This window comes from Homalodisca vitripennis, chromosome 1, assembly GCF_021130785.1.
Source record: "Homalodisca vitripennis isolate AUS2020 chromosome 1, UT_GWSS_2.1, whole genome shotgun sequence".
NCBI lineage: Eukaryota > Metazoa > Arthropoda > Insecta > Hemiptera > Cicadellidae > Homalodisca > Homalodisca vitripennis.
In genome coordinates this window covers 221861208-221915899 of record NC_060207.1, presented here as the reverse complement: position 1 = coordinate 221915899, position 54692 = coordinate 221861208, and the positions used below count along the sequence as shown (strand labels likewise).

General features: G+C 33.7%; 3 protein-coding genes across 4 annotated transcripts; 1 reads left to right on the top strand and 2 right to left on the bottom strand.

Annotated features, from left to right (window-relative positions):
* Positions 1-1783: 1783 nt before the first annotated feature.
* Positions 1784-23435, top strand: LOC124353089 (prion-like-(Q/N-rich) domain-bearing protein 25). 2 transcript variants are annotated; one of them, XM_046802907.1, is made up of 8 exons: positions 1784-1971; positions 4407-4484; positions 8403-8561; positions 15354-15491; positions 16537-16656; positions 20607-20750; positions 22732-22869; positions 23325-23435. In XM_046802907.1, the coding sequence occupies exons 3-8, from the start codon at positions 8480-8482 to the stop codon at positions 23405-23407; spliced, it is 705 nt and encodes a 234-aa protein (XP_046658863.1). In that variant the 5' UTR covers positions 1784-1971; positions 4407-4484; positions 8403-8479; the 3' UTR covers positions 23408-23435. The 2 variants fall into 2 exon arrangements, with proteins under 2 accessions (XP_046658863.1, XP_046658862.1); XM_046802906.1 differs by having other exon boundaries at positions 4407-4538.
* Positions 23436-25209: 1774 nt separating this feature from the next.
* On the bottom strand, positions 25210-33501 carry LOC124354962 (putative vacuolar protein sorting-associated protein TDA6). The gene is made up of 5 exons (XM_046805798.1): positions 33405-33501; positions 31964-32158; positions 29822-30105; positions 28153-28360; positions 25210-25469 (listed from the first exon to the last, which is right to left on the bottom strand). The coding sequence occupies exons 1-5, from the start codon at positions 33499-33501 to the stop codon at positions 25210-25212; spliced, it is 1044 nt and encodes a 347-aa protein (XP_046661754.1).
* A 1404-nt stretch (positions 33502-34905) lies between these two features.
* LOC124353088 (tubulin alpha-8 chain-like) lies at positions 34906-44448 on the bottom strand. The gene is made up of 6 exons (XM_046802904.1): positions 44376-44448; positions 42149-42389; positions 40711-41012; positions 38941-39111; positions 36261-36617; positions 34906-35278 (listed from the first exon to the last, which is right to left on the bottom strand). The coding sequence occupies exons 2-6, from the start codon at positions 42318-42320 to the stop codon at positions 34997-34999; spliced, it is 1284 nt and encodes a 427-aa protein (XP_046658860.1). The 5' UTR covers positions 42321-42389; positions 44376-44448; the 3' UTR covers positions 34906-34996.
* Between the last annotated feature and the right edge of the window lie 10244 nt (positions 44449-54692).

Here is a 54692-nt window from a genome sequence, read left to right as displayed (position 1 = left end):
TTGTTTTCTCTTTTACTGAGTTTTTCTATCAATAATGCAGTGCTCAACTTGAATCCTGCTTCAGGTCCTATTAAATGTATGGAAGCCTTTTTTCTGGCTTCTACATTACATGTGAATCCTGTGTAACTTGGCACCTTTCACCTTGTCATTGAGGGTCTGCTTACAGTTTCACTGCATATAGGTAAGTTTAGTCCTCTGATTTTTATGAGGTTTAACCTTCTTCATTTTTGTTTTACTTGTACCTCTACGTAACAAATAGTTGGTGATATTTTTAATGATTCAAAGTCCTAGGTTCTTGACCTAAGTATGCCTTCTCCAGTGTCCTTCTCAGTCAAAAGTCAGTATACAGTAATAATACTGTCACTCAGAATTTGAAGGCCTTTGTTAGATTTAAGATATATCCAAAGGCCACTGATAATAAGCCAGAGGGTGGGCTCAAAGACCAGATGAACTGAACGTTGGTAAAACCTAAGATACTTTCTCTTATCTCTGTCATAAGTTTATATGCAATTTCAAAGATGGTAAATCCACGTTGATGCCAATGGAAATCATGAAACCAAGGACTGATTCTGTGCTTCAAGACCTAAAAGAAATTAGAAGTTTGAGAGACCCTTTATCATCATATCTTGATCTTGGGCTTCTTCAAAAAATCTTGAACACAGTTATCCAGTAGTGCGAGTAAAACCTATTGAGCTGAATTTCAATAAGGTCCACATAAATTTGAACCCTTTAGAATGTATCTCTTAGTAAATGATGCATCACTCAAACAAGTGAATCCTGGAGTTATCCTCACTGTCACTTGGAACCAACAGATCTTGGCTGCCTCCAACAGAGCTCTGCGTGATCTACTTTTATTTCGTCACATTGCTAGTTCCTTCACAGACCTCATCTCCTTGATGATATTTTACTACTCATTGGTCTCTGCATCAATCTTATTTGAGGTACCACCTTAAGAGCATGCCCTTATTAGAATACATCTTGGCTATAGCTATAGCTACTCTACTTCAATCTTTTGAGGTCAGAAGACATACTCATCATTTATCATTATTTTATCTTATTTTGCATTACCCTATTGTTTCTTGCATCAACTTAATTTTCTCAAAACTGCTTGGGAAGATTGCCTTTAGAGTACCATCTGGGATAGATGGAATGGAATATTTGCAAGAGTTGGTGTAAATACTGTTGTGCTGAAAAGAATCTTTCCTTCAGATCCACAGGTCATATTCTCTGTCCCGGTTGATCTTGTTTTGTTTGCCTTAGTGAAGAATACACCTTCTAATACACTCCCACATAGTTAAAATCACACATACACACACACCTCGGTTTTGTTCTTAATGGTTTTTTGATGTTTTTCTTATGAATTTTTTAATCTTATGAATTACGAGTATAATCTATGATTTTTTGTTATAAACGCACAGATATGATAATAGGCAATAATCACTAAAATTATTTTTAGACCTTTATTAATTTTCAAAATGTTTGTCACTTTCAGTATAAAGATTTTTAAACCAATCAGAATGTTTTAAAGATTATGACTACTAGTAAAATTAATAATTTGCTATCACAAAACATGCAAGGAACTTTCATGATAAAAATGCTAGAAATACAATGAATCAGAACAACAAAACTTTACATTAGTTCAGTAAATCCCATTGAGGACAACACAGATATTTTAGTGAGTATTTAGTCACGTATATGACTCACTTTTACCGTTCTATTAGTCAGTCTCTTTCAAAAGGTTCTTATCTATCACCTGATAATACTCTGGGCTGAGTATTATCTTATCTAAAACTCTAATAATTCCGAACGCCATAGGCAGATCATGTAGTATTGCTAGCTCTACATAATTCTTTTTGTAAATAATGAATTTTGCTTCATTTCATTTCTCAAATGCACTTATTGCTTTCATCTGCAGTATTAACTTTATGTTTCTGTGCTCGTACTGTGCAACTCTCAGCAAATTAGCTACAGGTAAGTACAATGGATAATAAACTTAATATTATTTAGAGATTAAACTTAATATACAGTATTTTACTATATCTCTATTTGGAGAAGAAGTACATACATATGGCAAGAAAGTAATGTTTGTTTTTTTTTTTAGTTAGACTTTATATGTAACATATGTGTTATGTATATATATATATATATATATATATATATATATATATATATATATATATATATATATATATATATATACATGAACACAAACACACTACATAATTCCTTTAAAGAAAACCTCTTACAAATTGTGAAAAGTATATATATATATATATATATATATATATATATATACACACATATACATTGTATATATATATATGCGTTGTCAAGGACTAGAACAAATTCATTTAAATTTAGGCTGTATTTAAAGTTTTTCCAAGTCATATTTTGCTTTCTTCAAATTTGTATATTTTGCTTTCCCTTGCTTTCATTCTGCAAAAATTTGTATAATTTTGCAAATGTTTATTTCATATTTAACTAACTTATATTTTAGCAAAATGTTTATTTAAACTAAAGATACTATTAAATCTGTAATAAAGACTGTTAAGGTTTGATATTTTTAAATTTCATCTTATATGATTGCTTTCATTGTAATTATTTTTTTTATTTTCAAAACCAAATAATGTATTTGATCTAAAAGGAACTGTCTAGCTTTTGAGAAAATTTTCTTAAGTTTAAGTAAGTAAATCAAACTGATTAGAAACACATCTGTATAATTTTTATTACGAATATTTCATTGTGTTTTCCAAATAGAATTGGAAGTTAAGTATTCTTACCAGTTTTGTCTGGACACAGTAAAATAAGGTGTCTACCATGCAAATAAATAAAAATGGTTGCTTTTTTTGTCACTATATATTTATTTACTTTTGTTAATAAACAGTACTTTGATGATCAATTTTGAATAATTAATGGAAGTCGTTATCAAACCCAATACAACCAATAATTTAATAGTCATCTGCAAATTTTATTATTGATGATTCAATGAGATTATCTGTATTGGTTTAATAAAAGAGCTTAATGGTGAGCTGAAATTAGTCATCTAAACTACTACTTATGGAAGGGTAAGTAATCCATTTTATGTAGATTTTGTAGAAAAATGTTGTGCTTATGGTAGTGCTTATGTAAAAATGTTCTACATAACTTCTTCATCAAGCATACTCCCGTGGCCCAAAAGCATCTCCATTCCAAATTTGATATTATATATGTGCTACATAAAATGCTTTGTTTGAAGGTTATTTTTGACGATGGAAGGATTGTGGAAGAAACAGGATTTTTCCGGACATTTGCCATTGTTCAGTGAAACAATAAATCAGTAACACTACGTTTCGAGATCTGCAATCTGATCTCTTCTTCATCACTTACCTAATACATAATTACAAACTAGGTTAAAATAAACAAATCATACCAAAGCGTTGTGGCACGCCTAAGTCAGGAATCACAACCTGAGTGCCACAACATTCCTGACTTATGCGTGCCACAACGCTTTGGTATGATTTGTTTATTTTAACCTTGTTTGTAATTATGTATTAGATTAGTTATTACCTGATGAAGAGATGAGATTGCAGATCTCGAAACGTAGTGTTACTGATTTATTGTTTTAAATAAATAATGGCTTGTGGAAACGACAAATTTCACATAAAAGCCAAAACAAGTTGAAACTTATTACAAAAAATTGACCTTATCAACATGGAGGACTTGTTAAGTTCGTTGGCCTACTTGGTACTCCATTTAGTTTCATATAAGGGTTGTTTAAATTTCACAAGTTCATTATTTATAGATCTACAAAAAAAAAAATGTGTTCTTGTATATGTATAACATTTCCTAAACTTTTTATAACAAGCAATTATTTTTATGTTTTGAGATATCAATTACATTTGAAATCGCATAAGAATTTTTTGATCACCAAGAACTGGTGAAATAAATGCTGAATCAAGTTGACACTTGGTACAAAAATTGGCCTTACAAATATCTCAGCCACATTCATTGGCCAGCTTGGTCTCTATTTCATCATAATATGACGGCAGTTAAAGCTTTTAAAAATTCGTACCTTTATGATTTATGGACCTAGAGAAAAATAGGAAAAGTGTTCTGGAATGCTTATAGTATTTCCTACACTTTTTCCAATAAACATAGTTTTGTATATCAATTGGCATAATCAAGTTATGAATCATGTCAATCCATTAGGAAATAAATTATTGATGTTTCAGTTATCACAAAATCTACCTACTTCTTCTATAACAATTAGCTACATTTGTAGATGAAAAAGCTTCTTAGCTCCTTTAGGAAATGTATTTAGATCTCTCGCTTCTAATGTAAGAATGCAATCCATTTTCTGGAAAGATCCAAATGTATCATATAGAAATAAAAAGTATTAATCGAGTCTCGTTTTGTTTTTTATATAGACTTCAGGTTAGGAGAAACTACCTGTGGTTCGGACAAAGACTGCTCATCAAATGCCTACTGCATGGACAACAGACGGTGTAAGTGTAAGGACAATTTCGTTCAAGACTCTTCCACCATATCATGTTTTCCAAGTAAGAGAGAGTTCAAATGCTATACTTTAAATTCTTACACATGAAGAAACGGTCAAGTAATAAATGGGTATTTCTGAAAGAATTAGTGAATTTAAGCTATATTATAAGTCATAAGTGTCAGAAAGCATTATTTGCATGCACTTAGGAAGGTTCTGTAGAAATACAGCAAAGTCTGAAGTGTTTAAATTAAAGATAAAGCTAGTTCAAATCTAATGGTTATTATAATCATCACATGCATGATAAGGTTTTCCTATACTTGATGTTTTTTTTTAGAATCTTCAGGCAAAGGTTCAGTTATTTTTAAGTTTAGAGCAATTGAATCATTCCAGTGATTGATGTATCGTTCATTTCACATCAGATAGTTTTTAGAATTTTTTCAATTAAACATTAAGTTTGTCAATATCTGATACGTTTTAGAGTCCTCCAATAAAACATAGGCCTTCTTAAATTTTTATGACAAAAAGTATAATTTTTGTAAAATTTTGAGTTATAGTTTAACCAATAAATGATAATATAGCTCAAATTAACGATGTAAATATTTTAAAATAAATTAAGTTTATTTCACAATTCAATTATAAATTAAAGACACATTTGTCCTAAGAAGTTACTTATAAAGACATGACTCATTATTAAAATTTTATTTCTTTAAAGTGTAAAATACAGAACCGTAACTAACATTTTGGATGATTATGATTTTAAGATGTTCACTATCATATCTTATGTAAGCAAATTACTCTACACCAACTGTGCCACGAGGTATTCAAAGGATTAATCATTTCATCATATCAAATATACTAAGTTTTATTGCACTATCATGGTCAAGTTATTAAGCAAATTATGTCCTGAGCAAAAATCAATACTGTATCCATAGAACGTGCCATTACACCCACACACATTGAATACATGTCCATGTTCTTATAGAAAGATGAACGTTATCTACTCCAAACATGACAACTCCATTAATATAAACTAATTTATGTGTAACCACAATTTAACAAATTCAGCTATAAAAAATTTGGATTTTGATACATGATATAAATAGACTATTTTTTTAATGTTACTGAATTCTATAGGCAGCTAACTAAAACTTGAATTTAACTTAAATTTACTTCATTACTTAAACTTAATTTTATTATATAGTTAGGTATGTAAATGTAAATAGTCCTTTTGTATTTCAGCTAAAAAACTTGCGTACATTCTTTGTTACATTAATTAAATCCTTGTATTTCTTCGTTTTTACACTTACATTAGTGTATGTAGAAAGGCATTTTCATTTTTTTCTAAAGCAATTAGAGCATTTTATGTAAAAAGAATTTATTTAAATAAAAAAATGACAGACTAATCAAAGAAATATTATCTCATGAACACTAATGAAACACACTTTGTCTTAAAATACTTAAAATTATAATAATAAAATATTTTTATATTATATTATATATAATAGTAAGTTACTATTAATGAAATAATATCAAACTAACTGAATTTTACAAAAAAAATTATTGGAATTCAAAACCTTTTAAATAGGTTTACTTTAACCTTTAATTTTATAAGTCTCAAAAACATGTTGATGTATACATCAAATTTGTGCTAAATTGTTTTAAGTAGCATATCAAAAGGGGAAGTATATGTAAAAATTCCAAATTGGAGTATTCCCTTTTCCCTTCCTTATAATTACAGACACGCTAAATCAAACACAAGAATATACTGTCTTTGCCTTAAATAGTGGTTACCTTTTAACACAGCGCAGCGCAAGACAAGAGCTTCCTCTGGACATAAAAAAAAACAACTTTGTATTATATAACTATGAGACAAAAACTTTTTACATTGTATAAATTTTACTAACCACAACTTTTGTTTTATGACGCAGTACTATTCTCTATGAATATGTAAATAAAGAAAATTGTCTATTGTCTTTGATGTAAAAATGTATATTTCCAGTTTCATATTTCTACCTGCAGTTACTAAAAAAGTAGCAAGGAAAAACAACATTTCTGATAACATATTTTTATTGTGTTGAACTTAATGAGCAAATTTAAGGAAATTAATAACTCTCAATGCAGTAAATGTACTATTGATTAAGGCTTTTTTGTGTATTAAATGAGGATAATTCATTCAAAGAGATATGTGTTAGACATTTGACATTGAAGGTATGCATTCACAGTAAACACTCATTCTGTAGCCCAACTTTATCTTGACTCTGATAAGTGAACAATGTAGAGATAACTCAGTAGATAACAAATAATTGGTAATATTCAGAAGAAGCATTGTGATAGATATAAAAACCCTTTTAATCAATCACACAACAAATTTTTTGGGATGTACTGAATTTCCTGTATTTTTATCAATAATTAATTAGTTTTCTGTTCTGTATTGTCTTTGACCATACTTATTTCTTGAATAGAATTTAAATCTTGTTTACTACTTTGAAACAGAAAACTTCTAATTTTTAAATTACTGTACTTTATATTCCAAAAATAGGGACTTTTCAATCTAAAACTTTGTGAAAAAAAGTAGCATTAGCTTAAAACTGTAAAAAATAAGTATATAACATATTTACAAAACTTACAAAGCCAATATTAATATGGTATCACTAACAAGTTTGTTTATTGATGCACAGAGAACTTTCTTCCATTTTTACAATTACATTTACAGTTTCACTCTTTCTGGTTTGTTTTTTACTACTACTGTACTATAAGTAAAAAATATTCCTTCTTTTTCTGGTGAAAATGGATTTGGATCCTTTCATTATTACTCATTATTGAAAATTTCAAACGAGTTTGGGATTAATCACTCAAAAGATATCTCTTTATTATAATCAAAGTAGTAAATTAATTTTTACATAGGTTTATCAGCATTCAATTTGTAAAAAACAACTTCTAAGTTAATAATATTCTTTAAAAATATTAGACACTTCTTTAATTTCAAACTTTTTTATTCAAGAATAACCATTTGTTTACAATGCAATTTTTGTTTTATCCCCTTTAGCCAAAGCTATTTGAGAGGAAAATCTAAGAAAAAACATAAATACATACTACAACTATGATTTAAAATATAAACGTGGAGCTGAAAATTCGTTAATATTTTAAATTTAAATTCCAAATACATTGTATCATTATACATTCATAATTTGATAAATAGCCAAAACACATACTATATATATTATATAATACTATATATATATATAAAATATAGTATATAATTTGTTATATACTGTAACATAACACTGTAATATACTGTAATGTATAGGCCTATATTATATACATTTTTAATTTTTGAATCAAAATTTTATTTATATATTTCTCAGATGTTTCATGCATTATTTCTTCTGTTTTTCCTGTTAGGTAAATATAATGTACCAAATTGAAAAAATATATAAAATTATGTGTTGTTACATATAATATAACACGAAGTTTATTTCCTATTTGTAGTGGTGGTTGTTGGGAAATACTGAATCAGGGTTTAGTTCTGTACAAGTGTCTCGTCAATTGATATATTCTTATTAGGTGTGTAAAATCCTTAAAAATGGTTGAAAACTTTAATTTTGTAATCAATCAAAGGTTGATACACCACTGAACAATGTTCTGCAATATATAAAAAGGTTAAACTCAGAATAGACTGAAATCTATTCCTTGCAAACATGTTTCCATATCAAAGAATGTGTTCATGTAGGGAGTTTTCCTAGTAACAAGCAATCTTGGTATCCGTATGATGCCATATTCACTGTATCCTTTCTTCTGAACAAAACTAATTAGCCTCTGTAAACATACTGTGAAGTCTAAACCTGTGATGTTTGATGTTGTACTTGAAAACACAATTGTTACAAAACCTAAAATAGCTGTTCACATTATACATTGTAATTTTCAGAGTCAAAGAAACTTAACGATTCATGCAACATTGACATCCAGTGCACTTCCACCTTCGGTACCCATGCTCACTGTTTCATGAACACTTCCAGTGGAGCAGGGCAGTGCAGATGTCTCACCAACTCACACTTCCAAGATGGCCTGTGCTATGAATCAGTACGTAAGTAATTCTTGGCTAAGCTAGGTCTTATCTCTCTATACTAAGCTCTGTGATAAGCATGAAGAATAACATTTACACTAAACCGTTATCAGCTAATCTTGGAATGGTTTTATCGTTTTCTTTTCTACAAATTTTAATCGGAACCCTCTCATTCAGGAAAGTCTGTTTAATGGGTCTCTTATTTTTTTCTTAGAAATTTGTGATTTAATAGGTAATAATAACTTATCAGAATCCGTTGACGTAAGTGCTTGAGATATCATGTCCGGTTTAGCAAGAACCGATTTTTTCTCAGTTAAATATAAGATCAATGGCAAATTTCTTTGTACAAATTTTGATGACTACTCAGGATTTCATTTCCGGGGTGGGGGGGGTCTACCACCACCAAAAATATTGAAAATTTAAAGGCTAAAACATGTTTTTGAGTTAAATTTTGTCTTAAAAATATACCCATCCCAATAATCTTAGTGATTATTTGCTTTTAAACAGACTTATTTTATTGTATGTTACTATATGTAGGTAAAATAGGACCCAGCCATGGTAAGGGTTTTAAGAAGGCTTTTTTTGCTTTGATTAGTTTCTGACTCCTTTATTTGTCACTACACGTATAAAATGTAGGACAAGGGTCAAACATTAACAATAAATAAACAATCAAAAATTGGCAAAGTCAGTTTCATAAAACCTTTGAACACTATAACACACAAATCAAGCAGAATTAACTTCATTATATTTTTGAGCTTATTAAGAACCAGCATCTTGAGATGATGAGGTAACATTTTTATACCTTGATTAATAAAATTATTTTGTGTTAGAGTTAAGTTACACTTTTTTGTTACTAAATTTGAATCTACTTGAATCTATTGTTATGCTCAATTACAGATGTGTGATCCTGCAAATTAGATAAATTGTTCTTTATGAGTAACAAAACAAAAGAAACAAGAATAAATTGTTGTATTATCATTTATTATATTATTTGTTTATTTAATTGTTGTATTGTTATTACTTGTTATTAATATTTTTTGTTCTGTTGTTATTACTGCTGTAGGGAGGATAATCTATTTGTAATCATGTTATAAGTGTTATATATCTAATATTATATCTGTATCACGCTATTACATGTTATTTATTACTCTGTACTGTATTCATTAAAAACTAATATTAATTATATATTGTATAATTGTATCTATATGTATATTGTCTCTGGGGTTGGCAATAAAGAAATAAGAAAATAGGAGGCAGTGATAAAATTCTTAATTTTACAAAGAGAGGTATACAGTGGGTTCGGGCTGATAACCCACATACGAGTCTGATTGACCTCTTCTACAACACAAAGAGTCTCTTGGCTTCATGAAAGTTGCCCCAGAGAGAAATGGACAGTAGGCTGTGAATATAGGTAATAAATAAAAAGCTTTGTTACGTAATTATACACCTATATCGTCACCAAAACGTAACTACTTACATCATTATGACTTAAATGAAAATAAAGTTCATTTATACACAGGATGAACAATATTGGGTCTAATATGGCAGTGCTTAAGTGATAAATATGTAGAAAAGGAACTATTTAAAAACACTGATTGTCATCTATCCGTTAGGCAAGTTTTAAAAAAGAACTTAACGATAATATCAGCAAAACCATAAAAAGCTAGTTTATAGAAGGATGTTATGTGCCAATGTAAAAAAAGCTTTAGACATATAAAAAATTTCGAAAGATAGAACATTCTTCATTTTCAACACCTTTCAGACAATTGTTAATAAAAGCTTGGACCGCACCAATTGTGCTGCGTTTGACCGTAAAGCCAAAATTGTTTATTAGAAAGAAGAGAGTTTCAGTAAGCTGTTTAGGTACTAAGTATTCAAGTGTTTTAGATAGTGCTGGCACAATAAGAGATATGCCTATAATTTATTTTGTTCATCTCTGGATCCTTTTTTGTGAACAGGAATAACTTTTTTATTTTATAATGTTAGGAAATACTCCCTGCCTAGTACATTCAACAAGTACGCTAAAACTTAACATACACACTTAGCAGTGAAGTACTTCTGAAACTGTATGATCATACATATCTTTATCCCCTTTTCTCAATCACTAGCTTCAGATAAAAGGACTACTGATCTCAGTTGGTATGATTGATGTGAATGAGTGTAAAAATAATTCAATTATTGTAAGGTGAAATGTATTCATTTTGTTTTTATTGTGAAAATCCCTTTTTCAAGGTCTGATCAATCCTCCTTATAGGAGCCTTCTATGGCAGGATCTATACAAATATTTTGGGAGATCCCTCCCTCCCAACCCCCTCTGAGACCACCCTTAAAAATTGTTCTTATCTTATCCTTTTTACATAAAAATGCATCACTCAAAAATGGTGTTTTTACAAAATTGAAATTGTACATAACCTATTAAGACCTAAGTTCTAGAATACATTTTTGGCTTACCTAGTAATTAGTTCAAATTATTTTATGCCAGCAAGCCATTTCACCAGCTGATTGAAATTGGATTAAAAATAACTGAAAACAGTATTTTTACTCTCTTAATGAACGTTTTAATAATATATAAATTCACATCAGTTTAATTAAAAAATTCTATTATTCATTTTTTTCTCAAATCATGACTTGTAAGAAATGGAAGAATGACAGGATTTCGGACACTTGCCATCATTATATGTTACAAGAATAGAACTTTACATTTCGAGGGTTGGAATCTATAGCCTTTTTTAGGTGATTAAACAAACTCAAATAAATATATGTCAATGAACTCACAAAAGTAAATCAATACTTGGCAACACTGATAAGAATCACAAACCATTAGATTGTACAGCAGAGGCACACTACACAAACAATGCTATACACACTACAATCTCTTACCTTCTCTGGTGTACAAAGCATGTTCTAGTTAGCCATAGACAAACAGACTGACTTTAAATTAAATAACATAGGATCTAAGCATATGCAAATAAAACTACTTATGTAAAGTAAATTTATAAAGAAGAATTACAATTTTTTATTGTGAACTTATAGATAAGCCCATCAGCAATAACTAATACTGATAATTACCAGAACACAGCTGATTCTTCTGGTTGCACTCAACATACGGAGTATCTGGTTGATACCTGTTATTGTTGGTCTTCAGTGTATACAAGATCTATTTTTTTTAAACTATCAGAATTGAAATTATTGATAAAAACAAGAGTGAGTGATCGTATAATTCTTCAAGTAATTCTTTGTTTGAAGTTTGTTTTTGACGATGGAAGGATTGTGAAGGGAACAGGATTTTTCCAGACATTTGCCATTGTTTGGTGATACAAAAAAATCAGTAACACTACGTTTCAAGTTCTGCAATCTGATCTCTTCTTCAGGTAAATAACTAATCTAACACATAACTACAAACTAGGTTAAAATAAACAAATCATACCAGAGCGATATGATTCATGACTTTGAAGCAGTATGATTCATGACGCGTGTCACAATGCTCTGGTATAATTTGTTTATTTTAACCTAGTTTATAATTGTGTGTTAGGTTAGTTATTTACATGAGTAAGAGATCAGATTGCAGATCTCAAAATGTAGTGTTACTGATTATTTTATCAATGAACGATGGCAAATGTCCGGAAAATCCTGTTCCCTTCTTCAAGTAAGTTCTCTTCTTATGTCACAAATTTCACCCAATCCTGTTTCCAAGGTCCATGGTTGATGTCATTGATCCTAGTTTGAAGTCAAGTTTGGAACATGAAAACTTTCTCCATTGCATTGTATTAAGATAAACCTCCACAACATTTTAAAACCTGCATACTTTCAGTTAAAAATTTCTCTTTTGATGATAAAAAAAGTTTTACGTAGAGTATAGAGTAATATGGTTTTGACTGTCAGTTATCACCTTGGAGGCTTTTAATGCATTTTTCGGTTTGTTGATTCAAGATTTCTTCACAAACTAGTATACAGCTTATGTTTATTATAGTTATACCTGGAATAAAATTATCTTTACGGTGATATAAGTAACTTTTATTATATAAAAAGAACAACCAGAGTACAAAGATACGCAACAGCTACAGTGATGTTTATGCAGTCTATATAATGATCCGGTTACCAGCTCACAGTTGTATGTTCCCTCAGAGAGCTATCTTGATTGGTACTAGACCATTTTGAGATATATGGCAAACTGTACTTATAATAATCACCATAAATTTACTAATTTTCTCAAGATTTTGAACTAAATAAATACAAGGAACTGATTTATTTTCCATCACATTGCATTAAAATTTGATGATGACCTTGACTCTTGAGAAAAGAAAACAGTACCATACTATCAAGGATCTAATCAATGTAGGTCTACCTGACTTTGAAAGTAAACAGGATAAAATACAAATGGTATACAGTGGAATAAACTATGGATACCAGTCTATACACATTCTTGTCATATCTTTGTAGGAACAAATTATAAAAAATAGTCCAGCTTTCTCTTCCATTGTGAATATGAATGATCATCTTTCATCCTTCATCTGCAATATTGTTAAGCTGGGCTCTGGCCAACTGATAAAAATAATAGACAAAAACAGGATTAAACCAGACAGGAAAAAGTTATTTTTATTAAGTTTAATAAATATTAAAAAACTCTTAAAATCCATGAGATCACTAATATTAAATCTTACAACAGGCTTCAAACTGATATAAAGAATCTACCTACTAAAAAGTATAAATTAAGACTGAAAATGTTCTTATTGCCAATCCTTTTACAGCACTACAGAATTTTTTGACTTGTAGTCCTGTTTGTTTTTAGTGGCTTTGTAGACTGCAGGATTTATCTTACTCTATCTATTGTTAGATTATTATTTTATTCTATCTTAAATCTATTGATAATTATTATGTTTATTTTATTATTAATAATTATATAACAAGACTAATCACATGATTATATGTTTTATGGTTAATAAAATCTTTATTCTTAGTATGTCATTTATTTTTAGCAACATGAAGTATTATTAAGGGAGGTGAACCTGGAGTTTAGGAAATATTCATGAAATAAATCGGAGTGATTTATTATAAGTATTTTATACAATTAACTGTACTCTTAGTTTACACTTTTACTTACTTAACATTAAAATATTCTTACTGGTGGAGTAAGAAGATAGATAGATTTCATCTGTGGCTATCATCTTGTAATGAGAAATTAATAGTGCATTTATAGTTTTGGTTAGGTTTTCTTACATGGAGAAATGCATTATGCACTTGGAGTGTAGATCTCACATTACAGAGAGTAAGGAATACTTGTGATTCCCATAATGTCTGCAAGAATCCTTGCCAGAACTCTTTCAAATTTCTTACCTTGTTAGTTGTTACATGTATTGTTCTCTTCATAGAACAAATTACTTACTTCATTTTGAGCAAATAAGAATTAGTTAGCTCATCTTGCTTTGCACAAAGTATTTTGCACTTCCGAACAAAACTTAATAAGTCAAATTAACAAACTGTGTTTGAAAGATTTTAACTGTTTAGGAATTTAAGGGGGTTGAGTAAATTATTTCATTTTTCAGATTGTGGATTAAGCAGTAGAAAGACTTTTTTGGAAATGCTATTTTGGACATTAAATACATTAGACATTTTGTTTTGAACTTTTCATCTTAGAAGTGGTGTCATACAAAGATAATAAGTATAATCAGTTTTACTGTGGTGGACTTACTATGAGGGGAGGAGGAGTTTAGGGTTATATAAGCCCCTCCAAACCCCCTAACAATAAATAAATATTCATATAATATTACTCCAACTTGTCTGGAAACACAAGCTGCATTCCTAGGAATAATAATAGATCAAAAACTGACCTGAACCCCACACCTTGACAATCTTTCCAACACCTCAACACAAGCTTGTACGTCATCAAGCAAATAAAATAAATGAGCAGCACTGAAACAGCCAAACCACATACTTCTCTCTGTTTGAAGCTAACCTAAGGTACGGACTTGTTGTGTGGGGTGGAACTTCGGCAACAAACCTTTAAAAGATGCTAACCTTGCAAAGGAAGGCTGTAAGAACCCTGGCTGAATTGGATGGATGGAAAACCACAGAGAAGCATTCAAAAGTTTTGGAATTGCACAGTTGTTGCTCTTTACATCCACAAGTGGTGCTATATACGGACAGCGCAGAATCCCCAATAATGGACATATCCATCAATGCTACACAAGACGTGCTGTTCTTTACGATCTCCCAAATCATCATCTTGAAATGTATAAAAGACAACCATCCTAAATTTGGATGAAAATCCACAACCACCTCCCACCAGGCGCAACTCAAAAACTTCTGAAGACTGCATTACAAAAGTGGCTACGGAATCTTCTTTTCACTCGCTAGAGTAGAACATCTGCAGAGAACTATGTAAACACTGTATCTCTTTCCCCTTCAACTACTTCAAATTGTAAAGTCACTTTCTAATTCTAAATCTGACACCATTTGCAATCTCAAAGATTACGACAAATAAAGATAATTCTCATTCTTACTCTCTCTCTCTCTCTCTCATTTTCTGAACCGCAGCATTTAAATGTTTTACTTTGAATTAGATGATTAGTATGATTGGATGATTAGATGATTAATAGATGATTAGATCTAATTAGTACAAATTTAGATGTATTCAGATTTATTCCATACGCCGATGTGATGTGTTCTTCAATCAGATTCATTTCCCCCAAAGTCAAGCCCTAGTTACACCCCTGTTACCAAAAGTAAGTAATTCTAACTAGTTGTAAGTTGAATTATTTTTAAACAACAGAATCATTATAAACCATTCCAAATAGAAATGCTTTCATGTTTCAGGTCTAGGAGGAACGTGTAAAGTGTCAGATAATTGTATATCAACCTCGAATGTACCAACATACTGTGCATACAGTGTGTGTATATGTACGGCCAACTACCACCCTAGCAGCGATCGGCTAGACTGTCTACCTGACGTTGGTGAGCACTGACTCAGAATACTGTACTTTACCAAATCATCTCTACTTTTCACAGAAATATACTTATCTAACTGATATGCCTGTCACACCCCACTTAAATATGTCAGTGAGCCAAGTAAGTATACTGATGTATTTTGCAAATCATGATATTCTGCAATCGTTGAGTTAACTTAACTTGACCCAATTTGAATGTGATTATAGGCTGCAAAAATTGTTTTGCGTATTAAATCTATTGAACAGAACAGATGGATCATAGTATTTTTACAGGATCATTCCAACATTTCAGTGATAGTAATTTTTACCCACACAATATCTGTCCTTCTATTTCATATGTTTGTCAGTCTTCCCTAACCACATGCCTATTCACACCTCGTAGTTTGTGGGAATTTGTAATTACATTGGAACTTGATGAAGGTCAAGTAATTTTGGAGATCTTTATTGGCCATACATTTGACGGTGCCATATGATGAAGATCATATAATAAATTTAATTTAATCTACTTTGTGGGTCCTTTCGTAGACTATTGGATAACATAACCTAAAAACTCATTGACGATACAATCGGAGCAATGTGATTAAGTTCAGTTTCACAACACTCTTGTTAATTTTACTATTTTAGCCTCATACTAATGTAACTATTTAAACAAAGTTGAATATAACAGTAAATACACTGTTTGTATAGTTAAAATATGAAATGCAAACAGTTTTGCGATACTTGTTCTGAATGAAACTGAAAACTAATAAAAATGAAAAAAATATTTAAAAAATGTAAGAAAGCAAAAATAAAAAAATTCAACATTCATTCATTTCATTTTCATTTTTTTAGTAGAAACAATGAATAAAAAACATTTGAGTGCATGTTAATTACTTGTTTAAATAAGACATTTCCCTTAATTCTATGATTAAAAATATGGTCACAAAAGTGTTTAACATTGGTTTTAATAGGTTAAAATCAAGATGGCTGCTACTACATCTGGCTCTGAATAAACTTGTTATGTTTCATATTGAATCATGAGTGTCTTCACTGTGAATGTAATTGTGTTGCAGCGCTTGGAAAAGGATGCAGGAAGGACGAGGATTGCATTGCTGACCATTCCTACTGCTCCAATGTTTGCACCTGTGAGACAGGCTATGTGTCTAGCTTAGATGGCACTACTTGTCTACCAGGTAAATACCATGTGTTTAAAGTTGGTTTTTGACAATGGAAGGTTTGTGAAGATAACAGGATTTTTCTAAACATTTGCCATCGTTAAGAGATACAAAAAGTCTGTAACGTGTAAGTTACGAGGTGTGCAAATCTAATCTCTCCTCAGGTGGATAAATAACTTAACAAATAACTACAATCTACTGTAGGATAAATTGAACAAATTATACCAATGATATGTGTTAACACACACACACACATATCCTGTAGGTTTTGTTCCAAAACTAAATTGGGCAAACCTCAAATTCTTTATGCGTAAAAATGACCGTTTTTCAATTAATCACAAAGATTTAAAAAAACCAGCAGCCTTACACGCTATTCGCTATAACAAAAGCTATGAGTTTTGCTATAAACTCAAAGTTACAAGCAAATTAAACCTTGTGAAAATAGCTCTTGAAACGATTTGAATGTAAGGGATTATGAATTGGCATACCAACTTATATTAAACTCAAAACTACCATGTGTGACTTAAAATTCGCTAAATTATTGTTTTCCACTTGAATGCTTTGATTCTGGTCTGCAAATTTACCTATATTCAAAATTATATTTTGTTATACAGTATTATTTTTTTAAATCAACAAGTAATCAACATTTTTGAATGTCAAATTGTTATTTACATTTAGAAAAGAAACCAGGTGTTTCTTTTTTGTTTTTTTATTTTTATTCAGTGTATGTTTATACAGTGTACTGGAGAAAGTTGAAATAACAACGAAATATTGTACAGTCAATAATTGTATTTTTCTTTAAAAACTCTAAATGAAAATATATATATATATATATATACGTATAAAATAAAGGTCGCAATACTATGCTGACAATAACCAACTTCTGACAACTCACAAGTGTTCCCTGCCTTACTTGTCAGCCCTTTTGATTTCAAGTTTTCAGGTTGATGTAACCAAGATCAGAGTCTCTTTATTAAATATGTCCCCGCATGACCTGGGCCCAGGGGCACAAGAGGTTTTAGAGAGTTTTGTGGGGAAAGTAAGAGATTATATCTTAAGGCGTACCGTAGTGAAAATGATAAACAAGAGTGCAGGTGGTTGGCTGAACCTGAATCATGATTACAACATACAAAGCTTACCGTGGTAGTCATAACAATAATAATATTTTATTGCTTTTTAATAATACATCACATTTTATCGCAAGATTCAACAAATGAGTACTCGAACAGCAATACTCTGCAAATTCACATATAGTTAGACTTACGTACAGACATTCTCATTCATACTGATTCAGTCTTTGAATGTGGTTTTGCTTTTAAATATCCCAGTGCTGGCTCATCATGGCTTCAACAGAATAAAATAGAGTTTATGATAAGCTGTTTGTGTGTATGGTGATTATAAGACGAAGACACACTTCACATGACTAACAATATGCCTAGTTTGCCAACGTTTGTTTTCTTGCCCTATCATAAAGCAATCAAGACATAGTCAGTCGCCTATCAGTTCTTGAAAGAGGTTAAGATCAGATTTTACAAATCATTGAATTCTTGCTTCTTGTTGTTTGTAATAGTATTTATTGGCGACTGGAAATTGTTACTTTGTACGATCAAAAGTACACAATGAAACTAGCCTTGTCCTTGTTTGCATTGCAAATGTTTGCGTAAGTACCTATGACCATTGAGGTACTTTTTGTTAGGACAATTTCAATAGAAATGGTGAATGTACCTGAACACGTGCTAACTGATATTACCTGACTTTGAGGTTTTATTTGACTGTCAGAAGAGGTACTTTGTCAAATTGATATTTTCATATTAATTGTGAATCATATTAATATCAAGCCAGTGTGGAAATATCTGTTAATATAAAAATCTTCTTCCAGAAGGGTTCACTTCTTTCTCATGTGTACCTGCCAGCAGAACATGCATAGACTAAAAGCAAATGACATCACTAACTGAAAATGTCAAGATTTGGGGTAAAGGATAGTTGACTGTGATCTAGTTTACTGTGAATAGTAATTATTGGGTAGAGTTCCTTAAGTATTAAATGTCTTTGCATGACTAAATGTGATGGAAAGACTCTCCCCTGCTTGCTTTGACTGGATGAGGCTGGAACCAAGGACGTAGCCAGTGAGGGAGTCCAAGGGGTCCGGAACCCCTCCAAATTTGTAATTTTTTCAATTACTCTTTTTTAGTAAACAATTATTATTATATAAATAATTCAATATTACTGACATGTACTGCTGAAAGAAATGGGTCAAGAAGTTTTTTTAATGAACAAAATGGAGCCTTACTCTCTGTCCACTACGGGAAAATATCAGTTGGCTGGATCCCTCCCCTCCAAATTGTTTCCTGGCAACGTTCTTGGCTGAAACAGAGATTCCTCCCCTTCTTCCAAGATGGCGTACCTGATATAGTACTCCCCATTCTTTCTCATGGGATCTCAGTGTGAGGTGACTCCAAATCCCCCCCCCCCCAATCCTTGACTCTTCGGAGTATCCTTGAGTATCTTGTTACTTCGGAAGTATCACATAAGATTGTTTAGGTTTCCTTAGTTTATTATCCTACAGAACAGAAAGAATCATATCTAACTTTCAAGTACAGAAATATTTCAAGAGTATCAACACTACAGTTTCTTTCCAGCTTCCTTTTCAAAAAGTACTTTTTCTTAACGATATTTCAAGATTAAAAAATAAATCATATTATAATAATTAATGGTTAATTTTCCTGTTTATTTGTTTTTACTATGAATAGTGTATTGCTACTTTTGGAAGGGAATTGTAGATTTTTCATATCTGGCCATTATTAGATATACTTATTTTTTTGTTCTCTTAGGACAAAACACTTAGAACATTGCACCTTGTTCTATAAGGACCTTTGCGCTGTTTTCGGAGTGAAAGAATATTTTGGATGGCTAAGCTTGGGAATAGAGGCCGCTTCATGTAGAGATTCATGAGGAAAAGTTTAGGGCACTAATCTGAAGTCTTGTCTCCTCGGAAGAAGGGGAAGCCAGCTCTATACCTGCCTATCCAGTCAAAGCAGGCAGGGGGTAACACACCCTTATGTCTAGGCTGGCAAGAACCTTTGACTCTCAAGGAACAAACTCCAACTCATCCCCCACAGTAGACTAGACCTATCAAATTACCCTTGCACCCCAGAATCTCAACATTTGTGGTAGTGATCCAGGATATCCATAAGATATCCATGTGATTTAAGTGACACATAGGATTTTGCTGTACCCACTTTGTGTTCAACTGGAAGGTATAAACCAGCTAGAAGTGAACCCTCCTGGAGGATCGATAAACTTATATTATAAACACATAATTATTAGGGCTTATATTTACTTTCGCTACCAAAGCAATAGTGTTAGTAGCCAAGAGCCAATTTGTATTGAATAAGAACACAAATTTTTCTAAAAATTGATAGAGAAATTTTTATAAGGAAGATACTACTCATCAATTGCAGTAGTTTTGGTAGAGGGTAAAATTGAAGTGTATCAAAAGGGTTAAAAATATGAAATGATAATTTTTTCAGATCATATTTTTCTTACCTTGACACAGTTAAAATCAGCGTCAGCTGGCCGTATCAGATTCTTACAGCGACTTATTAAACTAGAAAGAATATAATCTAAGAAAAGATTATCATTTCACATTTTAACCCTATTAATACCCTCAAATTTTGATCGCCACCAAAACTACCATGGCTGAAAATCAATTCCTTTCTTAGGAAAAATTCCTCTATCAATTTCAAGAAAACTGCTTTCGTCTCCTAAAATATGTTTGATGGCTCTTATACTATCAGACTCTGTGCCACAAGGTAGCCAAAGTGTTAATATAATATTGAATTTAATTTTCATGTAATTGAAACACTTATCAACTGATCGTGTTTACCAAAGTAACACAAAATGGATATTGTGCTGTGCTTTGTATTGTCAAAATAATACACCTATTGACCCCATAAATTGTGTCACAGTGGCTAAGAGCCTGAGAGCGCAGTGTGTGGAGGATTCCCAGTGCCACAAGTACCTGCAGAACACGTACTGTGATACCCAGGACAACATCTGCAAGTGCATCCCTTTCTCTCACGAACTGGACAAGAGCTGCTGGATATCAGCGAGTAAGTAGATATCTCATGTCTATCCTTTTTTCTAAAGAGGTCATGAGAGATACAAACAGATTGTGTGTAAAACATGTTTAAAAAATCAGTTTAATTTATTTATTAAGTATTAAAATTACCTTTACTATGCTGACGGCACTAGTGTTAAGCTCAGCAATTTCAAACTAATGTAAATTCTGCTCTAAATGAACATCAACTATTTATTAGTTAAAGTAAAACTAATTTTATTGTATTCTCCTCTAAATACACTAAATTAATCAGTAAGCCGCTGGACACATTGATAAATCAAGTAGAGTCAACAAAATCTTTGGGTTTAATTCTTGATCAACATTTGAGATTTGCATGTTGATCAAGTAGTTAAAAAAATTACCTCCGGTTTATTTGTAATTTACAGAATGTCAAAAATTCGCTCAATTGATACTTTAAGACTCCTTTATTTTGCTTATGAACTCTGCAATTGCGTTTGGCTTATGCATTTATGGATCTACAACAAAATTTAATTTAATAGTATACTAATACTACAAAAAAGGTGTATTCGTATTATTTTGAACCTTGGTTGAAATAATGCAGACAAAAATAAATTTTCTAGTTTGGATATCATGACAGTTTATAGTCATTACATGTAGCAAACTGTTCTCTACACTAATCAATCAATGAAAGCTAACAAACTACCTTTATTAGGAAGCAATCACTGTTATAATACTAGACAAAAGGGCAATATAGCAACTGAATCCCATAAATTGGAACTTTAAAAAAATAAAAAAACAACTTATATTGGTGCAAAATATTTAAACAATCTTCCTACAAATATAAAAAATGAAGAGTGGTTAAAAAATTCAAATATTATCTAAAAGATTACTTTATTAACAACACTTTATATAATTTTGAAGAGTTGAAGCATAGCTTTGCGTTGTTTATGAAATTTTAAGTATATTTTGAGATTTTTAAGTATTGTAAAATAGGGTTCTATTGAATTTTTTAGCTGAATTGTTTGGGGTAAGAACATATTAGTCAATACACAATTATAGTATAATCCTTAGTCAGAATATGTAATTGTTATTTTATTATGAATGCTTGACACCATTCATGTACTTTTTATGCACTAACATAAATAAAGATATTTCAATATACATATTATTTTTTTCTTGCTCATATGATCATAAAAATGAAATAATGCTGAGAGAAAGAGATTGGGAAGTGGTGGTTTCTGCCATCTCAAAGGCTGACACTAACATTGTGGTTGTGGTTTCACAAGCCCTTTTATCTTTCCCTGGCCATTCTTGCGTGAAAATTTTTCAAAACTTTGCTCACACACTGAGAACCAAACCTCCCTCTCTTTCCTCATCCACAATGGTGAAATCAAAGGTGGATTTAAAAATTGACTGCTTTCAAACCACCTAACATTTTCCAGAACTCGTGTTTTTAAATATGTGCATAAGCACTGTACAGTATGACATTTCAAACAGCTTTTCTTCAATTAGGCATTAACCTTCTGTACTCAATTATCTTGAAGAAGTTTGTTAAACAGTGAAGATTTTGTATGTATTTATTTACAGTAATTGCACTCTTTGAGAGTTAGTTTGGATAGAATTTCCTGTAAAAGAAAAAATAATTAAATGGTGCATCAAATTTTATTGTTTTTTAGTGGAATAAGAAAATTAAAATTGGGTTTATAATTGGCAATAACAAATTTTGGGCTATATTTTGTGGGATTTCTATTGATACAATTTGTACAATAAAAAGTTAAAGTCATAGAGGTGAATAATTAGTTGTATATATTCCAAACTGCTCCTTCTGTTGCAATGTTCCACGACTAAGCCAGCTTGGTAATCCATATATTTGGAATTTCACTCCAATCATATAAGTTCTTCTGAGCATACAGAATTATTTTACTGTTCATTTTTAATATCTTTATTGCCTTCCTGATTGCTAGCCCATATTGAAACCCTTGTATAATAAATTCTCTATCTACATGTTCCAGGACTGGGGGAGGCCTGCACACACCCCTTCCAGTGTGTCACTCCTTCTCTCAACAGATCTGTCGTGACCTGCAGTAAGGGAGTCTGTGCTTGTGCCGACGGTTACTCTAGAGTTGATGCTGAATGCTCTAAACTCAAAGGTAAAAATAACATTTATATTGTTTATTTCGAAGAAATACTTATAATGATTGGGGGATTATAATAATAAAATATAAACAAATGGGGATACCCACAACAACAGCACTCACCACGCCTCCAGATACATCTTACCTCAACGTTGCTGCACTATATGAGAAAAACCTTGTATTGTCCAAAAATTCAAAAGCATATTACCTCAAGAACTTATCATAAAATCAAGAGAGAACTTAGAGATTTTCAAGTGACGAGATAAATTTACACTCAAGAAGAGTTCCTGACAACACCAAGTAGTAGATAGTCAACTTACATGTTCTTTGTTCATGATACTATTACTGCACTTAATTTTCAAAAATGTGATTTAGTAGCCAAAAAAATCTTTAAAAAATTAATTATATATTCTTTAGTAGGCCCTACTTACAATAATTCCTATTTTGTGACATAATTTGTTTTGTTCCAGATGTACCAGCGGAGAGTAGCCCTCTAGAGAAGTGCCTGTTCCTCACAATCGCTGCCGTCTTGCTCAGTTTACCGTCCGACTGAACAAAATAGATTAGGTTATTTATTACAATCACAGTGTCTCATTATTCCCTCATTCTTGTAATGATTCAGCTGGAGATTGCTCCTGTTTTATTGTGTTACTAATATTTTTATATCACCTGTAGTTTTTATTTCTCCCTCCACATAATGTCCAATTTGCTCAGGTGCATTTTCCGACCATTGCCGCAGTTCAAATCAACAGTGAACAAGGTTTTTAGGGAGTCAAAAACAAATAAACCTGACTTTTTTTTCTTCCGGAGTCTTCTAGAATCTTCTCAGCAACTCCCTTTTTTAAGTTGCTTAGAAGAGTAACCAAGTGCGAGTTGTAGCATTCAGAATTACAATATTCTTATTCTGTTTAAAACACTAGACCACATGTCTCGTAACAGGCTTTGCTAAAGCTTCATGCAAAATTTCAAGTCTATAACTCATTTCATTCTTAAAATGTCCTATGGACAGACATACAGACAATCAGAAGAGAAGAGAAAATTTACCAGCCTACTCGGTGGATACGCTACAATGATACTCAGCTAAATCCCATAGATGGACATGCATCATCATTGAACTCACGCTTGTGTCTGTATAGAAATGAAATTCAATGCAAAGTTTAAAGGCTGCATATGGAATTTTTCTCAATATACGTATCTTGCAGATAGTAATGCTACATAAATGTATAGCCAAATCCCATAGAGGAACAAGACCATCATCAGACTTTATTTGCCTATATACAAATAATCCAACACAATAGAATAACATTTTGTAATCAATAAATATACAAAATAAAATCAAATCTGGAAAAAATGATCAAAATGATCAAAATCTGAATTTTGTCTTGTTCAAAAACCTTATTCAAAATTGGTAGGCTGACATGATAGAAGTTGATAGTTCATTAAATATTCATTGTATCTCCTAAAATTGTTGGGATCAGATCAAATTTTTCCATTGTGAATTTACTGTTTTTATTATTTTCTAGTACAGTGTTGCCAGAAAGTTTAGGGACACCCCACATAAAGTGATATACTACTTATGTCCCTATACTAACAGCAGATTGGCTAACTCTATATATTTCCCCATTAACGCAGTGAAAACGAAGTATTTTGGTGTGACTTTCATTACTTTATGTATAAAATCTTTCAAAATATGAACTTTTTTGTGATTTTAAAATTTTGGAGGAAACACCTGTTTTTTGAAACATTAAAATTTATAACTTCTAAAATAAATGTCCAATCATCTTAATAATTGGTACGTTGTTTTAACATAAAATATGGAGTAAATAAATGCTATTGTGGCAACTAGAAAAAAAATAACTCACAGTTTGGTGATCGCTCAAAGTTCCTTTATATTTTTTTTTTTTACAAACACGGAAATGGCGATGTTTGTAGCTGACGAGAACAAAGCAAATGATGAAAAAGGAGTGAGTGCGCATCAATATCCCTTCCTCTGTTTTGTGAGGAACAAGCTGGTGTGCGTGGATTGCATACCACTTTCATATTTCGAGCGCTACAACGCACCAAAGTTATCAGTTTTTCATTTCCGAAAAAAATAAAAATGTCAAATACCTTGTTTAAGAAACAAACTTTCAACAAAAAACAGTTACTGGTATTACAGGTGTATCTATTAAATTTACTGTATGTTGACAATAGTTTACTCAACATTTTGTTTACATTTAGGAAATAACAAAATATTCATCATCAACATGACATAAAGTATTGAAAATATCCATGCTGCATTTTCATTTCAGTTATGTATGAGTTACAAATTAAATCATCACAAAAGTTTACGGCAACTACGTAGTTACTTTATTTTCAAGTGCAACTGATAGCCATTCGTCTGGTGGATAGTCCATCCGGTCCATCGGTGTGCACACAGACATTCCTTAATCCAAGACGTGATAGAGCAAGACATCCGGACCTGGGATTTCCCCACCTGCCCCTATAGTTGTACCAGTCGGGAATCTGTTCTTCTGTAGAGTACACCTCAAGCCTCTCCCAGGTGTTCCAAGCTGTACCGTAGTCCACCACGTCTTTCAGTAAGTTTAGGTTCAGCTTACTGTACTGGTAGGTTCCTGTTGGATACCACAAAGACTAAAAACAAATCCTTAACAAAAACCATGTAGTTAGAAATACGGTACTCTAAATTTGAAGGAAATTTGAGAAACAATGAAAGATTTTATGTAATGGTGAATATTTTTACATTTTCAAGATATGCATGGAAAATATCCAACTTTAAGCTATTGCTTGAATATGAATCATCCATGTTAATAGCTATCTATTTAGTTGTAAATCATTGTCTAAACACAATTGTACCACAAACTTCCAGAAAAATGCTATGTCCTCATCTTTAATAATAATAATTTTTGAATAAAAAAAACCACTGGAATATCATTAACTGACCAAATACCAATAAAAAAAACGAAACTGGGCCTCCTCTCAGGCACGCATCAGATGACTCTGGAACATGCTGTGATAAGCAGCTAGACTCAGCGTATGGTAAGGAAGGACCCAGAGTGGGTCTGCTGATGTTACAAGGATCCAGATTTTGGAACAGAGCAGAACTCTATATTTCTTATTTTGCCCTTAGAGTGATCTGAACCGGAGCTCATTATCCATCTTGCAACACAAATAGCATTCTTGGTTGTTATTCTTGTCTTTGGCCTACTGTCACACTTCTAACAGCATTTACCTCAATCTGGATCACTCAACATGAATAATGTCCTCTTCCTCTTTGGAGCAGCATATTCTCTCTCTTTTAGGTTTTAGGACTTACCTTTCTCATCTACTGAGAGAATACAGGAGGCATTACTACCATTGTGTTCACATTTCTTTAATCTTCCTAAACTTTTGAATTCTCATCCCACCAACTGTAATTTAGTTGTTTAGAACAGCTGCTTCCACCAAAAAAACGTGAATTCCTGTTTCCTCCCCATCCAGAACCCTTCCAAACTCTTCTTCCAACTCCTTAATGGACAAAGGGAGGATTTCATTGATTGACACATGAAGAAGCTCATGTTTTGGAACCTCTAGTAGCCTTAGTGACTACCGGTTTGTGAACAAATTTCTAATGAAATATGGTAGGTAATTTAAAACCACCTAATTAAGATTTCTTTTCTTGACCCCTGCAACCTAACACCAAAGACTATCCCAATAGTCTTGGTTGGAGAATGGTAAATGTTCTGCTATAGCTTGGTATACTGGATCAACACATTTTGTCATAGTTTAATTTTGATGTTGGCATATGCAGATGTTACAACACTGGAAGAGTTAGTGGACCAGATGGTGGAGTGCTGATCATGGGTGAAGGAGGACATTGGAAGGGGATTGTACAAACTGTTAGGACAATGAATTATTACTTGAAATGCAAGACATAGCTGTAAGTTGGATATATTTCACCATCAAATTTGGGCACTACTAAGAACTCCAAAATTTTAAAGTAGGGAATAATGCAGAAATTGGATGAAAAGATGTGGGGTAAATAGAAAGAGTGAGATTACCAGAATCACTAAGATGATCATTAAGAACTAGGAGTGTTAAGTCCACAATACTGCAAGAGGATGTGCGGTAATTAATATTAACTGATTGTTATTGTTATCAGATCAATATTGATTGTTGTATGGAAAAGAGCCAGCATGTAAAAATAACAATTAATAAAATATCAACAAAACCTTATATCAACTTATATCCAAAATCGATTTGTAAGCTGTTTAAGTATTAAGAAAATTCAGCACCCTCCGGTGATGGCTTTATTAGACTATATGTAAAGTATAAGTAGTACGAGTATTTTATTTTGTTTGTTTATTAAAGATTATAACCATTTTCACAAGTTATTACAAGAAAATATATTGATAAATGGCATGATACTGCTTAAACTACATAATATGCACAGGGCGACGATGATTTACCATAAATACATAACAAGAACAACATAATAAATAAATTATTAATAAGAATAAGTCAAAAGAAACAGATCAATTATACAATATAATGCTAATCTGAATTTAAGATGCAACATGTAATAAAAGAGAATAAATTAATAAACAATTACATGCTATGAATAAAAGTTGCAACGTGTGAAGATAATAAGATTCAGCTCCAGAAATCAGACTGACTAAGATCTAATTGACTAGAAGAAACCAACAATGAACAAGATCAACAAGTAATGACATGCAAGACAAGAAGAACAAATGCTAAACTGTTGCTACCTAAGCTGATTGAAATATACAATAATGAATAACGAAATCAAGTGAGACAGTTTGATCTTTCATTGCAAAAACCTTTGCAAATTATTTGGAAGTCTGTCTTTTCCGATCAATGGTCTTGCACAAGTAGGATCTTGCAGTTTGACCATCGCAGATCATCTAAAAGCAGGTAGATCAAGTGAGAAGAAGTCAACATCAGAAGATAGTACATTTCCCAATATCTAGATCCTCTCCATTGTACTGAATACCTTGTAGTTTGTAAGGTTATGGTGATGAGAAAAAAGTTCTGGAGACCTTGTTTGACCAGAGCAATGGATAGAAATAAGGCTGAGTTACTCTGGAGCATTAAGTAGACGCTGGGAATGTATCAAATCAAAGTTATAATTCATAATAAAATATAAAAATACTAACAATAATTTATTTTCACAACTATTATTATTATTATCTTTATTATTATTATGATCATTAATCACCTGTACTGTCTAACACATTTGAGGTTATGAGTTACCTCTCCTTTATCATAGTAATTAAATATCATTTGAATTTTTCTCACCGACAGAACCCCAGAGGGCATGAGATCCATTCGCCACAAAGACGATTGGATGGCCGTCATCAATTTGGACAGTTGAGGGTGGATCCTGGACTTGGCTGATACCTCTCCTCTTGATAGATGAAAGCACAAAGCACCCAGAGACTTTGTCATATGTATAGTAAGCACCAACAGTGTGAACTGATAGGTACAACGAGTCAGGAACTGAATCCTGAAAGAAATACTATAGTTCATATTTTTGTGGTGAATGGCATGATTATGTGTGACCTATCACAGTCATCTTTCCTTCTTATGTACTTAAAAAATATATAAATATATGAATTCTTTAATATGCCAGCATCACATAATAACAAATTAGTATTGGCTTCATCTTCGAATTTAATAAAACCCCATGAAATACAAGTTCTGGAGTGAAATTAAACTACTATAATGCTCTGTAGTAATATATTTAAGTAAGTTCGTATTATTCTTCATGACAATGTAAAACCCCATTTTTTAGTATTGTAGTTATAAAATAGAGGAAATAAAGAGGACTCATCCAATCATTCTTCTCTTAGTTAAAGTTGCACAATGCACATCCTCGTAATTCTGGTCTCATGATTCAGTCACAACTGAAGATCCTGGATGACAAGTAAAAGGGTGAATTCAATTTATAACAGCCTCTCACCAGTTTAATTAATCAGAGGTAAAATTGTGAGATAAAGTTTTCTGCACTGTTCTTTTCTATTCTGTTTTTCTATTCTTTTTCAGAACTTCTTCTTCAGGAAACAATCAGTGAATGTATTTAAGTACATATTTTTTACTCTTTGGAAAGAACTAGAGGTAAATAGTAAATAATCTTATTTATATCAAAGAAATTTTGACAATATTTTGTTTTGAAGAGGTCAAAAATTAGTCTAAGTAAGGTACAATAAGGTTCGTGGAAAGAATAAGTGTGACTCCTAGCTGTTATTAGAATAATGTTTTTGTTGTCATTTTGTTCTCTTAGGACAAGAAGCTTAGAAAATTGCACATAGTCCTAGTCCTTTGCACTGCTTCCGGAGTGACAGGATATTTTGGATGGGTAAGATTGGGAGTAGGGGCCACCTCCTGTCGATATTCATGAGGAAAAGTTTAGGGCACTACTCTGAAATCATGTCCCCTCGGAAGAAGGGGAAGCCAGCTCTAAAGTAGCCTCTCCAGCCAAAGCAGGCAGGGGGTGGCACACCCTTATGTATAGACTGGCAAGAACCTTTGACTCTAAGGGAACAAACCCCACCAACTCCAACAGTCATCTCTGGCAGTAGACTAGACCTATCAATCTACCCTTGCACCTCAGAATCTCGAAATTTTCGGTTAGTGATGTGCTAGTCCTGGACATCCTTAAGGTTCCCCAGATTTAAATAACACATTGGTTTTTGCTGTACCCACTGTGGGTTCCACTGGAAGGTATAAACTGGCCAAAAGTGAATCCTCCTGGGAAAATAGAATAATGTTAATTAAGGCACTAAGATTCATGGCTGTAGAACTGTGTCAAATACAAAAATTGACTATCTGTATTAAATCCAAAATTTCACAAACATCACCTGGCGAATTCTGGGCATTCTTAAGGAACAGCACTACATTCCTTTGTACTTATAAATTAAATAGTTTTTACCCTTTAAGCCTTACATCATTTGTTGCAATGCAATACCTTTATTTGAAGGCTCATATGTTCCCAGTCACCAACATGACTTCCAAACGCAGTCCTCTTCCCCAAACATTTCTTGAACACCTTGGGGACAGGCAGTGCTCGAGCTTTCCCCAATGGAACAGTGCAGACAACTTTCCCTTCGTTGTACGGGTAGAAAAACCAGTACGTGATGATTAAGCTCTTGTAAGTCGAATCACATGGAGTAATGAAAGAGTATAATGGGGGATAAGACTCATCAGGATTTTTCCCATACAGAATGGATGATGAGTTTGCTAGAAGATCACCTGGAAATAAACACGCTTATTACGAGCAGTTACTCTGCAACAAGTTGTAAAAACACTATTGTGTTTAACTTATTAATAGAATATAATTTAGTAGCTAACTTTAATGTAACATAACCTTAAAAATAATAGGGTTATGTCATAATTTTAGATCAAGATTATCTAGCCATATTGAACTAACAAACAGGTATGCAAATACAGTGTTTAAATACTAATAGAGTATTTAAATTACTTAGAATGGCATAAATACATAAAAATTGTGTATTGCATCGCAATGATCTTCTCTATCAGCTAGAGAGATACTATTTTTACCTTAGGAGCTTGTAATACTTGGCAACACTGCAAATAAGTCAGATAGACCCTTTCTAGCTCAAGTTTATTCAATTAATCGTATATTAATCTGATGAACAGTCAGGTAAATAGGGTAACAAAATACCATAGGAGGAAAATATCATATATTGAACATTAAAACAATGTATGAGCCATATATATGTAAGACTGTTTGTTGTATTTTTACCACAATAGTACTTGTCTCCACCAGGCTATACCACATATATTATAACTTTAACTCAGTAGATTGCACTACTTGGCAAAACTGTAAAGAAGCCTACTAGACCCTTTGTGGCTCAAGCTTATCTAGTTACTCACATATTAAACAGGTAAATAGGATGTCGAAATACCACAAAAGGAACATGTGTAAGCCTTAAAAATGTAAGACTGTTGTATTGCTACCACAATAGTACTTGTCACTACCAGAATATACTCAAATATTGTAACTTTTCCTCAGGAAATTGCACTACTTGGCAACACTGCAAGGAAGTCAGTTGAGAAACTAGGTAAAAGGTATTGTATTAATTATTGTTTTAAAAATTCATGTTTTACTATTAGAATTATAAATATTAAAATTAAACTGATTTCAAAATATACACAGTGTGTTGTTCTTGTTATATTTAAAATTAATGTAAAATATGTTTAACTGCACAGTTTCATGGAATTTTGTTACATGGTTTTTGAGATTTAAAATGTTATAGCATTAAAAACCAGAAGGGTAAAATGCTATTATGGGGTAGCACATATGTTTTCATGCAGGTAATATAAGGTACGGTAACACAAAGTGTTACAATATTTTATGCTATTCGTTTTTGAGATATTAATATTTTTTGAAATGGGATCATGGCCAACATCTCATTTTAAACATTAATTATATATATATATATATATATATATATATATATATATATATATATATATATATACAAATGTTTTTTTAAATTTTATATCTTATTGATACTTAGAATTAAAACCATAAACATATTTATATATAATGGGTTGAAAACACAAAAAGTATACACTTCTAAAGAAAAACTAAAAAGTATCTGGATGTATAGGAATAATTTTTTTAATGGGAGATTTCTTATATTTTTGCAAACAAAAATTAGGTTTATTAGTGTTGTGATGTTTGAATTATTCTTGTGTTGTAAAATTCAGATTGTTTTACAGCTGCTTGCTGCCGAGCAATAAATATATGTTCAAAAGAATATTAAAAATTAATTTTTTACTAAATCATAACAAAACTTGATTGTAATTTTAATTTACTGACTAATAATAATCATGTAGTTGATAGAAATAGCATTATCATTTTAGAAGTTTTAACTAACTGAAATTAGAAAATGTTTGCACCTCTGTGGATTCCCTTCATTTTACATTGAAACATTCAATGTCACTGGAATATAAACGTTAGGTCTGATACAAAAACTATTTCTTAATGGGTATCTCTGCTTCATGGGCGAATTTAACTCACACATACTATATAATACCATCTACACTTATAATATAAAAATTAATATTGTAAGAAAGATACCTATTTCTCTGTTGGTGGTCAGATAATATCCTTCTGACTCTGCTCCCACAGGAATCTCTGACGTAGGATCACATTCTAAACAGTCCTTCTTTATTGGAGTCACTTCTTTTAAAAATTCCTTGACGTCTCCTGGAAAGAATCTTTCTTCTGGGTGTAACCACACCTTCGGTGCCCATTGTCTTGCCAGAGAAAATGCTGTAACATTGGTTTCAAGCTATCTCTGAAATGTAATAATATTTGCTAGCAAACCGTAAATAATAAAAGAGTCGTTACTCAAGATTTTGTAAAACCTTAAAACAATAATTGGTTTTCAATGTTTTGTTGTTTATTTTAACAAGTAATACTTTTGGACTGTTTAAATTAATAGTAAATTGTTGACACAGAAATACATAGATACTTTAGAGGTTTCCAAGCTGTATTCTACCATATACCAGACTTTTTCAGCCTGCAAATTGATTGTAGTAAAAAAAGCAAAGGATTCTTTTAAGAACCTTCTGTTATCTTTAGAGTGACTAACATTGACTGAGTGATGGGACAGGCTTCTCTCCTCTCCAAACTAAATATAAAAAAATCAATTTTCACTAAATAACGGTCCTACTTTAATAATTGCCTTTCTTTGCTTTGTTTATTTTCTGTACAATATGACTAACTATCAGAATTCTTAAATAATATCCTTAGTTTATTCTACATCAAATCATGTATTTCAATTAAAATTTTATAAAATGAATCCACCTACTGCTCAAGATAAAAATCATAAACCTAAAATTTTTAATTTCTAGTCCATGCACAGGCCATTAAAGCCCATGTAGGCTCTTTCCCCTTTAACTTTTCTTACTTATAAAGTAATTAGGTAACAAATTAAATCTAATGATAAAAATGCTGTTTTTGTTTTTGTTTTTTATTTCAACTATCTATCTTAATTTAGATGTTTGGATTTATTTCTTTTGTGACATAAGATGTTTTGTTATCAGGTAATAAGTTTTATATATTATTAATATTCAGAATTGTTATACAATCATTTATTATCCAAATGCTGCATCATGTTTTAATATAAATTATTTACTTCTGTATGTACAGTTATATTTTTTGTAGAAATACATTTTGATTTGGTTTGGAAATGTCAATGTAAATTATTTACAAATATAAAATATAACAACATCTGCCCACATGTATACTAAGTTAATTAAAATCAGGGCATAACTGATTATAAAATTTGTAGACTTACCCAGGGAACAATCTTAGGCTCTCTTTTGTTTTTACCCATAAATTACGTTTATATATTAACTTCATCAGAATCAGTGTTCCAAAACATTCTCTCCCATAATGGAAAGAGTTGTTATGTGGTTACTAATTTTTTCAAGTTGATAAGAAAATCTGTTATTATTATTATGAAAGAATAATAATGATAATTTGATATTGTCAACAACAAAAAGTAACTTACCTCGTTCTTTGTGTTTCTCCTTTTCGGTGTCACTATCAGAAGACACCTGATTTGTTACTAAAAGGAATACTAGCAATTTTATATCACAAAATTGCATATTTTAGTTCTAAACTGTAAAAACACAAGAATCGTTTGTTTTGAAAATAACACTAAATAATAATAAATGTAACGTTCGCATCGCACGGCACAAAATGAAACATTGACTACAAAACAGAAAAAAGGTTATATCACAATTTTATAAATAGAGTGACTTAAAAAAATGTAATGACCACTAACGCCACAATAACAAAATCACGTAATCTCGACGTCGAAGCGGTATTTACTGTCCATAACGAATGTAGTAAGTACAAGCGCTTGGCTTCCATCTCTCCTATCAGCTGACGCTTTCTCCCACAACAATGTTTGGAACAGTTGTTGCGTCACAGCGCCACCTTCCGGTAGCGTGCGCCACCCGTAAAAAGTCGGATAACAAGGTACCGACCAAAACGTGACCGTCATTCAAAACTATGCAGCTCAGAGAAAGTGATGGTACGGTTTGAGAACCGGCTTTACCAAAACGACCTTGGGTTTTATTCCACTAGATTAATGCTTTTAAGGAGGTAAAATGGTTTTTTTTTTTGATATGGTATGTTTTTAATTTCAGAGACCTTCAGTCACAACTTTTCTAAAGAAAGATAGATAACGTATAAAACATTTTTGACCACTTCATTAGAAATTATAGGCATTTTAATTAGACATTTTTACATACACGTGCCGTACATAATTCCCATTGTTATCTTCCCCCGTTGCCTTTCGACCTTATTACAAAACTGCTCAAAACCGCTACTTTGGGTACCTATCATGAAGAAGTGAAAACACATTTTTCCTTTTTTCTGTCTTCAAAGAAGTTGTCATGAATTAAAAAGTCTAAAATGTTTAAAAAATAAATAAACCTCACCAAAGCGCATTACACTAACTTAAACCAGTTTAATCAGTTTTCCCCCTGGTTTTTTTGGAAAAAAGTTTTGCAAGATATCTCATGTTCCTAAATACTTTGGGAATTTAGTAAATTTTGCATTGTTGTTTTAACAATTTAATTTAAATGCGTCTGAATTTTGTTGTGTGTTCAACAACAAAACTGTTTATAGATCTTAAAAAACAATAGTACCAAAAATATAGGTGTAAAATAAATTATGACTTGTTGTTTTTAATGAAATATAAAATCAAAGTTCTCGCCAACACAATCGGAGCGGGGCACTCTACATCTTTATTGATGGTCTGTTTAAATAACTCTTACTCTTACTTTTGGAAATCATCCGGGTTTCTCCACGATGTTGAAATGGTTTAGAGTGTAGAAAAATTTAAGATATTTGTTCTAATGTTTAAATGTCAATTAACATAGACATGTACTCCAAAAAGCAATGGATTTTGTGTTTGTCCGTGAAGAACTAAATAATTGTGGTTGTATTCTCTGCCGAATTGAGTCAAACTTTGGACGGGAAAGAAAATGCTATAAACCATCTTCTAAAACATATAGATCTTTACTTAACACAACTTGTGGTTACATATAATCAGAATGACAGATAAAACGCTGAGGACACTTCATTGTGGGGTCACATCTCTTGTTCGCCGTCATAAGTCTTGTTGACCTCTATATAGTCAAGTTCTAGGACCGCAAGGTCATTCCTGGCCTCCATGAACTCTTGCTCCTCCAGGGTCTCCTTCTCGTACCAGTGGACGAAGGCGCGCTTCGCGAACATCAGGTCGAACTTGTGGTCCAGCTTGACCCATGCTTCGGCGATGGCGGTCGTGTTGGACAGCATGCAGACTGCTCGCTTCACGGCCGCCATGTCGCCGTTATGCGGCATGCTGGGAGTCTGGTAGTTAATGCCCACCTATTCAAATAGTTACGGTTTAGTTCTATTGATTAATCACTATGCCGTAGATACTGGTCCATGGTTCTATCTTAAAGTTCTATAGATGAGCCGCTTTGAAAGTGACCTGTTAAGTGAACAGGGCAAGGTGTGTGTGTGTGTGTGTGTGTGTGTGTGTGTGTGTGTGTGTGTGTGTGTGTGTGTGTGTGTGTGTGTGTGTGTGTGTGTGTATGTGTGTGTGTGTGTGTGTGTGTGTGTGTGTGTGTGTGTGTGTGTGTGTGTGTGTGTGTGTGAGAGAGAGAGAGAGAGACGTGGAGAGGGAGAAGAAGAGCGGACTCACTTCCCCCTCCACATTTCTTACCAACCAATCCTCAGTCGCCATTTTACCACTCTTAGGGTATATGTTACACAACAGCTATTTTAAAAACCCAGTAATAATAACATTTGTTTAAAACACTTCTTAATTACATGTACTCAAATATTAAATAGATGCAATGGACTATTCTTAACTTAAATAATAATATTTGTTATTCCATAACAACGAGAATAATAAAACATATAGCGTGATGCTCCAAAACACCAAACGCAGGGAAGCAAAGCACTCGGATCCAATTGTGTCTTGTAAAGGAAATAGATCGAGCAGTGAAAGAGGGGGTGGCACTAGGCGTGGTCGAGGTCCTGCTCTCCCCTCCCACATGCGCAAGAAATCTTCGCGCAGGTCGCTTTCAAAGCGGCTCATATATTGTAAGGGAACCATTTATAGCACTTCGTCCATAAATGGGAAGCAAGCTTATTTCTTTCCAAATTTTCAAATTTACTACGTAACACAAGTGAGTATAATCTTATAGTTCTTCAAGTTACTTTATACTCTGACTTTGACCTTTCATTGAATAGCATTGGAAGCAGACATAAGATTGGAAGTTTGGATTTTCGTGATAAAGTAGGCAGTAAAAGCATCCTAAAATTTGCGCTCTTGAAATCTTCAACAGGATATAAAACCTACCTTAAAGCCTGTTGGGCACCAATCGACAAAATTTATGGACTTCTTGGACTTGACGCTGGCTATGGAAGTGTTGACGTCCTTCGGAGCGACATCCCCGCGGTACAGGAGACAGCAGGCCATGTACTTGCCCTTGCGCAGGTCGCAGCGGACTAGCTGGTTGGCGGGGTCAAAGCAGCTGGAGGTGATGTCGAACACGCTTATGTGCTCGTGGAAGGATCTGGAGCGGGAGAGCAGCGGGGCGAAGGAAGTCAGCGGGAAGTGGAGACGAGGATACGGCACCAGGTTTGTCTGGAACTCGTTCATGTCGACGTTCAACGCTCCGTCGAACCTCAGTGATGCGGTTACAGAGGACACGACCTGGAATTGCACCGTGTCACTAATTGGATATTTAGAGCAAAACACGTTCCTTTGTTAAAATCCTAGTTACCATTCATGAAACAGTAAATGTGGATTTAGGGTCAAAGAGTAGTGTAAAAAATAATGATAAAACACATATTCAATAGTCAAACATTTATTGCTGAGACAAAAAGTACGTCAAGTATCTAATAATTTTGACACACATGCCACATCGAACTCTCATTTATTCATACATTGTGACACTCACTCTGCTCCATTCATCGCCAATTTTTTCTCACCTCAATTCGAAAGTTAATCTTCTGATTGTGCGGTCTCACAGTTTTACACCATAAACGTCGTTCATGCTATAAAACGTGTTCGACACTAGACAGCGTTTCAAACGAGTTTTAAATGCTTTAAGCGTAGGCGAATTTTAAATTAATTTGGCAAGCTCTTGATGAGATGAACTCCTGTCTGTGAGGGCAAACGTTCTAGAACTACCGTCCTGTGTCTCCTGGTTCGGTAGTTTTCTTTGCCTCTTATCTCTTACGAGTGAACATCCCGTCCGTTGGTCAAGTTACATTTAAACATACAATATGACGTTATTTATAAAATTTAGAGACTTGGCAGAGTCAACAGTTGCAATCTTTTGAAAACTGGCCTGAACGACTCTCTTAATTTTAATTTTGCAATGATGCGTATCGCTCGTTTTTTACGCTGGACGCTCTCACAAATTGGTTACTTGCTCATGCACCCCACAGCACTAGTCCATAGGTGAGAAGTGGATAGATCAAGCCATAATAAGCCTTCATCATAATCCGAATAGGGTAGTATTTAGCTAGAAACCTAAAAACATAAATGCCTGAGGCTAATTTGGAGCAAACGTAATCGATATGGACATTCCATGTCAATCCTTGATCAAGGTAAATTCTAAGAAATTTCGAGGAACAGACCTCTTTTAATATGGCCTCATCCAACACGATGGCCGGGCCATATTCGCAGCCTGTCGAGTGCAAAGAAAAATTTAGAACATTGGATTTTGAAGAACATTTTTTCATATTGGGGCTGTGAAAATTTTGGACACAACTGTTTACTGCAACAAAGTCTTTGTGTTCTAAAACTGATTTTCTAGTTTCGTTAAAACATGAGGAAATTGTAGCACGAACAATAACAACTTGTCAAGATTGTATGCCATTTTACACTATAAACGAGTTTTTTGCATATAATTTATAAACGGAAGAGAGAAAATTAGCGAATTAATAAAGGATATATGTATGCTAAATCGTGAGTTTGACTGTTGATTTTAGTGTGGTGCAAAAAGACAAATTAAATTACACGACGCGTTGCTTGCTATACATGTTAATTTATTTATTCATAGACGGTTAAAACCATTATCAAGATGACATAACAAAATACTAATGCTGCTGCAGTCAATGGTAACAGAAGATATTCCTTGAATACTTGAACAAAAGCAATTAAAAGTAGTAAACACGAGAAGTAAGTAATTACCTCAAGGGTATTAACTGTCATGCATAACAATATAATATTATTAACAAATACAACAACTAACCAACTAATAATGACCTGTATACAGCGATTTAGAAACTACACCTAGTAATATCATCAAATCCTGCCTGCCATGTATGCGTGTTTTATGATGTCTTTGTAATAGAGATCTTGAATGTGGTTGCTAAGCGTGAACTTTGTTCATATAAAATATTTACTAACAACGGATTTTGGTATTTATATATGAAGAAATGCTGAAAAATGGGTGAGAGCGATTTAAAATTCACTTCCATACAGTTATAGTCTCTTTACATAATGTAGCATTTGAAACACCACCATGCTGCAGCTTACTTGTCCACCCAGCAGGGATCACTTCTGGCTGGTTTATACCTTCCAGTTGAACCTACCACTGCGCACAGCAAAAACCGATGTGCTTCTTAAATCTGGGCAATCCTGTGTATGTCCAGAAGCGGCACATGTCGAGGAGATTCTGGGGCGCAAGGGCAATTCGATACGTCTAGTCTACTGTGGGAGATGACCGTTGGAGTTGGTGGGGTTCGTTCACTAACTACAAGAGGTTCTTGTTAGCCTCAACAAGGGTGTGCCACCCCCTGCCGGTTTTGACTGGAGAGGGTGGTTCAGAGCTGGCCTCCCCTTCTTCCGGAGGGACATGACTGAGATTAGTGCCCTGATTCTTCCTCATGGATCTCGATAGGAGGCGACCCCTACCCCCTAACCTTACCTATCTTGAATATCCTATCACTCCGGAAACAGCGCTAAGGTTCTTACAGGACTAAGTGCAATTTATAAGCTTCTTGTTCTAAGAAAAAAAACTTACTTGTCCAATGATACGGTTCAGATTCTCATAGCAGGGTCGTTCAATGTCCAACTGCTTCTTGCACAGATCGTAAAGAGCCTCGTTGTCCACCATGAAGGCACAGTCCGTGAAGTCCATACATGCGTGAGTTGTCAGAATCGAGTTGTAGGGCTCGACCACTGCGCTGGATACCTGTCGATACATTCCATGGGCAAGGGAAGATTAAGAATAAACTATATTCCGATAAATGACAAATTCACTTATTGATTAAATAACCCAAGTTGTGTATTCCAAACCAATTTAAATAATCTTTTGAAGAGTAATAATCGAAAATATATAATATCGTTATAGGTTATAAAAGGTATAACACAACGTTTCGAAGATTAGAATCTATCCTCTTCGTCAGGTGGAGGAGGTACTTACAAAAGTAAAGAACAGAAAGAACTTTTCCTTTTAACGCTGTCTTATACCTTTTATAACCTATAACGATGGTAAATTAGTAAATTCTACGCACATTCCTTAAAAGAGTTTATGCTTTGAAAATTTGAAATGAAGAGCAAACCCAACAAACATTACAATAATGTTAATTTATTATACGCAAACACTATAGCATCTATTCTTCTCCAAAGTCAAGTACTTTTAAATGCCTTTAGTACTTTTAAATGCCTTTGGATCCTAGATGGATACATCAAAACCCAATTCCATTCTTCGTTTTCGTTTTTAATGTGGTATAATGAGGTTTTTGTTTTTTTTTCAGTCGTATTATAATGGCGTGAAAACTTTAAAAATTATTTTCAAAATCAAGAGAACGAATTGGAGACAGTGATTTTTGCTGAATACTCGTACATAAACCTTAACCTTCAGGTACTAACTACGAAAAGGAGCTGTGACATTTAACTGATTAAACTAAACGTTTTAATGAAAAAAAAAACTGTCCAAAGACATTTTTTAAATGTGTATTGTCCTCTTTGGGATTCGAACCCGTGTCCTCTTGGTTAGAGATCTGCATCCTTACCAGGATGCTACTATGAAGTTAATTCTTAATTAGACTGTGTCCTTGTAGATTGAAACTCTATACAGGGTGTTTAGTAAAAGTGTTCCAATATTTTGGGATTTGGTTTTTAAACATACAAATGAGCAAAAAATTTCATATGAAGATGTGTCCTAAAACCTTTAGTTTTCCGTCTGACTGAATTTTACTAACCTTTTTAAAAATAATATATAAAAAAACCCTTTAACCCGTTTCAAAATAGCGGTCTTCAGTTGGTTTTGAGTTATTTTGATGGAATAATTTAAACGTCCGCCATTTTAAAACTGGTAAAAAATGTTTTCTAGTATTTTAATTTCAAAAAGTTCTACTAAAGTTTAATGCAATTCTGAAGTTTCATAACTTTATCTTAACTGGTTCAAACGATACAACTTTTTATAAAAACACACACGGAAAACTAAAGGTTTTAGGACATACCTTCATATGAACTTTTTTGCTTATTTTTATGTGTAGAACAAAATCCCAAAGTATTGGAACACTTTTATTGAATACCCTGTATAACCTAACAATTAGTTTTTAATAGTTTTTAGAACCATTACACTAGAGCAGCTTTGTTCATTTTATATTATACTCTACTTTGGTTTATTCTCAGACAACTGACCTTGGGGGAAGGGTAGAGCAGGAACTCGAGTTGAGTCTAACTCTACTTTGGTTTATTCTCAGACAACTGACCTTGGGGGAAGGGTAGACCAGGAACTCGAGTTTACTCTAACTCTACTTTGGTTTATTCTCAGACGACTGACCTTGGGGGAAGGGTAGACCAGGAACTCGAGTTTACTCTTTCTTGGGAACTCTTCGTGGAGGCTCTGCAGGAGACGGGCGGTGAACCCCGAGCCTGTACCGCCGCCCAGCGAGTGGAAGACAAAGAAGCCCTGGAGACCGTCACAACTGTCGGTCATGCGACGAATCCTGTGCATCACCGGCTCTAGCATAGCTTTGCCCACGGTGTTGTAGCCACGAGCGTAGTTGTTAGCAGCGTCTTCGTGTCCAGTCAGCATCTGCTCGGGATGGTACAACTGCTTCAGCTCTCCCGTCCTCACCTCGTCTGTCAAAAACAAGGGAGGGTTAGATATCGTCTTAGGCCAGAACTACAACCATAGCATAACATTGCCCAGTCTCCTGGAACTGTGAGCATTGCTGTTATCGTCGCCTTTTGACTGGTGCCTTTGAGGCATTTAACAGATTTTGTCTATTGAATTTGCAACAGTAAAGCTTATACATGGAACCCCAATGTTCATGAGATGATGTGTAAGACGTGTTCCAAGGGATGATACCGAAAGCCATAGAATTAAAATATCCTGATAGAAATATTCAGTTGCTTCTTGGGGGGCCTCTACGAGGGATCTATAACGAACCGTGCACTGGATGTTCCTGATAGAATAAATCTCAATACGAGCTCGTTTTAAATCTGCCCCAAAGAAGCAAGGTTATTGTTTCTGAAGAATTGAATTCACAAATGCTCTTGGTTTGATGCTTTAAAGTACATACCAATGATTTCATTTTTATTTTATTTTTATCGACTAATTCAAAACTTCTATTCTAAGTTACAACCTCTTAAAATTATCATTGACCGTTCTCATAGAGAATATGTAGATTCTACTTTAACAGCATCTTCAAAATCGATCTTGGTCAACAAATATTTTTACCATTCCATTGCTGTAGTTATCAACAAACCATTTTACTCCTCGTACAGAACACACTCCATCAGAATATATTTAAAATGCTAACACTGGAGTAGATACTTGTAATTAAATGGAACAACGTCGGTACGAATCCGAGGTATTTAACCCATACGGTTTAGTTTTTTGTGAACCAAACGTGACCAAACAATAAGTTACAAAGTGTTCATCCTTTCATTACTACTCTATACATATAACACTAGGATTTAAACTAAAAAGCTTAAATCCTATTTAAGCTATTTATTCAAATAGTTGTTAACACAGGAGCTTTATATTCTGGTTGTGTTAGTAGCAAGTCTAAGGATAAAGTTATTGCCCTGAACTTCAGATTTTTATGACTCCTCAAAATCATTGTCCACTAGACTGAACAACACTGCAAATTAGAAGACCTAGAAACATGAACCAGAAAGTCAGGGTTGGCCAGCATGGTAACAAGGATGTACTATTCTAGTGATATTTAAGAGAACCGGAAATTTCCAACTAGCAACTAAGATATACCGACCGATCACCGTGGGCTCCAGGTCCACCAGCACCGCTCTCGGCACAAATTTGTTGTTCTCCGTCTCGTTGAAGAACGCTTCGCACCCGCTCCTGTCCACGCTGGGGTCCACGCACTCCCCGTCAGGGCCGATGTTGTGTTCCATGCAGTAGAGCTGCCAGCATGCCGTGGACATCTGCACTCCTGCTTGGCCCACGTGCACGGAGATGCACTCCCGCTTGCAGTAGTTGCTCGACCTGAATGGCTGAAACAACACGCGCCCAACAGTCAGCCCAACATATTATCAATGTAGGCCCAACCAAACATGGCATGTTCAAGAATTGTGAACCTACTTTATATGAAAGGATAGTTGGATTCGGACATTTACAAGCGTTATATGTTACAAAAAAATAGTTTAACACTAGGTTTCGAGGATTGAAATCCACACTCTTCTTCAGGTTGAAATCGTTAAATACATTAATAAACTAAAAAAGTGTTTAGCATAAAAGTACTGTAGCCTACTTAATATTCGCACCCATTCAATCTTCTGATGGCTGTGCGCAATTTTTAAGGAAAATAACACTTACCTATTTTTTATTTGAATCCATACAAAGCCATACACGCGTAGAAATAAATTTAAATAATAGTGAATTGCAATATTTTTACTTTCTTGTGTTACTAATCTGTATTGTAATGACCAAGTAATGGTTTGTTGCAAGTTAAAAAAAATGTTATTTTTTATATTTAAATAAGCCTTTTACAGTGCAATAATGAATATTTAAAAACGTTGGTAAATAGTGAAATAAAAACTAATACAGCGATGAAGAAATTCAAATCCATTATGGTACATCTTTGGAATCCACCACTGCAGGGAAGGGTTTACTCAATATTAAAATGCCTTGCCACATTTTATATTTGCAGCAGCGATCCTTATATCTCGTCCGTACGTTGATGTTGCAAGTTTCTTGTAATACAGATGTACACAAGAAGTAATAATACGCATACTAGTGTCGTTTTTACTGTTTGAATTCATACGAAACCCAGCCTGAACATAATTACAACTAATCGAGATTAATTGAAGAGGTCCATAGTACTAAATCGAAATATAGAGAGGGAGATTATAAGAATAGTAATGTTTTATTTATTTATTCATTTTGCAACAGCTTAACCAATTTAACAAGAAATTTTGAATATGGAATATAATAACTAAACCAGAGATACATGCTATACAAAAGTTACAAAAAAACTCAAAAGTAACACTGGCTGAACAGCCAAAACTCCTGGTGGACAACATATTGTGACTCTCTAAAGGCGCCACCAAAGACATTATACTGATGACAAATCTAAGTGAATATGTACATAGATGTGTGTTCTTATAGTTTAGGAAAAGACAATCGACAGGCCAGTTGTTCGAGCTTGGATATGTCGGGCTCGGTATTGTTATTGTTGTTCATAACGAGATTGCTATCGACTAAAACCCTTTTTCTCTTTCTCCAGCCTTTAATTTCCCGCGAAAACTTCATCAGGCATCTAGCACTACTGCTCTTCCAACAGATGGTTGTAGTTACTTCTTCTTCTTCTCTTCCATCTTTCTTTTGATGGACCATAACTCCTAAAAGACGTCCGTGCCGAAACTGCCAGTCGCCTTCCAGCCCTCCTTTGATGTTAGCATTGCTTCCACTACCTTTTCTGGTTGAATCTCCTGATTGAGAAAAGTCTCCAGGCCTTTGCGCGTCGAGTTGAAACGAGGACACGCAAAAAAACACGTGTTCCACGACTTCGGGGAGCCATCGCGTGTGTATCTGTGCGCACGCGTTAGTGTATGATAACACTATTTATTGAATAAAGTGGGTTGTGCTTGAAAAATTCTAAACCAGTCTTGATGGTTGCAGGACTTGCACAGAAAAAAAAACTGACGAAGACTTTTGAAGGCACCGTGGAACCATACATAAGCAGCATAGGAAGTACAAGGTAACCAATCTGTAACGGGGGGTTTCCCTCACTATCCCAATAGTATCAACCAATAAGATTGGCGCTAAACAGAAATTGCTCATATTTGAATAGTGGCATCTTGAAGATTTTGTTTCACCACGGTCCAAAATTTCCTGTGCTCACACACACAACAAAAACTCAAAGTTCACGTTGTAAATGTCAAGCTCTATAAATCGGACTTATGCTGCCCTGTCCATGCAATCTATGTATAAAAAACTGCAATTTATTACTATGAAAATAATTATATAAATATCCAAACCTTTGCATCGGAACTGCAGAAGCTTGAGGGCCGAATAGACGTATCCCCAGCCTCACTGCTGTAGACTGAGCTCTGTAAAAACACATCACTTTACAATACATTGTCAGAAATAGTTATTTTACGTCTTAACAAAATTCTGCAATCTGAGAGCTTCTAAGATTTTAGGCTAGGTATTTAAAGAGCAAATCAAAAGTCGAGAGATTGAGAGCATTTCTTTCATATACATAATACCGAATTCTACAAAGATGGACTAGCCAAAGAGGGTAATTGGGGGGGGGGGGGTGGGGGGGGGGGGGGGTGGGGGGGGGGGGGGGTGGGGGGGGGGGGGGGTGGGGGGGGGGGGGGGTGGGGGGGGGGGGGGGTGGGGGGTTTATTGATAATTTGAATCATTGAACAATTACAAATTTTAGAAACGGGGGATGAGAGCGAGAGAGTGATTTCAAGCGAGCTTGGCGCGTTTCAAAACCAACCTCCTGGGGGCACGGCTGCGACTCAGAACAAACGAACTCCAGGGAGCAGAGTTGTTTCCAGACGCTACCTCAGCAAATTCCATGCCTGTTTAAACCCAGTAACTGCGCAGCTGCTCTGGGTATGGAAAATTACAGGCTTACTGCTGACAGACTTGGACTTACAATTTCATGTGCTGAATTAAAAATATATATCTTCTCCACCTTGACTGCTTAACCTAATACGTCTGGCGTTGCAATATTATTCATTAACTCGTTACTACCAATTAAATGTTATGCTGAAAAAAAATAAATATATATTACTGATGATTTTAACTATTTTAAAACTGGCTGATTAAGACCGCCATCCGATGTTAACGGTTCTGGTCTTAGAACTATATGCTGGGGGTCGTACTACATGTACTTCCTGTGTTTTACCTCTACATTTCTCCAAAACACAAAAATTCATCAAAAACAAAACATTTACCAAATAAAACTTTTTATTAAAAACTACACTCAAAACTTGTTTTTTATTCTGGATCACATTTCCGCCACCCCAAAATGCGGAGTGCCTCCTGCGCATCAGCGCGGCCTTCGACAGCACCTTCGGTGCTGCCCCGCGCTGATGTCGACGAAAGAAAAACATCCCTCGACGATAGTGCCATGATCAAGTAACAATTATTATCCAATTCTAGAGGGGCTAATCAGAAATATAAATTGAAATTGTAATGGAAAAGGTCAATGATGTACCGTGTGCAAATCACGTGATGCCGCGCGGCCTGCCGTAATCAGGATTCTCGAGGAAGATAAGATAAGATAACAGCGACAAACAATACCGATCACAATTACCTGGAAAAAATGCCTTGTAAGTTTGTAATTTTGTAATTGAAGAGTTGTGTTTTTCGTTCTATCATGTTTGTTTCTATATAAATTTCTATTTTTGTGTTCTTCATACTGCGTGGTGTGAGTCGGTATAATCCCATTAAGTACCCAAATGATTCTTACTCAGACAAAAAGAAAGAAAATTACTGATTTCTTTAATTCTAATATATTGTGTAAAACATAAAGTAAACAATAACAACAAACACCCAAAATTTTAAATTTAACGTTCATCAAAAATGTAGTTAAAATAATAAGATAAGATTCAATTGAAATTAAAACTCTAGACAAAGTTATTTCGCATAAAAATAACATTAACCTACATATCGGCGCACAGTAGAAGAACAGAACGTCAATCAAAGAACAGAACTAGTTTTACAGAATAACCATTTCTGCAATACACATCCACAGATAGTTGTTAAAGCCTGTTCTTTGTTAAAGTTGATAAGGCTTGAATATACATGAAGGGGAAAAATCCAAATTATTATATACAAGAAATAGTAACCGTCCCCCCCCACCCCCCCCCCCCACCCCCCCCCCCAAGAAATTTTAAACAACTTTTTAGGACTAGGTCCTTGATAATGAGATTACTACGTGGATGTGTAAGACCCCAATTATTGACTCCATGTAACCCTTGTCTTCAAATTGCAAAAATAAAACTAATTGTACCTTATTCGACTACGCCTATAAACTGTCACCGTACATCTGTGCTTGTTTAACCTTACACCATGCTGTGCCAAATCGAAAAATGAACAACGTCTGGATCCTCATTGTGTTTAGGCGTAAAGTTGAGTCTCAGCTAAAGTCTAACCCATGGTACTCTTAAAGAAAAATATTTTGATGTCGACTGGAAACACCATAATTACCAACTCGCCGCCAACTAAAATTAGTTTACAGTTTCTGTAAATATGATTTTATGTATAGTTGACGCAGTACATCTCTTGCAAGTTTGTAATGTTAAACGTTAGTTTTGTTTATTTTTTTGACGCAGTTTTTATCCAGCTTTGCTAGCCATAATATGAAAGAAGTAGAAGTTATTCAAGGTATTAGTTGTCGTGCTTGACCGCAAAAACAAACGGAATTATGTATTCACCCTTATTCTGATTGGCAAGTTTTCTTTATTTACGAAAATTTTTCTTTTGAAAAATCTTACTTAAACCCGTGGAGGAACTCACCGTGAGTGGAGAAAAAACTTCACCCAAGGTGCATTATTTGAAATTTATTTCTTTAAACTAATTTTAATTTTAATTGAACTGACTCCATGTTAATCCTCGAAAACATAGACATCTATTGCGATGGAAGGGATTATTACAATGTACATCGAGGCACTGCTCTGGAGTGGTTGGGAGAGTTTTTTAGCGTGGTCGGGGAGGGGGAAGCATCCCCTCTCACCCCGCCAGTCGTATTCTCAACCACGCGAGCGAACCGCGTTGGATCTACTCTTCGAATAAGTTTTTTTTTTTCTCAACCAACGCGAAGTGACCCCTGTTCTCAGATGATTTTCTTGTAAAATTTTTTCGGTAGTTTCTTAATTTTTTGTTGTTGTTTACTCGTTCTCCATCGTGTTTTGAATCGCTGCTTTTAGTATTTTTTCTAATACTAGGTTTATGTGTTATTATAGTCGTGCAGACCTCAGTATGTTTTAATTAGTTTTTGCAGAACCATGTTTTCAATAATGAATGTCAACGATTGGAGAATTATTGCTAAGCTGGCTGCTTCAAGAAGAAGAAATTAGTGAGAGTTTTGTCAGTACTGAAAATTCATTCTGATACCGCGAAGCCGAACAGTGAACATAGCGAGCAACAACATTAAACTCCGAACAATCTGATACGCATTCCTGATGAACGATATTTCTTACTGCTCCAAACCCACCACTCATTCAAGTACTTCCAAAGCACGTCACAGAACAATACGGACTTCCAAGGCACTTCACGGAATACCGGCAAAGTAACTAAATGCAGGCTATGTTATCCTTATGTTGGCAATGACGGCACAGCTTGGCATGTTCATACCCAAAATAGTTATCAAGAAACTGCTCCTCATAAAATATTTGGTTCAAAAGCTCCCTTATATACAAAGAACTCTATGAGGGACAAAACTGAAGTAAACTGACTGTTGGAAAGCTTTCATATCAGATGATATTATAGAGAAAATAGTACAGTTTACCAAACCAAGCAGTTACAACGAAAATGCAGCAAAACTATTTTCGAGTCGTGGAACGAGATTGCCCACTTACTAAACAAAGAAGAATATTCACTGGACATTCTTTGGTATTGGGCTTGTTTTGTATTTGATTGGGTATAAAGGAAAGGAAACCATTTAAAATACTGACGAACCTTTTCGCGTCTAAACAGAATGGACACTGCCCCAGAATACTCTTCCGACACTATAATGTCACAAGAGAAGATTTCATTCTTCTTGAACATGGAAGGAATTCGTTTCGATGACAGGCCAAACACGAAATGCGTACGGGAAAGAAATAGACAACATTAGACCCAATCAGAGGACCATTTTTGAACAGTTTGTAAGCAACTGCCGCGCCACATAGGAATGTTAAGAGTACAATTTGGCCACCATTGACGACAATTGCCTTTGATGGTCCTTCAGAGGGCGATCTACATTTCGCCCAATATATTGCAATAAAACCCGCCAAGTTATGGCATCAAAATCTATTGCTGATAGCAGATGCCAAAACATTTTTCACCGTCTAGCATGGAGGATTTTACCCTGCAAAACAACGCCCAATGGTCCTTTCAAGATTCTCCAATGACGTTGCCAGTGTTGCTTCAAACGAGTTGCAGAACCGATATTGAATGGAAGGGTCAGGAATTATATATATATATATATATATATATATATATATATATATATATATTGTATATATTGAACTTTAGGTTACCACAGGGACACAAAAAGAAGTGTTACCAAAGAACAGGAACGGAGACCTACAAGTAAAATCTAGCCTTTATCAAAGTAAGCCTCCAATAAAATAAAAAATAGGTTTCAACTTAATGTTTAGAAAGCCTTGCAGATATGGTAGGCCAGATTGACATATTTTTTGACGAGGAAAAAGCCGTGACTTTTTTATATTTCGAAGCTATGGCTTGGTAATGGAAAAGCTCCAGATGACCAAACTACAAATACTACACCTTAATAGACAGTTATGAGAGAGTCTCATATGAGGCTGGGAAGGAGTGGCGATTTGAAAAAAAAATTCCTTTCATGCAAAAATCTTTAAAAAAATAAAAAACATGGAAAGATTATCTGAAACATAAATTTTTGAATGTGCGAAATCAAAATTAAACATGAGGACTGCAGTTGACAATCGCAGTTTATATCGTAAGCCCTGATGGAATTATGGATAAGAAATGTTCTTGGATAAAATGAAATCAATACCTAAACCAAGCTTAAACCAGGACAAAAGAGATCCTTAATAGTATTAGCAGGTGTCTTTAATTATAAAACATTCTAAAACTTAGACCAGGGCTACCGAAACTTTCAGAACTTAATAAAAAGCTTTGGATTAAGAAAAATACATTAAATTTGCCTCACGAGGGTAGCAGAAAAATTCATCAACTTGCATTGATTATTTATCACAAACATTACAGAAGAAATAATCCAGAATTAAGCGAACCATTCAATTTCAGATCACCATGCAATTTATCTACAAATTCGTTTGGCCAAGGACATAGTTGAAGGTAATAAAACAATAAAAGAATTATATCAATGAAGCAAAATAACTGAAGAATTAAACGAGACTAATAAATGAGAAGTGGGGGATTAGCGTATTTAGTGAGGTGATATCAATAGATAATACAAAATTTTGTCATTACCTTTTCAAATTATATTCAAACAAAGCCTGTTCCGAGATAAAAAGATTTTAAAATGAAAGAAGAAAACTGCATTGAAATTGGACAAACAATGAATTCTTTGACCAAAAAAGTAAACATGATTGGAACACTATGAAATATGGAAACAAAAACAAAAATGTTAATATACCAAAAAAAAACATATAAAGACTCCCTTCAAAGAATATCAAAAATTAAATTTTCAGATTCAAAGCAAGATGGTATAACAAAAGAATAGGATGAAGCCGGGAAAATTAAAACCCAAAAGACATCTTTGGAAAATTCAAAATCATTTTAGAGGCAAATCAGAAATGAAAACTAAAAATCTCATTCTGAAACATAAAATGGTTTCAAAATAAAAAAATCCCAAAGAAAAATGTGAAACGCTAAATAATTATTTCATCCAAAAAGTAGCTTCAAGATATTAAAACGGGAAACAATACAAGGTATAGATAGTAACACGGCATTAGATCAACAAACCATACGCCTAACCCATCTTCTCACTAGTAATTGAAAAAATTTTGAATAATTGTTTGCAAAATTTTCCCCTAAAACATCTTGTGGTGTAGATGGTGGGCTATGGCATGAATGGCAGTGACAATATTGCCAAGGATCAATTGAAAAAGCTTTAATCAAACATCATAAAAATGCCTCGATCTGAGCATACATTTCAAATGACTGCAAGATAGCCAAGACAAGGGCCGCTTTTCAAAAAGGGGGATGAGTTGGAGGTGTGAACTATCGTCCGATATCTCTCCTACCCAGTCTTTTCCAAATTCATTGAAAAAGTTGTTTTGTGACAGCTCTGACTGCCTATCTGGAGGAAAATTGTTCTCCTGTTGGCAGGCAGTATGGTTCAGGAAAAAACAATATCAACCAAAATTGGCCCTCATTGATTTTCTCAATGACTGCATCGATTGAGGGTCGACGCAGGGGGGGAAAAATGGTGTCAAGCTGTTATGCCGATCCTTCTAATGCGTTCGACTGTGTTGATGTAGGCATTCTGTTGGACAAAACTTCAGTCAGTGGGCGTTCAAAATTATGCTCTAAGTGGTTTTTCATCATACTTGACCTACTCCGAAGTCAAGTAGTTTGAAATCCAACACCAAACAAAATCTGAAATTAGAATTTTACATCCGAAAACCCAGAGTTGGATCCAGAGCGGGGTACTTCAAGGATCTTATTCTCGGTCCATTACTGTTTCTGGTCTACATATATGACATAACAAAAGTATTTCAGAAAGCAATCTTTACATGTTTGCAGATGACACCACAATCATCACAAGCATTTTGCAGATATCAGACTGTCTTGGAAGTTGATCTTTTCATAAAAGCAAACAATTAGCCCATTTTTTGCCAAAAATGGTTGAATTTTAACCCCGAAAATAACTAAATGTCATGACAATTAAACAATTCAAAAAAGAATTCCAAAATTATACAGCTCATTTGCTGACAGGCCTGTATGCATTGGTGAAAACTGAGTTGGGAGTCACAAAACAGCAGCAGAACTGTTAGGGGGTGATGTTGGACGATGGTTCTTGACTGGAGTGAGCAATTGACAAAAATTGAAAATAAGCTGTCAAGGGCGTTTTTGTCATACGCAAACTCAGCCAACTTCAAAACCACAAAATATCTAAAAATATATACCTTGCTTGCTCGAGTCGCACATCTCCTACTCAATCTGCTATGGGGGAAAAGGGAGTCAACTCTAGGAAAGGATTCTGGTTTTGTTTCATTGGCAGAAGAGAAAGAAAAAGGCATTAGGGCCTTTTGAATCTTCCACCTAGGGCTCATTGCAGAGATTCATTCAATAATCTGTGTGAATTTATCAGACACCTTGACTTTACATTTTGAAATTTCGCTTTACATCAAACTCAATACCTGGAATATGTAAAACAAACAACAAAATATAACACTAGAACAAAACAATTTTTCTATACAGCACAGATTAATGATTTTGAAAAATAAGCCAAATATGCAGGCCATGAAAAATCTTTCAATCTCTGGCCTACTCAAATAAAAACCTGTTGTGATGGGGAAAAAATTTAAGAGGTGATTAAAATATTCCTTATGACCATGGATAAACTACTCAATGGGTCGATTTTTTGAAAATTTTGCCATAGACCTGCCCGATTCCCAATCCTAAAAACTCAAAAAACTCAAAACCCGGAAAAACTCCAAGAGTTTCATCCCTAGATACGCCCTCTACCCCCCAAACCAAAGTGACCCTTTATACAAGAGGCACTGTGACTGTCCAACGCCAACATTGGTCAACAGGATTTGACTTCAAGTACTACGTCAAGTACAAGTATATTTAACCATGGTTTACACATCCGTACCATTGGCAAATGACCTATTTACTAATCATAGAAACAACAGTTGTTGGGACCCTGAGGAAATACCAAGCCCACAGTTACCACCAGGAAATCACAAACATCAAAGGTCGTCCTAGATGCAAGCAGTATCCTTTGCTTATGGTAAAGATCCAAATAAATGTACTCCTTTGTGGCATATGTTCCGAACAAAATAAAAGTAAGAGAAAAATGTTATTATGCTATTCGGACTACGCACAGGGGATGATTGCAATAGACGAATCAACTGGAGATTCTTACAAGCCTGATATTATAACTTTTTAATAATCAAACAAAAAAGTGGAGTTGACGTAGTTGATAGGCTGAAGGGCGAATATTCCAGTTTCAAGAGTGAGCAACAGATGGCCACTTACAGTTTTTTGTGGGACTTCTAAACTCAGATACAGTAAATGGACAGATAATGTTTCACTTCAACGCTTCGAATAAACTACCCAGAAGAGTGTTTATCAAATATCTTGCCCTCTCTCTCATCAAGCCATTTCAAGTGATGAGAGCTTCCATTCCAACTTCTACCTGTTGCATTGCGTGAAAATTTTCAGAAAAACCACAGGAGTAACAACTACAAACAACCGTCGAAGAGAAGGAGAGAAGGCAAAGTGTGACTTTTGCCCCTGCAAAAAAGAATCGATACACACCAGAATCGATGCTGTTCCTGCAAAAAAACTGCTATGTAAGGAGCGCACCAAAAAGCAGACATTTCACGTGCAACAACTGCTACATAAGTGAAGAAGAAGACAGCCAATAATTCACCACATCAGTACAACATTTCAGAGCTTATCGAAAATTCTTAACTTGTTCTCGTTCCTGTTTTCCTTCTAGCCTAAAAAATGTTATTATTTTTGTAACAAAAACATGTGTACACAATTTTTTATACATTATTACTTATTTAAATTCAGTTTGAGCTAATAAATAGGTATTTGTAACTGTGCTTAAGGCTTTCATTTAAACCTGATTCTAAAGGTGAGAAAAAATCTCACCACGCGAGCTGTTACGTAACTTGTGCAATGGCTTTTCAAACCCATGTGGAAATAATTCTTAAAAAATAAAATAAAAGAAAAAAATAACTATGTTGCCTATGTTTTTAAAGATAGCGTACACACTTAATGTGTACTTTTTGGTTTAAATGGTAAGTCTGAACGTCAAGAGCTAGCTGGAGTAAAGCGACCTTGAGTCCTACTCTATAAGAACAAAACTTTAAACACATTTATGTTCTTAATTTAGGTTATAGAATTTTATGGATAGTAAAGATAAGATTTGTACGCATTGAAACGCATTTTAGTTTTCCTTGCCAAGTGTATACTTTTTAATACTCAAATGATGAAGTTAAAGATGTTGGACATTTCCTGGATAACTAATAAAAAATAACGAAACGAACCTGCGTTTGCGTTCGGATCTGTATTAATCACATCTTTAAAATTGAGCATCTCACCTCTCATGGTTTCTACGACTATAATAGGAAAGTAGATTTGTTTGAATTTTAACATTTTCCTTTTGGGGCTAAAGTCAAGACGGCTGCCCAATATGTTATGATTTTGAATAAGATGTACTTATTTGTATTGTATAATGAAAATTTCATATGTTTTGTTAATAGTTCAATTTTTCAGACGTTGTTCAGTGAAGAATTAATTCCTTATTTTAGCAGACAATGTAGGTTTAATTAGGACTATGATGTCATTTCTTATACTTAACCTGAAAAGCATTCTCTTCTGACCTTTTGTGTAATATGATTATCTATCTGATGCGGTTCCACTCTTTTAATTAATTTATAGATCAGATTTGGAAAAAAAACTATTGGCGCTTGTTTAACCGCAGAATAACGAACTGTTCCACAATATTAAATATATTCGTCACTCCACCACAAATTCGTGCAGTGAGAATTGTAAAAATGGTCGACTTCAGGGTGTTAGATATAACACAAATAAGTATAATAGATTCATACATTTTTATCTAAACACTGATGAACTGCGCCTTATAATGCTTGCTACAAGAATTACCAAAATTAACGCCTTATTAAAGTTGTGTGGCAATTAATATACTTTTCTGTGCTGCATAGCTTGCCTATTCAAACATTTACATGGCGCTTTCCGTAACCTTTTTTATATGGACCTTACTTATTACTACATTCATGTGGAACAGCTTGTGGCATTTATAACTGAGACTATATTCTATGTCTGTTGTTCGTAACACTAATGCAAACATTTACAGCGTTGATGAATATATGATTTACTATCTTTCCTAATATACTTTGGTCACGCTAACCATGTTAATAGTGAAATCATGTTTTATATAAACCACCGAAGGCGGTTATTATTAAATTATTAGTTTAAAATTTGCAAAGCGTATTCAAAACTGATATCCAATATTTTTCTAAAATTAGATTTAAGATTTGTTTCACATAAAGCAAATCAGATGAATTATAAGGAAAAACATTTTGGTAATCTTGAATTCTCAAAAATACTTAGGAGCAATCAAGTACATCTGTATTTCTGTCTAAATCACGCCTGCTTTTTAAATAGATAAAAACTAAATAGATAATAGGCTCTAAATTCAAAGTATTTTAGGGATTTTACTAAAATCGTATTCATACTACATATTATGACATACTAAAATACCTGGTTTTATACTGAATATAACATATATGATACTAAATTAAACAGTTTTGAATCGGTTAAATGCAATGGGTTTATGGGCATAAATTTTTAAACATTTTTCAGTAAATTATGGAATATTTGACTATCATTAATGAATATGAAGGACAATGAAGAAATAATGA

Bases quoted from the DNA above. Each gene is read 5' to 3' on its own strand.
- LOC124353089 (XM_046802906.1), top strand. From the start codon at position 1,863: ATGAATTTTGCTTCATTTCATTTCTCAAATGCACTTATTGCTTTCATC. The intron at 8,562-15,353 runs GTAAGTAATTCT...TTCATGTTTCAG, and splicing joins CCTGTGCTATGAATCAGTAC to GTCTAGGAGGAACGTGTAAA. The intron at 16,657-20,606 runs GTAAATACCATG...ATTGTGTCACAG, and splicing joins TGGCACTACTTGTCTACCAG to TGGCTAAGAGCCTGAGAGCG.
- LOC124354962 (XM_046805798.1), bottom strand. From the start codon at position 33,501: ATGCAATTTTGTGATATAAAATTGCTAGTATTCCTTTTAGTAACAAAT. The intron at 32,159-33,404 runs GTAAGTTACTTT...CCAATGTTACAG, and splicing joins GGAGAAACACAAAGAACGAG to CATTTTCTCTGGCAAGACAA. The intron at 30,106-31,963 runs GTATCTTTCTTA...GTTTATTTCCAG, and splicing joins GACCACCAACAGAGAAATAG to GTGATCTTCTAGCAAACTCA.
- LOC124353088 (XM_046802904.1), bottom strand. From the start codon at position 42,320: ATGTCCACGGCATGCTGGCAGCTCTACTGCATGGAACACAACATCGGC. The intron at 36,618-38,940 runs GTAAGTTTTTTT...GTGCAATTCCAG, and splicing joins TGAACCGTATCATTGGACAA to GTCGTGTCCTCTGTAACCGC. The intron at 35,279-36,260 runs GTAGGTTTTATA...CTATTTGAATAG, and splicing joins GGTGCCCAACAGGCTTTAAG to GTGGGCATTAACTACCAGAC.